The following is a 72,089-nucleotide window of genomic DNA, read 5'->3' as shown; positions in this document are numbered from 1 at the left end:
CTAAAACGAAGGCTTAGCTCCTTTAGGGTTTCACTCACTGGAAATGGTGGCTGGGATGAAGGCCAGACCATTCTTTTTATAGTGCTCAAGTCTCATTTAGGGTTTCATGTCTGAGCCCAGTATGCCCAGCATACATTATGGTACGCCCAGCGTACTGGGTAGCATTCGTGTCAAGAGCATGCTCATGAGTACGTGCAACGTACTCTTCAGTACGCCCAACGTACTCATTTGCTACAATATTCTTCCATGGACTAGTTTTGACAATTTGGAAAAGAAGAGGGATTAAATAGATATACCTGATTCCTGGATGTTACAAAATGAAGTGATTTGCGCCTTTATTTATAGGGTGAGGAATGGTCGTACGCTGGGCGTACTAGATGGGTACGTTGGGCGTAATCATGCCATGTGTCATCATCTGGTGGCAAGGTGTGGGGAGGAAGCAGTGGCTCAGATCTCGCCACGTGTCAGTCGTTGGTTACTCCAAAAACTAATGATCTTCTAAAATCCATAACTTTCCGATACAAGCTCCATTTTTTGTTGGATTTTCTACTCATCAAATACACTCTAAACTAGGAAGCGAAAGAATCGAAACTACGATATACCTAAGTGTACATGCATCCTATGGATCAATGGCTTCATGCTAATTACATCAACCCTAGAAAACATTAAAGCAAAGAATAAAACATACCTCTTATGTAGCCCTTGATCTCCATGCTTAAGATCTTGATCCTCCATAAAGTTGCTTGGATGAGAGGACCCAAACCAAAATCCCTCTAATGGTATCACACCCAATGACACCAAAGAGTGGAATGAAAATAACTAGGAGAAGGGTCTTCCCAAAACCAAAGGGGTTAGAAATCGTCCCTAAGAAGGGGAGGAAGAAGGGTTGGCAAAACTTCAAGCCAATGTGCAAGGAGGAATGAAATCCCTAAGGCCTTATTTATAGCCTTGGATGCCTTCCAGGGTTTATTATTCCTTCCCATGTGGGATGGAGGCATAACCACGAAATTTCACTCCTTTCCCATGTGGGATGGAGTGATTATCATCCAACCCTAATCACATAAGGGTTCTGGAACATTCCTGATTAACCAACTATCGATTAATGAACATTCAACCCTTTAATTAATTAAACTGTTAATTAATTCCCAAAATATATTCTTGATTAGTTTCTAATTAATTATTAACCATAATAATTAATAAACCAATTTCTCCTTTATTTATTCTACTCAATTTGGGTCTTGAGGGCAACCGAAAAGGACCATGTTATTATTAGAAATATTACCAATAGTTAATGACCTTGGACACTATTCCAACAGTCTCCCACTTGGACAAGTCATCAAATTTACATGGACCAATATTTCTCCAATAATCAACAGAGAGTTAGCCATCCAATGGAACTACCAAACTCTTGATCTAATCAAGATTCATCCTTTAGATAAGTGATCAATTATCCCTTTGTTCTATGATATATGTATGAATTTGAGACATGGATTCTGGTCAATCTCAAGAATTCAAGATTATGTTTCTCGATATAGATTTGTGATGAATGCATTTGACTACTAAATTGAACACATCAATTCCAGTCAGGGATCAGCCAAGCATTTTAGATGTCAACACCTAATCATCGAGGGGACCATAGATATTGCTTCTCCTTTTAAGGCAGAAGGAACGAATAAACTTCGACTACATAGTTTTTGTCTATTTCATCATGTCATACATGGGCATACCCTTTATAACTACCAATTACGGATAGTGTTGGAGTAGACCAATGCATAACAGAATCATAGAGAAAACCCCCACATGTATCTAGGTTTGAAGAATAAACGATATTATCATCTTAGAATTACTCGTGACTGGATCCATGAAGTAATCTCTAAGCGCGAGTTGGTGCAATACTTAAATCTCTATTAAGCACACATAAGTGTTAGCACAATCTCTATGCTATGTCCAATCATTATAAACAATCCACCAATACTCATGACAGTCTTGAATCACTACTTACTTCCAAGATTGTGACCGACTATGGATGTTTGAGTAAATTAATATTCGGGAAGTGGGTTCCAAACATGCAAAAGGAGAACACAGTAATAAGCTAATTGAAATGACTGATTTCCATCATATATTAAGATCTACACTTGATAATCGCCAAATCGAATTAACACTTATACTGCTTTAAGTTCTCTTGTTTAAAACAAACCAAACTAAATGTGTTCAAGTCAATTCATTTGCAAATCTAATGCCTCTTGACTTTGTCTGACTGTCAGACTTGGTCAATGACATTGGCTTATGGAATGGATCGACAAGATTTTCTTTCGATATGACATTGACTATGATGTCTTTTCATTTGAGCCACTATCAAATGTGTTAGTACTTACTGAGTATGTGTCTTGTGAGCTTGTGTGATTTAGGATCCATACTCGAGGTAAGTTCACCCAGAAAGTCATAAGAACCTTCATAAGGACCGTCAATGATTGAATTTCAGCAAAGATGTCACTAATGAATCTCTTTCAGTCATATTGTCCACTTTGCAATTTAACCAACTGCAATATAGTCTAAGTATGTTAAATCCACTATGGTGTATTATCTGGTACTGTTCCAAGCTAATATATCACCATTCAGTAAAAGCATGAATTATGACTGCGAATAGAATTGCCTTTATAAATATGGAGCTTAACATCAATGTAACTCTTACAATGATCTCTTCTATGCTATCAAGATCATATCTTCTATCCTCCAAGGACACTTAAGAATGTTCTTGATCTTGATTCGTTGATTCTCACCAAATTGATCTAATCCAACTTGTCATGCACAAGGCATATGAGTCATCAGATCTGGTACATGTCATGACATATATGATTGATCCCATATCAGAAGCATGTGGGAAACGACTCATAACCTCTAGTAGAACTAGGACATTAGCATCGCTCAATGTCATGCCATATTAAGCACGAACCTTTCCAAGTTTTTCATGTCAACTTTCGTCAACATATCATATACTTTGGCTCAATCCAATGAATCACTTAGATCTATCTCCATAGATCCTTATTATGTACGTGTGTTGTATCTCCCATGTATATCATAGTAAAAAAAGTTCCCATACCAAGCCAAGCTTTTACAGTTGCTACGTTAGAATATATTTTCCTATGAATCGTACATTATCTATGTACAACAAGGGTGACTATAGTGCTCCCACTAGCACTGACATATATATATGGCTTATCTGTGTTTCTAGAAATTCAAACTCTTTGAACTTTCTCATTAAAACAAAGATTCCAATTACTCCAACTAGCTTTGACATATATATGGCTTATCTTTATTTCTCGAAATTTAAACTCTTTGAATTTTCTCATTAAAATAATGATCCATCTTGCGAGATGCTTATCTCAGTCCATAAATGAACTTGTTATGCTTATACATCCTTCAAAACCTATCTTGGTTTGATTATGTGTTTGTTCCTGTCCCTGATTGTCTCTACTTGAAGATCCACTTGTCCCTAAGGGTTAAGGCCAGGTGTTTGATCTACCAAGTTTTCACATACATAGACTGAATCTCACTCTCCATGTCCTCCTTCGACGTTGTAACCTTTAGGGCCTACCATAGCTTCCGATAGCTGGTACACTCTGATTTCTATCTACCAGTAACTTACATACACTAGTAATATAAACTATTATATAACTAGTATATGATGTCATCTATCAGATCTATAAGGAAAAAATGGAAATATGTCAGTTTCCTTAATAGCTCTTTCAATTCCAAATTGAATGTTATGTCCAACTTTAGGCCCTTCATTAGTTGACTCTCGAATCTTATCAAGAGTAATGTGGCTCCCACTAGCCCTTTTGGAAATCAGCTCCCTCTCTTGGAAGACTTACCTTCGAGAAACATACACTTTTTTTCCAGAAGGATTGTTAAACAATTATCCAAAACTCTTGATGGGTTCTCCAACGATATAACACATCTCTAATCCAAGTCCTAGATTGTCGAGCGCTTCATGATGAGCGTAAGCCTCATAATCATAGACTTACATATGTGGTAGTGAGGACTAAATCTCACTTCATATACCATAAAGTGTTTCATGAACCTACTTAGTTGGTACAAGACCAAAGGACTTCTCGTAACACTATTCATGGTACAATCCATGAATTGTTAGTATGCGTAATGCGACTCATCTAGTACAAAATCAATGAACGATTTGTTTCTCTATCCAACTAACACTTCCTAGTGGTAGTGTTCTGGGTGGAGATAGACCATGAAACACTTTCATAATTCCTCAGATGATCGATAATGTTCAGCCTGAGATTCTCAATATGAGTGTCTCATCTTATTGCCCAATTGATTCTTAACTTCGCTTTATGAGAGCTCTGAACACCTGAAAGGTTCCAGGCTCACATTCATACGAAGTTGGTCTCACTATGTATCGTGGTTAATCTGAATGGTCCATTAGTGTGAACTAATTCCAACAAATACTCACATCACCCAGTGACGAATTCATCATCTATCTTGTTAAACATGATTTGCATTTATCATAAGACTCGAGGTCAAATGATATCCAAAATCTGATCCAACTGGATACTTGGTAATGCATTTCTCATTTATGTATCCAAGACTATGATTCCACAAATTCATTTCACCCAAACCTTTGGATGCATTTGCTGGGTTTTAAGCATTATAACACTCCTATGGTGCACATGCAACCCTAGATGCTTTGGATCTATGTTTTCTAATTATACATGCATTTTGAATTTTCCAAAGCATACATCCTAACTAGCACACAATAGAGGATATACAATATAAAACTCATAGTTTGATGAATACCTCTTATGTAGTTTGAAGTTCTTGGCCTTTAAAAACTTTAGCACCTCATGTGTGATGCCTCTAACGTGTCACAAACACCAAATGCAAGAGGAGGCTTGAGAGAATAAGCTAGTTAGCTCAAAATCAATTATCACTCTCTTAGAATGATGGGCAACCGATTTTGGCTCTAGGGGTGTGATTTTATAGTGCTACAAATGCTAGAGTTACATCCATGCAAACCCTAATGAACCACGACCCTTCATATTACTTAGGCTCCATGGGTTAAACCTCCATGGACTATCCATATTGGTTTAGCCCATCCTAATTAACCATGGATCTTTGGCCTAAACTATAAGAATCATTGATTTACTTAATCAGTCCCCGTATATTTAATTAGTCTGTTTTGATCACTAAATTAATATCAAATTAATTCTTGATCAATACTAATTGAATAATATGATTTCTCAATTAATATATTATACTTATAATATATTAATAAATCACAAATAGCCTTATTCTCAAAAGTCCATCCTATCAAATTGCACTGATGAAGGCAACCCAAAAGGACCATGCTACTATTAGGTCAAGTACATATAAATTATAGTTATGATCTTAGACACCTAATCCAATAGTCTCCCACTTGGATAAGTCTCATAACTATAGCTGCCAATGCAACTTCAAGATCCGATTAGCAATCGTAGTTTTCAAAAAGCCGTTGTTGACTCTGACCCCGTCAGTGACGCGTCCTTTAGATAAGGGATTATATATTCCTTTGTTCTTTAAGATATCATGCAGACAAATACATGGAACATAGTCACACTTATTGTCCTACAGTTTGTTTCCCGATTTTCGAATTTTTGGACATAGAACATAACTGAACACATCAATTTAAGGGGTGTTTGTTTTATCTTTTAAAACATCTTTTAGCTTTTAGGAAAAGATAAAAAGCTAAAATATGTTTGGTAAAAGCAACATATCATGTAAATGCTACTTTTGGATATAAGGAAAATGAACTTTTTGGAAAAGTCAGGTAAGCCTGACTTTTTGCAACTTTTCCTAAAAGGACTTTTGCCCTCTCAAAAGCTAAGCAAAACACCCCCTTAGTTCTGACCGGGCCTGGCACATAAGTCAAACAAAATCATCAAGGGGCCCAAGATATCACTTTTATTCCTCTTAAGATAAAAGGAACAAATGAACCTCGATATTATATGCTTGTACTAACTAGTCGTTAAATCATACACAACGATATGTTTTATAACATCAAGTTACTGATGCATTTTCGTATCATCAATGCACAACCAACTCGTAGTCAACAACTCATATATCTTGGTTTGAAGACTATATGATATTATCGTCTCACAATCACTCGTGATAAATTCCATGAAGTGATTCAAGTGAGCGTGGGTTTAATCCAATACTCAAATCTTATTTCAGGAGCACTCATGAATGGTGTAGCAAACTTTTGCTATGTCTAACACCTTAGACAATCTACAAGCCAACTCATGACAGTCTAGCCTCATAACCTACTTCCAAAGAATGATCGACTATGATAGTTTAAATAATCTTATTATTCTGGAAGTCAAAACATGCAAAACTAAAACAATAGTAAATAATTGATACAAGACAGTAACTTTACTTATAAATAAAAATCCTTTTATTTAATCATCAAATGTCAATTACAATTTAGCTACTACAAGTTTCAAATATTTATCTAATCACTAAAACTAATATCGTCTGTTAGCCCAATGCCCCTTGCGTGCTGCAAGTGCCTAACCCTACTCAGTCCCTTCGTGGCGGGATCTGTTGGGTTGTCCTCTGACGATATCCTCTTCACAATGAGGTGTCCTTCTAATTGATGTCTTATAAAGTGGTACTTTCTGTCGATATTCATGGATCTACCATGATCTCTCGGTTCCTTAGTTAAGGCAACCGCCCCTTCATTATCGCAGAAAATCTCCACAGGCTCCTTTATGGATGTCACAACTCCAAAGTCTCCGATGAAGTTCTTCAACCATATCGCCTCTTTCGATGCTTCGCTCGCTGCAATGTACTCTGATTCACACATTAAATCAGTTACAGTTTCTTGCTTGGAACTTTTCCATGTTACTGCTCCTCCATTTAGGGTAAACACCCATCCCGACTGATAGTGCGAATTATCTCTGTCGGTTTGAAAACCGGCGTCACAATACCTTGTCACTCTTAAGCCATCACTCCCACCGAGGGTAAGAACCCAGTCCTTAGTCCTCCGCAGGTACTTATGAATGTTCTTAACTACAGTTCAGTGAGCTCTACCAGGATTCCCTTGATATCTGTTGACCATGCTCAAAGCAAATGCCACATCAGGGTGAGTACAAGTCATAAGATACATGATCGAGCCAACTGCGAAAGTATATGGTACTCGACTCATCTCCGTTATCTCAGCCTCTGTACTCAGACTCTGAGTCTTACTTAGTTTGGTATTGCTTTGGATAGGTAAGTCACCTTTCTTGGAGTTATACATGCTGAAACGTTTCAACACATTGTTCAAGTAGGTACTTTGACTAAGTCCTATTAGTCGTTTACTACTGTTTGTCAATATCCTTATCCCTAGAATATAGGCAGCTTCCCCAAGGTCCTTCATAGCGAAACACTTCCCAATCCAAGACTTATTTTCCTGCAAGGTTGGGATGTCGTTTCGTATGAGTAGTATGTCATCCACATACAACACCAGAAAGCTAACTATACTCCCACTGGCTTTGACATATACGCAAAACTCATCCTCGCTTCTCGAAAATCCAAAACTCTTTGACTTTCTCATCGAAACAAATATTCCATCTGCGAGATGCTTGTTTCAATCCATAAATGGATTTCTCAAGCTTACACACTCTATTAGGGTACTTTGCATTGACAAAACCCTCTAGCTGACTCATGTAAACATCTTCAGCCAACTTTCCATTAAGGAATGCGGTTTTAGCATATATTTACCATATTTCATAGTCATGAAATGCAGCTATGGCAAGCATAACCCTTATAGATTTAATCTTCGCTACTGGTGAGAAGGTCTCATCATAGTCAATTCCCTGAGGTTGAGTAAATCCCTGCGCAACCAGTCACGCCTTATATGTGTGTACTTTCCCATCCATGTCGGTTTTCTTCTTGAATATCCATTGGCACCCGACTGTCTTTCGACCCGGTACATTGTCAACCAAGTTCCAAACTTGATTGTCATACATGAACTGAATCTCACTGTCCATAGCCTCTTTCCATTTTGCAGACTCGAGGCCTGCCATGGCTTCCTTGTAGTTGTTAGGTTCATCTAAATTTATCAATGTACTATCAATGATAAATGTATCACCTTCAGCTGTTATATGAAAACCATATAACACGGGTGGAACACTAACTCTACTGGAATGTCTGAGAGGTACGGACTGGTCAATCAGTTCAACAGGAGTTTCCTCCTCGGGTTGAACGCCGGTGTTTGAGGTTCCTTCATCACTTAACTCTTAAAGCTCTTCAATGTCAATTTGCCTCCCACTGTCCTCTTGGCATATGAGTTCTCTCTCTCGAAAGACTCATCTCCTCGCAACAAAGACAATATTGCCACTCGGTCTATAGAAGAGATATCCAAAGGATTTTTGTGTGTAGCTGATGAAAATACATCGCTCATTAAGAGGTTCGAGCTTGTTGTGAGTTTCCTTTCTCACAAAAGCCTCGCAACCCCAAACTTTGATGTGACCCAATGAGGGAACCTTCCCTGTCCATATCTCATGAGGTGTTTAGGCAACCTTCTTTTTAGGGACTAGATTAAGGATATGGGCGGCAGTTTCTAAGGCATACCCCCAGAATGAGATAGGTAACGAAGCTCGACTCATCATGGAACGAACCATGTCCAACAAGGTTCGATTGCGCTTCTTAGCTACACCATTCAACTGCAGTGTCCTAGGTGACGTCAACTGTGAAACAATTCCACATTGCTTAAGATAGTCTAGGAACTCGATACTTAGATACTCTCCTCCTCGATCGGATTGAAGCATCTTTATCTTCCCGCCCAATTGAGTCTCATATTCTTGCTTAAACTCTTTGAACTTTTCAAAGGTTTCTAACTTATACTTGATTAAGTAGATATAGCCATATCTATTGTAATCATCAGTAAAAGTCACATAGAAGCAGTTAGCATCCCTTGTGGTGGTTCTGAAGGGTCCACACACATCAGTGTGCATGAGATCCAACAGACCTTCACCCCTTTCACAAGTACCAGTGAAGGGTGACGTGGTCATCTTTCCAAGCAAACAAGATTCGCAAGTATCATCCGACTTCAAGTTGAATGACTCCAAGAGTCCAGCCTTTTGGAGTTGGCCTATGCACTTCTTGTTGACATGTCCAAGACAACAATGCCACAAGCATGCCTTGTCCAAAACATTGGACAAATCAATATTCAACACATTATTTCCTAGGTTATCTATAACCATCATAGTTTCATATATACCATTACAAGGTAATGCTTCAAAATAAAATGTACCATTATAATAAGCATTAATACTACCAATTTCATTATTATAACCTTGTTTATACAAACTGTGAAAGGAAATAATATTTCTCGCCATTTCCAACGAGTAACAACAATTATTCAATTCTAATCCTAACCCACTACTAAGAAATAAATAATAAACTCCAATCTTGGTGACAAGTGGCATTTTCCTATTTCCCATTATTAAGTTTATCTTCCCGTGCTCCACATCCCTACTTCTTTTTAGTCCCTGCAAATCAGAGCAAATGTGAAATCCATAACCTGTATCAAGAACCTAAGAATTAGCATGTGATGATTTATTAGAAAGAGTTGTGTAAATACCTGTGAAGGTGGGCTTTATCTTCCCATCCTTAATGTCCGTCCAAATTCTTTTTATCACTACTAGAAAAAAGACCTTTAATGACGCGCTTTTTACGACACACAATAATTAACGATACGCAAAAGGACGTGCCCTTAAAATAGTGTCATCTCTCCAAAAAATTTAAGGATTTACGTCACGCTTTATTGTGTGCCCTTAATTTAGTGTCTCAAGAAAAAAAAATTAAAAACACGGAGGGCGCTTTATCTTAAACGCGCGTCGTCTGTACCTGTCGCTTTATAATTTTAATGAAACGCGCCTTTAGTAGACAAGGGGGGAAATGAAATCCCCAAAATTTTGAAAACCCGCCTTTTTTTTTCTATCTTCTATCTATCTTTCATCTTCAACCTAACAAGGACGAGCATTGCACTCTTGATTTCCCTAACTCTTTCTCATTTTCTGATTCAAACTTGAAAGAATCGAAAAAAAAATCTATCAATTTTGAAGCCTAAAAAAAATCTAACAAGGACGAGTATCCATCGATCCGACTTCCAAAAATAGAGGGCATCGATTCCACGTCTTCCGGGGTTGGGAGGCAAATGAGAATTTGAAGAAAAGGAATAAGATCTCTTGGGTGTTCAATCGAACAAAAGGAAATCAGAATCGACGATTGCTGCTTTCGCTAATATCCACTCCGACCTCTTATGAACGCAAATGGTAAAGATCTGCTTCAATTTCCCGATTGGTCTTCCTTTTTTTTCTTCTTTCCCTCTTGCCCTAATTATCGACTCCTCATTTTTCTCTCAGATTTGAGTCTCCTCTTTCATCAAAAATAAGAGGTATCAAACTCGAATTAGAGGTTGAAGATCATAAATCGATGGTTTATTTTGTCTTGGAACACATGGCTCTACGAACCCTCGCGTTTGCTAAAACCCTAGTTGCGATATCCAGGTTTTAGCAACATGTGCGTGGATTGCAGACATTCACGCTTCCCGATCTTTCCTACGATTATGACGCACTGGAGTCGGCGATTAGCGGAGAGATCAAATACTACCTGTACATTCTCTCTCTCTCTCTCTCTCTCTCTCTCTCTCTCTCTCTTTCTCTCTCTCTCTCTCTCTCTCTCTCTGTCTCTCTCTCTCCGGTGCAGTCACTCTTCTAGCACTCGGAAACGGCGCTCCTGATGTGTTCCCATCTGTCGCATCCGTTGGTGGTGGAAACCCCCGAACAGGATTCGACGCGATTTTATCTGTAGAGAATTTCGTTTCAGCTCTCGTCGTTGGTTTCGTCGCGATCTATGCAGCTCCCTTTGCCGTCTCCCCTGCGCCTTGTGGTTCTGGTAATTATTGTATCTTCAGAATTTTCTGATTCAAAATTTTGAATATAAAATTTGATTAATTAACATCTATTTTGTAGGAATTGTCACTCGTCCTCTTGTTCTACTTCTTTATAAGATTAAAGAAGGAAAAGAATATGCAGAGTTTGCTCACATTCTATGAAAGTGGTTCACTGATTTTGGTATTATGACTAAAAAGCTTATGATCCTTTTGTAATTCTCAATCTCTCTGCATAATCTTCTTATATATTATATACTTTTGTAGTTGCTTTGAGGAAGGAGTTTGCTGATGAAACTGACAGAGTGACAAGTCATACCAAACATATTTCATCTGTTCCTACGTATCTCAGTATCTATTCTCCAAATGGTAATATGTAATTATAAACAAAAGATGTTTCATGCATATCAAATGTTAGAAAACATAATAAGTTATTAATAAATCTATTATGTCTAAATTTTTGATCTTTTATAATAAGTTACCAAACAGATTTCATCCGGATGAAGATAACAGGCCTGCTGATTTATTTGATATAACATCGGATTTATCATTGGTGTGAATTTACAATTTTAAACCTGTAACTGTTAAAAATCAAAACCACTCTAAACTAACAATCATTGTATTTAACTTATTAACAGTTAGGGCCTTTCACTGATTTGGAGCACCCCAAGATCAAGAAAGGAGCTTTAAACAGGACTTATGATGATTTATTCTGTCTTGAAATCCTTAGGAGGGTATAATCGTCTAAACTGCTCCTTTATTTTTACCTGTAACACTTTTATTTCCACTTTTTCCCTTGATTTTTTATATATTAATTGTTCCTCAGCTTCAAGATTATGTGGAATATATGGCTCTGTTGCAACTTGTGATTCTTGTGCCATCTATATGCGATGCACATCATGAATATGTATTTCCTCAAGTAAATTTATCATTTTATGGTTAATGAAAGAAATATTCAGATATATTACAGTAAGTTACCAAGATGTAATAGACTGCTCATATGCCCTTTCCAATGTATCTAAAGTGTAAACCTCATTATGTTCATTTATTTCTATTTACACAATGAAAATAATACTGATAATTCACAATTCTACAGTTACTTCAAGTAAGCCCAGATGAAATCTTGATAGAATCAACTGAGGTAATTGGTCAACGAATAAAGAAGGTAAATAACACAGCAAATTTATTTATAGTCGATTTCTTTACCACTTGTTTGACTTATCATATTATGTGTAGGAGCCTCTTCTTAATTCATTTACTAAGTTAATTGCTTATTAAATGTTGCAGGTAGATAGGGATACTAGCACCAATGCTACCATTATTGCTTTGGCTAGTGGTTTATCTGAATCAAATGTGCCTTGATGCGGTATGTTTAAATTACCAATTTACCCTTTTGTTGTTACATGCATTTTACAAGTGTTTATTTTTTGTTTTTGTTAAGGTAATGCAAGGGCTTGCCAAATCAATAGCATGGGATGGAGAAGGAGCAACAAGTCTGATAGAGGTCTGTTTATTTATTTATTTTCAGGCAGAAGGGTATTTATGGAATATGTCTTGTCTATGTAGGATTATTGGGTTCCAAGTACCATGGTTCAGGCATCTTGATGGCTGTTTTGCTGGTTAATCTTGTTGTCTTATTATAATCTTTCTTTTTTTATATGTTGGTCTTCTATAGTTCCATCATGATGTCAATATTTTGTCTTCTTCTCTTGCTGATAGGTCCAAGAAATCTTGTACGTAGAATGGACCTTTGTCTCTCTTTCGTGGCTTTTCTGTGATCTTCTTTTATGGTAAAAGTCCGCATGATAATGTCTGATAAGAAGAAGTTTTATTACATCTATAAGACTTTTAGTTGCATAATTGTTTTTTTTTCTTGTCTATATCTTGACATCCTGGATCAGTTTGCGTCATGATGAAAACTTTTTTGTCTTGTTTTCTTGCTGTTAGGTCTGGATTGGACCTTTTTTCTATTGTGACTTCTTTTGCAAATCCTTAATTCGGTGATCTTTTCATGGTAAAAGGTAAAAGCCTCATGCCATTTTCACATAAAACTTTCTGAAAAGATGAGGTTTATTTAACTTGTTGGTTTCTTATTTGTGCATATGGAATAAAAAAAATACAACCATATCAGATTCACATAATAGTTTGTGATAAAGATAAAAAGGTGTAAATTTTGCATTTTTTGTAGCATAGTTAGTGACCTTACTGTCTTATTTAATTCGGAAATATGTGGTATAATTTGCAGAAAGAATAGCACATGGATGACCCTTCAGCTCGGTAAGTCCATATGATTTCCTAAAAACTTTTCATCTTTTTCTTGTTATTTTGTAGTTATTTAATCCATCTTCACACTTATTTTGTACTTATGTTTTTTGTGCAGGCAATATAGATACTGTGAGCAAGTTCATAGATTTAGAGTCCTTAAGTGGTGTTATTAAGGAAGAGTGGAGACAAGTGAGGCACACATTTAAAAAAATCAACACAAATCTTGTTTACAATGAGCCACACATTAGGTTATTAGAGCTATTAGTTTGTAGATTTCCGTTACAACTTTTATTGATTTGTTTTATTTTTCTATGGAACAATTATTTGTATGACATTAAATTTTATGTAATGGATTATATTTTTTGTATATGATATATTATTTTCTATTATTGGACATTAAATGCAAATTTAATTTGAAAATTAGTAAATCCATAAATAATTTTTTTTAACATTTAAAATTATGATACACAAAAATGTGTGTCATCTTTATTTATGACATGGCCTTTCTTGACATGGGCTTTCTTGATACGCATTGCGTGTCATTAACACGCGTGTCGTAAGGTTACGACACGCGAATGCGTGTCGTCTTCTTTTATGACAGGGCCTTCCTTGATACGCATTGCGCGTCGTAAACGCGCGTCGTAAATGCGCGTCGTCTATAGACGACGCACAAAAGCGCGTCGTCTCTCTTTATGACAGGGCCTTCCTTGACGCGCATTTGCGCGTCGTCTGAGCCTTTTACGACGCGCAATGAGCGTCGTAAAAGGCTGTTTTTCTAGTAGTGTATAAAATGATTTTCTTTTGACAAATTTCATACCAAGCCCTCAGTTTGAGTCCAGACACACCCGAGAGTGTGTCTGAATCCCTCAAACCAAGGCTCTGATACCAACTTGTAACATCCCAAAATTCAAGGCCAAAAATTTCATTTTTAAATAAGTTATTACATAAATCCATCAGTATAAAAACATTCATAATAATGTCTCGTGTCAAACCAAAGTGTCAGTAATCAACATATTATCATAAAACCATATCAGAGTGTAATCCCAAAGATCTCATGTGCGGAAAACATAGTGTGATGCGCTGCGATCGAGCCGGCTCCTTTCCTTTGAAAACAAAGCACCTGAAACCAAAACTGTAAACCGTAAGCACGAAGCTTAGTGAGTTCCCCCATTATACCACATACCACATAATACCATCGGTATCTTTCAACCGGTATCTGTCATCGGTATCTTTCAACCGGTAACCGAGGACTATTTTACCCCTACCACCATCACATAATAATATATCATAAACTGATCACATACTAACATTATAACATATCGATCACATACTAACATCATAACATAATGATCACCTACCAACATATCATAAACAAACAGATAAGCATTGCCTGGGTTCTGTATACCCCTTCGGTATCTTTTAACCGGTAACTGCCATCGGTATCTTTCAACCGGTAACTGCCATCGGTATCTTTCAACCGGTAATCAGTGACTATTTCACCCCCTATCAACAAGACATACACATATTGGTTCTATGATAACATAACATAAACATACTGAATCACATAATGCCATATCATAACCATACTGGTCACTTAATAACATTTCATACATGGGTTCTGTCTACCTCTTCGGTATCTTTCAACTGGTAACTGCCTTCGGTATCTTTCAACTGGTAACCGGGGACTATTTCACCCCTACCACTATCACATAATAACATATCATGATCATACTGCTAGGCATGCATGAGTACTATCTACCCCTTCGATATCTTTCAACCGGTAACTATGGGCTATATCACCCCTACCACTACTAACACATATGTCATAGCATCCTAGCACATAAAACATATCAGATAACAATACACCAGATAATTATCACAAAGACAATCATCTAACAAATAACTCCTACTAGTGGGTCGGCATTGTGGCCGTAGACCCACTCCTACTGGAAGGTAACTCACCTCACACTGCTGACGTCCCGCAGACTCAATCCCACACTGCTGAAGTCCCGTAGACCCAGCCCCAGCTGCTGGATGATAGATTCCCGAACTGTCGACACCAAAATAACACCCATATATTAATTGGGTCCCAACGCATAACCATAAATACATACTTGGATAATTACTACATTACCCCAAGGTTGGCTTTATTCAAGCCCAAGGCCTAATCCAAAGGCCCAAAAGTCAACTATGAGTCAAAGTCCCAACATATGGCCCAATTTTCCAAATTGGGCCCAAACCTTTATAAGATCTTACCATAAGGCCCAACCAAAAGTCCAGTCCAACATTTGACCTTCTAATGGCCCAATATCACATAATCATAAAGGCCCAAACTATGGCCCATCTATGGCCTAATTTTCCAAATTGGGCCCAAACCCCTTACATGGGCCTTACCCTAGGCCCATTAAATATTCTAGTCCATTTGCTTGACTTTGGATGGCCCATTAATAACGCAATCATCAAGGCCCAGTAGAAGGCCCAACAATACACCCATTCGAAATTAGGGTTTCACATAAAATGATGATTAGGGTTATGTGTTTTTCACTTAACCCATTAAGGACTTAATCCATTAAGTCCATCATTCTTCTAAATAAATCATATGGTATGATTGGGCTTAATCACACAATTCAATTATTCCAATGGCCCACAAGTGGGTCTCAATAAGTCCAAGCCCATAAATCCAATATTAGGGTTTTCTAAACCCTAATTAGGGTTTCCAACCCCATCTTAGCCCAATAGGCCCAAAACCAAGTCCTTAAACCCATAATGGTTTTCCTTGGGTCAATTTGGCTTATTACACCCATTAGTCACATGTTTGGTCTTTTGGGTCCATTAGGGCTTTATTAGGCCTATTAGGCCCATTAGAATATCATTGAGTCCATTAGGATTTGCATTGGGTCAATTTGAGTCCATTAGACCCATTAGGGTTTTCACTAAGCCCATTAAGGCTTCTTTGGGCCCATATGAGCTTACAAGGCCCATTAGGGTTTCAAGCACCCTTCCCAAACGAATCAACTCACAAGGAAAACACACCGCCACCCGACATGGCGGTCGGTGGCGGCAGCCACCACCCTACAGTGGTGGTTAGGGTTTCTTTCTTATCATTCCATTTCCAGTTACATTTTACAAGGCTAAATCTCAAGATGACACACACACTAAACAAAATAAGCACACACATGGTGGCAGCCACCACCTCACGGTGGTGGTGGTGGCTGTTCTTGGTATTCCAACTAGACAAAACACACACACACATAAACTTCAGATTGCATCCAACACTCCAGCCACCCACTTGACGGCTCAAGGTGGCGGCAGCAACACAAAAACGGTAGCAGCAGCAGTGGTTGCGACGATAGCCACCACCTCACGGTGGTGGCAGTGGTTTTTCTTTGTCCCCAGCCGAGCAAATGAACAGCAACCACAGCCCACCCCCCAAGATTGCAACCCACGAGCTGAAGCACACCAAAACTGCCTCTTCGGATTAGCAAATGACGACGGGCATGGGCGGAGAAAAAGAACTAAGCGACGGCGGCGCTTTGATGGTCATGAAAATGGACGCAGCAGCGGCGCTTTCGGTGACGAAGAAGTGAAGGCAGCAAGGTTGTGCATGTCGGCGCTCAACAACGTGAAAGGTGGGACGGCGGCGGTCGAATCGGACTCGTCAGATCGGAAACGCACGAAGAAAGGGAGTGGTGGCAATGTAACATTGGGACGATGGTGCTCTGATCCCAACTTCTTTTCTCGTCGGAATGATAGTAGTGACCACAGCAAGGCGGCACGGCTGTGGTGGCGGAGGAACTGAGCCATCGGACTCGGTTTAGCAACCGGCGGCTGATGAGGAAGGTATAAGGGTGGGTGACGGCTGCCTCTCATCTTAGGGTTAGGGTTTGATGACTAAAGGATTTATATACCCGATCCATACACATCTTTCCCATACTTACAATTCTGGTCCCTCCCCTTGGGATCTTTTAAAATCAAATCCAATAATTACCCTTTAGACCCCGACTTCTAAAATTCTTTTCATAATAAACCCCCAAAATTTCTAAACAACCCCTAATATCGTAATTATGCCATATTTAGTCCCTCCACCTCTTTTCCTTTTTAATTTAAATCCAATTAATTACCATGGGGTCCCTATCTTCATATATATTTATAAAATGAGTCCCAAACCCACGCTTTTAACCTCCGACTTCTAAAAATGTGGCAATTAACTCCTCGAACCCAACACCCTGAATATATAATTATTTATTTTAGGCTACCATTCGTTCATTAATTTATTTATTTAACTGATAAATAAACGGGTGTTACATGTGCCCTTCAAGTTTGTGAATGGGATGTCGAGGATCACAAAGAAGGTGTGAATAAACCATGCAAATGTACTTTGTACTCTTAAGGTTACAGATCACCTAATCAATGTGCCGATTAACCGCACACGCTCCATTGATCTATGATTAACATCAAACTACCCTTTGCCACCCTTGTTAGTCCCAGATTAGTGTGTCGGTTAACCACACACGCTCCATTAATGACTTAGCAATGTGCAAAATGCAATTTCATGGAATAACACCATTTTCACATTATTCCTAAGGTAACTAAGATTGAGAATTTAATAAAAGTTTAGTTACTTTATAATTATCATTATACTTATAACGAGAATTAATGTCTTATCCTACCCGTTCGGCTAATGACCCTCCACCAGTCAAGGAAGCGGTGGGTGAGAGTGGGCACCCATTATACTGCCATTTTATCGGCAGTAACCTTATACCCTCCTTATAGACCGGCTTCGTGAATGAGTCCTACTAGCGATAAGACTGACTTGTCTTATATATATATATATATATATATATATATATATATATATATATATATATATATATATATAAACTTTTAATATTATAATAGTATATGGGATTGAATTTTAAACTTTTAAAATTCTAAGGTTTGGAATTAAATGTTTCATTAGTGTGACTTTACAAATTCCAAAACTTGAGGGCAAGTTTTGTAACTCTTCAAAACTTTTGGTCTCCATAACTTATGAAAACTTATGAGTTTTAATGTTCATGAATGAGACTCTTCACATAACTTGAGGACAAGTTACAAAACTCATTTCAAGAACAACTTAGATTAATTTTAACCAACATTATCATATAATTTTACTATTTATCTAATCTAACTCATAGCAAGGCAATTCATATAAAATAATACAAGTAATATGTTATTATCTTAAAATTTTACAATTGTCCTTTAACTGGATGAGGATCATCATTAGCAAATCAGAAAATACATTTTTTATGATACAAAACATTTTGTGGTAATGATCATAAACCAATTCTGGCCAAAAACTCGAAATTCTGCAACCAGATGCCTCAACTCGACGAGTGAACGAATTGAACTCATCGAGTTGCCCTTTTACCGACTGGACTTGTCGAGTCAGCCAGTGGACTCAGCGAGTTCATCAGTCAAAGGCTAGAAAATCAATTTTTTCAACTTTGAAAAATAGCAAGCATCAAATATAATAGAAAACAATCATACGCTCTGATACCACTGTTGGGTTTTAAGCATTATAACACTCCTATGGTGCACATGCAACCCTAGATGCTTTAGATCTATGTTTTCTCTAATAATACATGCATTTTCAATTTTCCAAAGCATACATCCTAACTAACATACAATAGAGGATATACAATATAAAACTAATAGTTTGATGAATACCTCTTATGTAGTTTAAAGTTCTTGGCCTTTGAAAACTTTATCACCTCAAGTGTGATGCCTCTAATGTGTCACAAACACCAAATTCAAGGGGAGGCTTGAGAGAATAAACTAGTTAGCTCAAAGTCAATTATCACTCTCTTATAATGATGGGGCAACCGATTTTGGCTCTAGGGGTGTGCTTTTATAGTGTTACAAATGCTAGGGTTACATCCATGCAAAACCTAATGCACCATGACCCTTCATATTACTTAGGCTCCATGGGTTAAACTTCATGGACTATCCATATTGGTTTAGCCCATCCTAATTAACCATGGATCTTTGGCCCACACTATAAGAATCATTGGTTTACATAATAAGTCCCGTATATTTAATTAGTCTCTTTTGATCACTAAATTAATTCTTAACCAAGACTAATTCAATAATATGATTTCTCAATTAATATATTATACTTATAATATATTAATAAATCACAAATAGCCTTATTCTCAAAAGTCCATCCAATCAAATTGCATTGGTGAAGGCAACCCAAAAGGACCATGTCACTATCGGGTCAAGTACATCCTAATTATAGTTATGGGCTTAAACATCTAATCCAACAGTATTTGAACAAGTACTAATTATGGTCAATCTGAAAGATCCATTAGTTGATTTAACATCAATAGATATTCATAATAATACACCTTATTCAAATATTCGAATCTATTTTGAACTATTGTTGCTATACTAGCTTCATTGATTTCATGACTTTCTTTTAACATGTTAGAATGCTCCACATTTAAATAAGTCAGAACTATCTCATGAATCATAGTATAAACAATTTCAATTATAATACCATAGACTAAATTTTTTAAAGAGAATTGTCCTTTGATCCTATGAATGTGGCAAGGGCTTGGCATTCATGATCAAATTATCTTCTCCATGTTTCAGTCTTCTTACTTCATTTTCGCAACTGCACATTCTTTCAAATGTCAGTTCTTAATCCTCAGTAAAATACTCTAGGTTTAGAAGTAATGTTTTGATGGCATTATAAACCCATATATTTGGTTGAATACCAAACATGGAAGAACTAGTTATCTTTTGATCCAACGGAAAATAGCACGGGCTCGTGATCCATGATCAAATTTAACTTCTTCATGTTCCAATCCTTTCACCTCAAATATACATTTGGGCAAGTTTGATTTCTTAGTCCTTTTCTTGTTATGGAAACAAGCAACTATCAGAACATGTCTTAGAATAAGCCTTTCCTTTGTCCTAGGTATTTGGGCCTAGATTAGGTATACCAACACTAATCGCCTTTTAAACTATGGGCAATTGGCTTTCTTCTTCTTGACACTTCTATTCATGATAGTAAAATATGAGAGTGTTTTATAGTAAGAGTTTCTATGATTGGCCATATTAGTTCCAAAAGGAAACCTTAACATGCTACACAACTCCTTCATGGTCATTCCAAGTTGTTCATATCAAAATCTAAATGAATTAATTATATGTACATGCCAGCTTTTTGACTAACCCTAGTCAACTTCTAACTCAAGGAAATTCCATTTTACTTCACTATGTCAATTTACAATGTACATTTGATAATTGCTCTTTCTAACAATTTAGAATGCAATGTTTAAAGTAACCTAGGAAGAGCTTCAATAAAGGCATGATCTTTCCTTTCGTTTATGAGAACTACTCCCAAACTATGAAATTGACAAGATTGATCATCCTTATAGCTAATCCTTTCAAAGGTTTTATAACAGTAGATTTTAATGGATAAGGTTATAGACATCATTCAATAACAAATTCCATTATAGTTTGTTTTACTTATCCTTAGAAAATAATCACCTTAAGTAAAATTATTTTAGAAGGCTAGGATCCATATTTGGCTCCATGATGTGTAAAGGGATGCTGTAAACACCCCATAAAGTTGTTTAGGTAGGCAAAACCCTTTTGCCAATTTCGATCACTACGAAATTTCTAGATCTTTGAGATTCATTTACTATCAATGGCATGTTAATCTTGGATTATGCTCATCTCAAATTCAATGACGGGGTCGCCGCAGATCACCGAACATATGGTGAATCGACCATACAAAATCGTGTGGTCCACGGCTCAAGTTACGCTTCAGATTCGCAAGTCCCACATCATTCTCTACCTATACTCTCAAATTGACGTTCCGGTTAACCACACGAGCTCCATCAACAAGTTATAAAGAGAATTTGCAAATTTTATGGATAACATAAGATTCACATTAAATAGGTTGAGAATTAACCTTGCAAAATCGCATGGTCCTTGGCTCAAGTTATGCTTGAGATTCGCGAGTTCCATATCATTCTCAACTATAACTTAGATTGATGTGTCTGTTAACCACGCGAGCTCCACCAACAGAATATAAAGATAACGTGCAATTTTCATGGATAATATAAACTCACATTCTATTAATAAAATGGGATTTTGTTTTTATAATTCTATTTAGAGTACTTTTAGATTGACCATTATCACTATCAAACCCTTTTGGTAACTCCATTCTCAAAATGCAATAGGGCGGTGAGGGTGGTAAGCACGAAGCATATTAAAAACGACCTCATTATGAATCATAGAGACCTCCTTAAACCCCTACATTAGAATGGGCGAGCCTAGTCATGGTAAGACTGACAATGTTAATATTTAAAACATACGAGAGCGCATGTTATAACTTTCTTATAGATATAATAGATACAATTCTAATATATATAAATACAAGGGGTAAATTTAAAACTCTTTAAATTTAGTTGTCTATTATTAATTCTAATTAATTTCGAGGACGTAATGTAACAATTAATAAATCATGCAGGGGGAGGGTGATATTTAAATTTATAAATCTCTATTATAAATAATATTAAATATTTAAATTCCTTATTTAAATATTAGATAAATATCCAAATTTAAATAATCATATTTAAATAATATTTATCAAATTTCTAGATTTAAAACATTTTAAATTTGGTAATTATCCATATTTGATAAAGCTTCATATTTGAAAAATAGAGGAAATCCGAATAACTGATCCTGCCGAGTTCACATCATGAACTCCTAGTTCACGTCCTGAGCTGCGACTAGGGTTTTATCAATTACGAAAATTTCATTTGATCTTCTTCCATTCAGTTTCAAACAAGTTTTTACAGAAAATATGGACCTAGGGTGACTATAACCATGAACCATTGGCTCTGATACCACTGTTGGGTTTTCTATGCATCAAATACACTCTAAACTAGGTAGCGGAAGAATCGAAACTACACTATACCTAAGTGTACATGCATCCTATGGATATATGGCTTCATGCTAATTACATCAACCCTAGAAAACATAAAAGCAAAGAACAAAACATACCTCTTATGTAGCCCTTGATCTCCATGCTTAAGATCTTGATCCTCCATGACGTTGCTTGGATCAGAGGACCCAAACCAGAATCCCTCTAATGGTATTGCACCCAATGACACCAAAGTGTGGAATAAAAATAAGTAGGATAAGGGTCAATTTCCCAAACCCAAAGGGGTTAGAAATCGTCCCTAAGAGGGGGAGGAAGAAGGGTTGGCGAAACTTCAAGCTAAGGTGCAAGGAGGAATGAAATCCCTAAGGCCCTATTTGTTAGATATTTTGGGACCACTAATAAATGTATATAAATAATATTATCATTAATTTTATATTATTATGGAAATTATATAAAATTGTTGATGGACCGATTTTATTAATAAATAAAGATATACACTTACCATGTTTATCTTGTGGGTTGAGTTCCCGGTTTGACTCAAGATCTCCTAAATCCCTAATATTTCTCACAATCGGTTATATCTCCATCTATATAAATACGTGATGAGAAGCAGATTTACAATATACGAAAATACATACAAGAAAATTGGTTTAGTGTTTGCTGTGGAATTTAGAGAGGGTTCATGAGATCAACTAGAAAACCCAACCCTAGTTCTTCATATCCGAAGATTATAAAGAAATCAGGTATGTAATCGTTCTTTAATGTTCAGGTTTTCTTTTAATAAGATTCGAGATTAAAGATCCAAGATTATGCTTTCGCGTTTATGTTTTCGGTTATCAAAAACCCAACAATTGGTATCAGAGCCTACTCGAATTTGTTAAAAGAATTTTTATGATTGGTTTAAAATATCATAATGAAAATACCTATTTCTTGAGCTTCTGCCGTCGTCGGAATTATATACATGAACATTTGACAGCAAAAATCAATTTGTATTATCATTGGGTTTTGTGATAAAACCAACGTCGGTCATGAATTTATCCAATTTAATTTGGTGGTATTTAATAAGCATTATTTGTTTTAACAATAATAATTAATCTTCGTACGAATAGTGTGCTAGTTTCTTACTTTTAACGAAATGCCCTTAAACAATAATGTTTAAATACCACCACTACATTAAGATTTATTTCTTAAACCATAATGAAACCAGATTTTGTTTATGTACAACTATAATTATTTTATATTGTTGTGAAATTATAATAAGGCATGGAATTCGTTTTTATTTTACCATTGCATATCATGGGGATTTCAAAAGGATTAATTTTTAGCAAATACGATTATATGGGGATATTATTATGATAGATTTTGATTAACTGACATAAAGTATTATTTCATGTATGTTTCTCTTTTATTTGTGGTTATAAATAAATTCGGTTATGATATTATTTATTTTAATCTAAATTTTGTGGTTTGTATTTATTAATGCGGATATTAATCGACCCAAATGTAGGTTAATATTTTGCCGGATAAATACATGTTTGATGATAAATATGCGACAATTTATAGGTTACATGTTATTAATAAATCAATCCAAAGAGGGACTTATTATTTGACATGATATATTATCAATTCTTATTATCAAAATTTATAGTTTATTTGTTTATATATGCAGATATTAGCCGACCCAAAGGTAGACTGATATTTGGATGAATAAACATATATGTGGTGATAAACATGTGGCGACTCTTTGGTTCCATGTGATTAATAAGCCAATCCAAAGAGAGGCTTGTTAATTGACATGATTTATTGTCAATGTTTATCTATAAAACAAGGATATCTCTTGCAAATTAGTATTACTGTCCAAAGACTTGATATTAATGTTGTGTTGATACCTTCTAAAATGTCATAACTTGAATTTATTGATTACGGTTTATGGATTAATGAGCATAAAAAAATAGATTTGCTTTTGTTCTCAAAACAACAAATTTGAATTATGGTATTATATCTGCTAACATTGATCATATTTATGATTCATGTACTCAATGAGATTAACTTTAAGGAATGGAATGAGGAAATTATGTTAGTTCTCAATTGCATGGATATTGACCTTGCATTTTGGATAGAGCAACATTCTTTGAGGATGTTGAGTTTGGGGGAGAAACAAGGCTAAAACATTATCCTTAAGGATGAATCAATCTTGATTCCTATTATTGTTTTCGATAGTATGCAAACTATGGATCAGTGATCGAAAATGTTATTCAATCTCCTATTCTGAATACACAAACTCAACAACCTCAACTTTGGATATCCTATGCGTGGTACCACATTTTCATCAATTTTTTTTATCTCTTTTTGTTTTGAGGTAAATACAGTAGATGATTTTGTGTATCACAGATTAAGTGGGAGTAAATTTATCATTATGGTTTTAGGCAGATATCTACACAACCCAAGTTTGGATCATAAGAAACAACCAAATGAATTTTGAGAAATCTATATATAACAAAAGGACTATATGCTCAACTATAGGAAATCAGATGTTTTGGAGATCATTTTTATTAAGAATCTGATTTATTAGATGCCAAAATGGTTACCGATCCATATCGGGATACTTTTACATTTTAGCATGATGAGCCATTTCATGGAATAGACTTCGGTATCTTCTTCCATAATGGCAACATAATTTGTAGCATGGAATATGGTTGCAGAAATTTATCACGAGGCTACACATTATTGGTATTGAATGACCACTAAAGTTGTGATAATTAGTCAGCAATGTCATATTCCAACAACAGAAGTTTGATTAAGTCAAGTCATATTGACATCAAGTTTTCTTCTGTTAACACAATAGTGCAAAATGGAAATATATATAGCACATATGAACAAAATCCATGAAAGCGGATCCGCTCATAAAGGGATTACCTCCCAAGGTCTTTCATGAGCATACTACACACATTGGTGTGATATTTAGTTTTAGTGGGAGTTTTATGGTGCTATATGTTTTGTTTAAGAACAATTATATTTTCTGTATAGAATTAAGAATTTTGTTAACTCCATTATTACTAGCACTTATTTGAAGTTTGATCTCACTTCAATCTAAAGAGGAACTCGTTGGATATCTATTTATATTTTAAAACCACACATCATGTTTAATCTATGTTGTTAGTTATATATGTATATGTGACCATTGATAGGTTAGTTACATAAATTGTAACGAATGCCGCTTTGATCCTATACTTGTATGATTAATGGACGAGATTGTTTAAGGGTACCAATACTATGATAACATTCATTAAAGCGCTTATACAGTTATATATACATTTATGCATTCATGGTCCAGTGGGAGATTGTTGGATATTTTGGGACCACTAATAAATGTATATAAATAATGTTATCATTAATTTTATATTATTATGGAAATTATATAAAATTGTTGATGGATCGATTTTATTCATAAATAAAGATATACACTTACCATGTTTATCTTGTGGGTTGAGTTCCCAGTTTGACTCAAGATCTCATAAATCCCTAATATCTCTCACATTTGGTTATATATCCATCTATATAAATACGTGATGAGAAGCATATTTACAATATACGAAAATACATACAAGAAAATTGGTTTAGGGTTTGCTGTGGGATTTAGAGAGGGTTCTTGAGATCATCTGGAAAACTCTTCCTAGTCTCTAGATCAGAAAATCTCAATGGAACAAGGTATGCAATCATTCTTTCATGTTTAAGTTTTCTTTTAATTAGATTCGAGATTAAAGATCCAAAGTTTATGCTTCCGCATTTATGTTTTTGGTTATCCAATAACCAACACTATTTATAGCCTTGGACCCCTTCCAGGGTTTAGTACTCCTTTCCATGTGGGATTGAGGCATAACCACAAAATTTCACTCCTTTCCCATGTGGGATGGAGTGATTTTCATCCAACCCTAATCCTATAAGGGTTCTAGAAGATTCCTGATTAACCAAATATCGATTAATGAACATTCAACCCTTTAATTAATTAAACTGTTAATTAATTCCCAAAATATATGTCCAATTAGTTTTTAATAAATTATTAACCATAATAATTAATAAACCAATTTTTCCTTTATTTATGCTACTCAATTGGGTCTTGAGCGCAACCCAAAAGGACCTTGTTATTATTAGAAATATTACCAATAGTTAATGACCTTGGACACTATTACAAATTTTTTGACATTCTTTATATCCACACTTAGGTATCGACGGGATCTACAACTTTCGTTTTTACTCCATCGACTAATTTTGAGTGTATTTCTAAAGTTATATTTTAACAAGCTTAGGGGCTGTTTGGTAGCTTCTTATTTGAAAAATTAAGAGGCGACCTCTTAAAAGTTCAGATTTAGAGTGTTCGGTTGGATCTTATTTTTTTTTGCCTCTTAATCTTAAAATGCCTCTTAATTTTTCAGATATAAGATTGTATCTTAAAAGAAAAATGAAAGGTGCGTTCCTATTTTACCCCATACATGTTCCTCCTCTTTTCTATTTCACGATACAGCTTCCCCCAAGCCATCTCCGACGACCTGCAACCCACCGGTCACCGCCTCCACCGCCTGCCCTCCGGTCCGGTCACCGTCGCCATCCCCTTTGCATCCAGCTCCGTCAAAACTCAAAGACAACATCATCAGGTAAGGTTTATCCTAAAATCGATTTTATGTAATCGATTTAAGAACTCTGTTTCTTCCTTCCTTCGTCGACGAAGCTTGACCCATAACCTCCTCCCATAGTCGATGCCTCTTCCACCATAGTTTTCTTCGCTTCCGTCTTCCCCACAACCACCGCCTTGGAGAAATAAATTTCTAGGTTTGACATCCGCAATCGATTTCCGGGTTTGACGTTTGATTCTCTATAAATCAGATGTTTTGAATCAAATTATGATATCTTGCGTTATTGATTATGTGAATAACATGATGATTTTGATTTTGGATTCAAAGTTTCTGATTTTTTTGGTGCTCTCTTTGATTGAATTGATTATGTAAATAACATTAATAACATAATGTTGTTAATTTCATCATAAATTCCATCAGATGCTTTGCGCTCAAAGCTGTCGACAGAATTGATGAACATCTGCTCTGAATATGAAGCAATTAGGAGCTTGGGTTTGGCCATTTTAATAGGTGTGAGAAATGTTCTTTTTTCTATTATTTTATGAACATCTGTCTGGGAATTTTTTTTCTTTTTCGTGCTATTTTATGCAAGATTGGTTGCAAATAATGAGTTTGCTTCTTTTTCCTCTTTTGTTTGTTGTAAATTTATAAATTTAAACTTATGATTGATTCTATTGTGGCTTGGGAATCTGAGATTGAGCAGCTGAATATGGAACACTTGCAAGTACAAATATGCTAAAAGATCATTATGGATTTCAAGGGTTTGATGTTCATTTCTAGCATCCTACTTTCAAGGAAAGATCATTTATTATGTTTTGATGGTAAATGGCAGGTTTTGAGTGTTTTCAAAAAGTTGAAGGATAGTTGATGATTGTTTAGATTTGTATAGATTGTTTATATTATTATTTTTAAAAATTATTTTAGAAGTTTTTTACTCAATTATTTTGATAATTTTGTAACAAAAGTATTTAGTTTAAAAAATTAATAATAAAAAAGAAGGGTAAAATGGTCATTTTATAATTCAGGACAACAATTCAGAGGTTCAAACCAAACAGTATGTAAAAATTCAGATCTTAAAACAGACCCTCTTAGAAATTCAGACATCTTAAAAATTCAGATCCTACCAGTTCCCTTAGACAGTTAAAGTCCGTTAAAAATTCATAACTTTGTTATCCGACGTCCGTTTTCGTTTGTCTTTATACCGTTGAGCTCCTAGTAATGAGATCTTTGATTCTCGTTCACTCTGTGTCGGCTAACAAACGATTGATCTAAAATTTGATTTCCAGACTGCATACTGCTATGCCAAATTCTAGAACAATCATAACTTCCTCATACGAAGTCAGGTTTGGACGTTCTCTATATGCACGATTTTGGTTTAACGTCTACTACGAGTTTAGTTTGGATTTCTATGTCTAAAAAGTAGTTTATCAAATATTCATTTTTTACGATACGCAGTGTTGTGTCAGTTTTGTCGCAAAACTTCGACGGGTTATAACTTCTTCGGTATAAGTCAGATTTCAGTGTTCTTTATATGTACGAAATTTGTGACATATACTATACTTTGGTTAAGATTATTTATTATAAATAATCTTCTATCAAAAATTCATTTTTTAACTTATATTATCTCTAAATTAACTAGCCCAAATCTACAGGCGTTACATATACTGACTGAGATTCACTACAAATTAATGATGTATGAGTTTAATTGTAACGATCCAATTTTCAAGACCAAAAATTTCTTTTTAATTAACTGACTCATAAAACATTCATAAGAAATTACTGTGAAATCACATCATCTCATAAAACAATGTATCATGTCTGAAAACCCAAGTCATAAAATAAGAACATGTCAGTGTACAATCCCAGAATATCCATAGTGCGGAAAACAATGAGTGTGCGTATGATGTGCCGCTACCATGCCAGCTCCTTCCCCTTCGCTGAAGAGGTACCTGAAGCAAAAACTGTAAACTGTAAGCACGAAGCTTAGTGAGTTCCCCCATCGTACCACATACCATACAATCACATAGCATACATACTGTCGGGCAATTATGGGGGGCCCGACCTACCCGGTACGACCATTCTGGGGTGCCGACCTACCCTTGTCAAGCCATTCTAGGGTGCTGACCTACCTGTCGGTCCTAACAACCAACCCTCGGGGACTATTCCACCCCCTACTGCTACTATCACATATATCATAGCATAAACATACTATCAGACATATCTGGGGTGTCCGAACTACCCTTCGGTCCTAACAACCAAACTTGGGGACTATTCCCCTCCTACTACGACTATCACATATAACATATCATGCCAGCATATAAACATATCATCACATACTGTCAGACATATTTGGGGTGTCTGACCTACCCTTCGGTCCTAACAACCGAACTCTACTACTATCACATATAATATATCATGCCATCAAATAACATATCAGGTAGTAGCAAACCTAGATGATATCACAAAGACAATCATCTAATCATACAACTCCTACTGGTGGGCCGACATTGTGGCCGTAGACCCACCGCTACTGGAAGGTAACTCACCTCAAACGAGTAGTTGTTGATAATCTGTGTGGGAAACCTCTGTCTGCTACTGCTTCGAAAGTCTTTCGGCTATAATCCCCACAAAACACTTAGTCAGAAACTGATATCTACTCTTGGGGTAAAATGACTATCTTACCCCCAACCATGACCAAGTCAAAGTCAACTTCCAGTTGACCCGACTCGCCGAGTTGGGCCGTCAACTCGTCGAGTCCCTAACCCTTTACCCGTCCTTATCCATGACTTGACTCGTCGAGTTTGGCAACGACCCGACGAGTTCCTCCTTTATATGAACATCGAATGAACCTTCATCCGACTTGCCGAGTTGTATGAACAACTCGTCGAGTCCACCTTCATCTGATGAACAAATTCTGACCTTGACTCGCCGAGTTGTATGAACAACTCATCGAGTTCATCTTCAACCATAAGGAGATTGCCTTGGACTCGTCGAGTCTGTTCTAGCACTCGTCGAGTCCCATGAACTCCAGGTCTAAGGCTAAGTCCAATACATTGGTTCACTCCTTCGAACCTTCTACAACCCTTCTAACACCCAACTGAGTTCTTTTGACCCTCAACAGACATGGGACTTTATGCCTTGGACTCGTCGAGTCCCAAGAACGGACTCGCCGAGTCGATAACGTCCACACCCTAAATCCTCGATTTCTGATGTACAACCTTTGACCAAAAGGTAGATCCAATCCCCTAAGCTCAATCTAGCACGTAAAGTTTCGAACTTTACGTGCATGCATGGGACTTTTGAGCCTAAAAGGCTCTAAAATGGCTCTTATGTTGTGTGGGACCTTCCTTGGGTGCAAAAGCAACCCAAATCTGCCTTGTGACTCCTGCCAAGACTTAGATCCGAAGTCTTGACCCCAACCATGTTTGCAATCATGGATGGCTACCTCATATGGCTTAAAAAGCCCTAAATCTTCCCCAAAAAGGGATCTAACAAACAAGCAAACAAGGTATAGACTTTATACCTTTCAAAGACTGTAAATGATGAACCAAAATCGAATCCTTCAGTCTCCTCTTGATCATTCTATGCTCTTCCTTCTTCCTTGAGGTCAAAACCCACAAAAATCACTCAAAAGCCTTAGATCTTGCACCAAAACACTTACGGTTTGCTATGGAGGGTTTCTGGGAGCAATAGGGACGAGTGGTGGCTGAAAGAGATGATTAAATAGGGTGAAAACTCTCAGATTAGGGTTTTTGTCCAGTCAATGCCTACTCGCCGAGTCCGAGACCCGACTCGACGAGTCCATCACTTAAATCCCGCGTCCCGTCTCGCTTCTACTCGGCGAGTTGGTCCTTCAACTCGCCGAGTCCTAGGCCAAAATTGCAAAACTCTAAAATGAAAATACATAGCAAGAACCAGGTGCTATATTAATAAGTTGTTATATGTGAGATTTACAGCAGATTAAGTTTGTATGGGTTAATAAATTGGTATCCTGAGATTTACAAAAGATTAATGTTGTATGAGTTAATAGGTAGGTATAGTTTAGATTTATAGAAGTTTAATGTTGTATGAGTTAATAAGTTAGTATAGCTGGTGGGTGTTGAGACCACCAAATAAAAAAAACCTATATACAACGACATACAAAAATGAATTGTAGTAACGGTAATAGGGATCGAATCCACAGGGATTGGTTCGAATCAAATCTATGCATTCAGTTCTACGAAATAAAAATATACAATGACATTGGGGGTTTTCAAAATGTTAAATGCGATAAAAACTAATTTACAAAAATAAAAAAAAATGGAAAAATACAAAATCTATAAAATAAAACATTCCAATATCGGGATAAATCGCAAGTTCAACTATTTAACTAATCATCATAATTTTGTGGTGCAATGGGTTTAATGGATACTAATTTAGTTATAGCAATCTAAGAAGCTTGAGATCACCTAGACTTTTCTTAATTAATACAATGGTTAGACAAAGCTCATAACACATTTTCTTAGTTAAAGTCATAATTTCCATAAACCAAGAAGTTAGCAAATCCAAGAGGAGTCAAAATGCTTTCACTACCATGTTGGAGAAAATATTTTCATGATTATGTGAAAGAAAAACAATCACAAGAACCATTTGTTGCTTGTTAATTTGAAGATCTATTACGTAATCAAGAAATTAACCAACTAATTAAATATTCACATATCTAAACTCATGATTAAAGACATATGAACATAAATAGATGTTTTACTAGAAAATATTTTCATAGCATACCATCAAAACCATACAAAACTATTCCTAATCAATTAATTGCTCCATAGATTCACCCAATATTGAAAATAAAAACAAACTAGACAAAATAATGAAATAAAAAGGATAGAAATTATACCAATACCGATTACAAAATGAAGATGATAAAGCTCCTTGAAATCGTCACTTCTTGTTGCTCCAAAAAAACTTCATTCATAATCCAAATATTAATACAAAAATTAACCTAACGTAATCTAATGTAAATAACTAATTACAAGATAATAAAATAAATGATAAATATATCAATGATAATATCATTTTGTAATTCCAAAAATAAGAAAGGAAAAGAAAGAAGGAGACACCAAATGCATCGTCACTCCCTCTAGTCCTACTGTCGGCGGATTGAATGAGATCCCCTACTGCATCTTTTGATTGTTGCGCGTTCAATTCCCACCACAAGTTCAAAGTTGACTTCATACTTAACTTATAAATTGGGCTGCTGAATTATTAAGTAATGGGCTGTACAATTGCTCTATTGGGTTGCCATAAAATACTAATGTGAGCTGCATATTGGACTTCATGTATTGGGCTGCCAAAACTAAATATGGCAGCAATCTGCATTGTTGCTCATCAGACCAAAAACCAGACCAAAACATGTCCGAATCAGCTCATTTTTTGTGATATTCAAGATCAAAGACTTGGGAAGATGCTCGTAAAATTTCAGCTAAATCGGACAACGTTTGCCCCTTCGTCTGATCACTTGAAGAAAGTCGCGCAAAGCTGTCAAAATCCGAAAAATTAATTTATATCGCTTTGTTTTTCTTTTCGCTCCAGGATTTTTGCTACGAGATTTCAATATTGGTTGCAAGGCATTCAATGTGGCTTTAACAATTCTCCAAAATACCATCTTGCTCGTACAAATCTGCACAAAAATAGCTTAAACGAGTAAAAATATTCAAACCAATAAATCTAACGATTTAATGCAAAAAGACTATTAAAAAAGCAAAAAGTAAAAGAAAACGATTGCTAAAATATATATGCAAAATCATGCTATCAGTGGCTAAGAATTGTAGTCAATTAATCTTATATGAGTTAATAAGTTGGTAGAGTTGAGATTTACAGTGGATTGTTGTTATAGGATGTAGTAACCTACTATAACTAAGGTTTATAGTTGATTATTGGTATATGGAGTAATAAGACTGTATAGATGAGAATCATTACAACTTATTGTTGTATGATGTAGTTAGCTTATATAGTTGTAATTATTAATGGTCATTGATGAAAGATAGATAAAGCTTGTATATTTGAAATCATAGATGGTTATTGATGAACATATTGTAGGTTTATGTTTAGTTCAAACAATAACTGACTGTTATTGAAAAATAGGGGAAACATTTATATCAAGAACCATTAAGTATGGTGAACCTTTGTGGCAATATCTATTGAGTATGGTGAGCCCTTGAAACGAGAACCATTGAGTATGGTGACCTTTATGGCAACATCCATTGAGTATGGTGAGCCCTTGAGACGAGATCTATTAAGCATGGTGAAGATTTGCATGTAACACCCGATTTCCAGGTATTTTACATTTTGACCCCTGGTATGAGTATTGTTTTCAAAATTGGTCATAATTGGCATTTAAATGAAAAATGGGGGTTGTGTAAGTAAATTAGGCGTACGTGTAGTACGTTGGGCATACATGGTCAGGGGTAAAACCCTAATTTTTAGGGTTTGGACCTTATTTAAGCAACCTTATGCCCAAAGGTTCTCTCATTACCAGTCTCCATTGCCCCTTTAAGCTCTATCTCGAAACCCTAACCCATTTTTAGAGAGAATTGATCCTTGTGTGTGTTTTGGTGTGTTTGGTGTATCTTGAAGAAGAAGAAGCTCAGTGGAGGAGCATTGATCAAGTTGGAGCTTGTAGATCCAGGCTCCATCCATCCAGCTTCGTAGAGGTATAAAGTCTTGACCTTGGCTAATCTATGCTTACATTTTAGGCCTTGTTAAGCCTTAGGTCTTATGGGTTTAGGCCATGGGTTGAGGGGCCCATTAAGGTAAGGGTAAAATGGGTTTTCCCCTAGGAGTCAGGATTAAGGATTTGGACTCTCGGTTATGATTTATGGTCTAACTTTTAATTAGGGTTTTGCTATTTGTGATTTAGTACGGGGATTTTTCGGTTCAGCAGCTCGAGTGTTATTTGTTTATCAACGGATTGAGGCGAGTCTTCTTACAGTGTTTTAGCGGGTCAAAGGTGTTGGATTAAGGATTTAAGCCAATAACTAAATTTGTATATTTTTGAATTAGAAGCAAAGTCCTTTTTGGGTTGATCTCAAAATTTGTAACTAATTAGAATGATAGTTGGAGATAGAGGATAATTTGTTAGTTTATTATATGAATATTAAACTAATTGGAAATTGAAATATATTATTTATTAATATATTATATGATTAATATATTAATTGGAAATAGTAATGATTAATTGATTAATTAGAATTTAATTGGATTTAATTCTAAGATTAATTAGAATTAATCATTCAAAAGACTCTTTGGTGTCCATGGGAGTTTCCTTGAGCAAGTATAAATAGGAAACCATGGGTTCCTATTTTCCACACACCTTTACTTGATTTCATAGAGCCGAATTTATGCTCTAGTCTCCTCTCTCCTCAAGTCTTCTTGCTACTAGAGTTTTGGGTACAACCATTAGAGGTATCCATTCCGTTGGTGCTAGCTTTCCAAGATCTAGAAGAAGGATTCTATTTTGATTATTTACAATAATAATCAAAAGGTATGTAACCCTAATTTTATGTATGAATTTAGATTTCATAGACTCTCTCTGAGGGGTTTCTTGATATTTATAGTTAGATGCTATCAGTAGAGAAAACATAGATCCATTCTAGGTTGCATGTGAACTTAAGGGTTTAAGTGTTTTTTCCGTCACATGTAATTTTTTTTATAACCTAGAAATCCCATCAGAAGGCACCAATGTCGGACCATAGATTATTGTTACTAAAATGCTAGATGTTTGTGTAAATCTTGCATGTATTGTATGTATTAGTATGTATGCCAGACGGGGCTAGATGCAAGGTGGGGCCTAATGAGTGTGTTAGGAGGGGTCCATTGCATGTTACTGACAAATCGGTACTGGGATGGGCCTGATGGAGATTAGGCGGGGCCCATTGTATGTATGGTATGTGGTAATTTGGGGGAAACTCACTAAGCTTAGTGCTTAAAGTTTTTTGTTTATGTTTCAGGTACTTCCGATTCGAAGGGGAGGAGCTTGGGATAATTGCATCGCACACACCATGATTTTCCGCCTTATTTGACTCTGATGTATTTTTGGGTGATTGTTGACATACTTTGATTTCCTTTATGGTTTTTATAAACATGTTGGTTTACATATTTAAGTTATAATCATTTATCTAGTTATTCGTTTGATATTTACGGTACTATAATCATAGAACGAGGGCCATGACCCGAGTTAGATTGTCGGGTTATAGTATAGCGCAATTATCGACCCAATGATATAATAAGGTTATTAATCAGGCCAGCGAGAATTGTAAACCCTAAATTTCGGGTTGACCCGATGTAGGTTATCGACCTAACGAGTTGTGGGGTTAAGTCGTTTGATAGTTGTGCGACGAGACTTGATGAGCGGGTAACAAATGATTATCTTATTCGGTTAGTAGTCAAAAAAATGAATACTATACCAAATTCATAAAAGTTCTAAGGAAGTTGTTATATTACCTGAATAGGTTCGTACAGAAGGTAGACTGTAAAGTAGTACAAGACGTGAGGTCAGGCTAGCAGTCAGTTTTCAAAGACTAGACAAGTAAGTACATGCGGATTTTTCTAGGTACATAGGAAAGTAAATAATTTTATGTTATAATATGTACGAATGGTCAGTAGGAGTAATTACAACTATTTATTTGAAATGATTGTTAAATCGTGTGTTATATAGTTGGACAATGAGAGCTCTGGATAGGTCGATAGCCAGTATGACTAATTATTGATGGGCTTGGTAAAGCCTATATTAATGGGTTTTATAGATTATAAATCCATGCATGAGGTGAAAAAATATTTAATTCTTAAGTTCACATGCAACCTATTTGAATCTATGTTTTCTCTATTGATAGAAATAAACTATGAACATCAAGAACCCTAGCAAACCCTAGGTATTTTTGAAATACAAGAGAGTTAGGGTTTGCATACCTTTTTATGATTACAGAAAATAACCAATCCAAATCTTTCTTCAAAAGCCTTGGAAAGCAAGCACCAGAAATCTAATGCTTCTAATGGTTTGTACCCAAACCCTAGTAACAAGAAGACTCAAGGAAAGAGGAGAGGATAAGGAAATTTCGTTCTTCAACCTTCTAGGTAGTGAGGACGACAAAAATAATGAGCCAAGGGGTTATATTTATATCTAGGGGATCACAAGGATACACCCTGATTTGAATTTTAAAATAATAATATTTCAATCTATTCAAATCATTATCCCTATCAACAATCAAGAATATTCCAGAAACCCTAAAAAGGCTCGAAATCGTCTAATCCTAGAAACAATCTAGAATTCCCTTTATTGTTCAACTATTGATTAATTACAATCCAGCCTTTGCACTTTTAATTAATTTTGATTAATCCCCAAATCAATTCCAATTAATTTCTTATTAATTATTAATTAAACAATGTTATTTCTAATGAATATATTAATAACATAATGTATTAACAAATCATTTATTACTATTTATTAATCATATAATAAATCAATAAATCAACCTATCTCTCTATAAGTCATTCTATACAATTACTAGTTCTGAGGGCAACCGAAAAAGGACTTTGCTTCCATTTGCAACTTTCTACCAATTTAGTTATAATCTTAGACATCTTAATCCAAACAGTCTCCCACTTGGATAATTCTATAACTACAATTGCAAGTATAACCAAACAGCAAAAAGTGCTTTATAAAGCTACTGCCGAACTATGATCTAATCAGACATTGGACCTAAGATAAATGCTCAAATATTCATTCGTTCTACAAGATATCGTATAGACATGAGACATTAACCAAAATCAATCTCATAGTCCAAGATTCTATTTCCTGATTTCATGATTTCCCGATTTATGATGTCTGGATTCAGATTACTAATTGAACACATTAAGTTCGTCCGGGCTTGGCCAAACAATTTAAATGTCGACAACAAATCATCGAGGGGCTCAAATATATCACTTTTTCCTGTTAAGGAAAATGGAACGAATAAACTTCGACTTATATACATGTATATTTTACTCACCAAATCATGCATGAAACTACATTTTATAACATCATGTGACTGATGCATAACTGACTTGTAAATTACAACTTATATATCTCCGTTTGAAGAAAAAAAGATATTATCGTCTCAAAATTACCCATGATAGAATCCATGAAGTAATTTTCTGAACATGGGTTTATCTAATACTCAAAACCTCCATTTTCTAAGTACTCATGAATATCATAGCAATCCTATTGCAATGTCCAATCCTTATGGACAATCAACAATCTATTTATAACAGCCTTAGTTCACTACTTCCAAAAGTACGAGTAACTATGGAATTTTGAATAATCAAATCATTCAGGAAGTAAGACATGCAAAGTGAAACACAATAATAAACCAATTAACTATGGTATCATACTTATTGAATATAAATAAATCCTTATTATTTAATCACCATAACAATTACAGATTTATTCATTGTATAATGTTTCGAGTAATCAACTAACCATTTGAATTAAAAAACATCAGTCATGCCATGTTATGAACATGCATACTATGCCTCTATATGGTCCTTCCTTTGTGAACAGAGCAATTGGACATTACTCCAATGATGCTCATTTCACAGTTCCAAATTCTTATAACTATCCAAGATGTGGTGCAATTCCAACTTTACATGGATTGATCTTATGTGCTATCGAGATTCCAAAGTCTTAGAAACTGAGTCTTCGATATTAAAGAACATTTCACTAGAACTTTGTTACTAGAAACAATTTCCATGGTAATGAAGTTTCAAATCCAAGGTATACTCCATGAACACCTTTCTTGCATTAAATGTAACACTGTAAAAATTTGAACAATTTTTCACTTTTGAAAACCATAAAATATCATTCACATTCAGTTTAAAAACATTGTTTCAACATTGTATTAGTACAAAAACCCCAAGATCAGAATATATATATATATGTATATATATATATATATATATATATATATATATATATATATATATATATATATATATAGCTCCAATGTGTGTGTGTACGAATCATGTCGGCGCCTTCCTTCGCTCATCACTGGTACCTGAAAGACATAACACAACAACTGTAAGCATAAATTCTTAGTGAGTTCCCCAAAATACCGCATACAACACATACGCCACTCGAGGCTATAATACGACCCTCTGGTCAATGTGTCTCAGCGGGACCCTCCAGTCCCGTAGCTCGTTGGACCCTTTGGTCCGGTCATAGCTCGTTGGACCCTCCGGTCCGGTCTATATCATCATACAACATACATATATCACATAGCACATAATCTCATACATAACACATAAGACCCTCTGGTCATCACATAATACCACTCTAGGTAACGTATAGTGAGAAGACTCACCTTGGTGTCTCGGTAAATATCTGACTCGGAAGAAATGTGATCTAGCCTCCGCCTAATCACATAAAGTAATACTCTCGTAAATACAACTGTACTCAACCCTAAAAGTCAACAAGGTCAACGGTCAAACTTTGACCCTACTCGTCGAGTGCACTAGGGCGACTCAACGAGTCTACACGTGTCCACTGACTCTCTTAGTCCCTTTCTTGGCACGTCGAGTACTTCCCCTGACTCGACGAGTTCCACCTGGCATGAATCGCGGGGCCACCCTGACTCAACTCGCCGAGTCTCAAGAACAACTCGGCGAGTTCCGCCTTGAACTCCAGTCCCCCAGACTCTTCCTGACTCACCGAGTTATTCCCCAACTCGGCAAGTCCACTCACTGAGTGATTTACGGGAAACCCTCATCCTACTCGCCGAGTCTGTTATTCGGACTCGGCAAGTTCATGTCATGCACAAACTCCACAGGCCTCCTGAGGTCAGATCTGTCCCATACATTCATAGATCTGGCCTTCCCAAGCATGATAATTACGTAAACTTCAGACCTTGACACTCATACAACATTAAAATGGTCTAACTTGGTGATTTAGCCCCAAAAATGACATCCCAAGCTCATAGCTCCCAAAATGACTCATAAAGCTCCAAGGGTTAAGGTCTCTGGACCTCTTTGGGTCCAGATCCAGAACATAGACTCAAGAAGGGACCAAATGCTCCACTTATTCTTCCTTTAAAAGGGTTAGAAAACCCTAACACTAAGAATCAACATCAAAACTGAAGAAGGTCCGAGCAAAATACCTCAATATGATCTCTAAGAACTCAAAAATCACCACAATCGCTCCTCCTTCAGCCTCCTCTTGCCTTGGTCACCTCCTTCTTGCAAAAACACCCACAAAAGGATCAAGAATGGCCTCTCCTTCCTCACAAACGCTCTAGATCTCTTAGGGTTTCTCTCTGGGGGTTGGTGGCCGCAAATGACGGCACTAAAGGTCTTTAAATAGGTCTCAAACCCTAGAAATTAGGGTTTCATTAAACAACGTGGACTCGCCGAGTCCACTCATGAACTCGCCGAGTCCAGCTGTGAACTCGCATACGAATCCGCGACCATACTCGGCGAGTTTAGACGCCAACTCGCCGAGTCTCCTCACAATTCCCAAAAATAAAAGAACAAAAAAATAGGATACCTAGGAATCCGGATGTTACAATTCTCCCCCACTAGAATCAGACTTCACCCTCGAAGTCTCACTCTGCAAACAACTCTGGATGTTGCTCCCGCATCTCACGCTCCGGTTCCCAAGTCAACTATGACCCTTTCCGATGCTGCCACTGGACCTGAACTAGAGGCACCTCCTTGTTCCTCAAAACCTTGACCTTCCGATCCCTAATCACTACCGGTCTCTCAACATAATTCAGGCTCGCATCCACCTGAATATCTTCTAATGGCACCACTACCGACTCGTCGGCTATACACTTTCGCAGCTGCGACACGTGGAAAGTGTCATGAATCTGACCTAACTCTGCCGGTAACTCCAAACGGTAGGCTACCCTGCCTACCCTCGCGATAACCCTGAAAGGACCAATATATCGTGGCCCCAACTTGCCCCTCTTCCTGAATCGAATCACTCCTTTCCAAGGAGAGACCTTTAGGAGCACGAAGTCGCTGACCTGAAACTCGAGCTCGGACCGGCGTCTGTCCGCATAACACTTCTGACGACTCTGAGCGGTCAACAACCTCTGTCTGACCTGCTGAATCTATTCTGTCGTCTGAAGCACGATCTCGGTACTACCCATCACACGCTGCCCTACTTCTCCCCAGCAAATGGGGGTCCGACACCTCCTCCCATACAACAGCTTAAAGGGCGGCATACCAATGCTCGAATGATGGCTGTTGTTATAAGAAAACTCTGCCAAGGGCAAATACGTGTCCCAACTCCCGCCGAAATCCAACACACATGCTCGGAGCATGTCCTCGAGCGTCTGAATCGTCCGCTCACTCTGCCCGTCAGTCTGTGGGTGCTATATGGTACTAAAATGCAGTTTCATACCCAATTCCTCATGAAACTTCTTCCAGAACCTGGAAGTGAAATGTACATCTCGATCTGAGACAATCGAGATCGGCACTCCATGCCGCGATACCACATCTCTCACATACAATTCTGCCAACCTCTCTGCGGAAGAGCTCTCACTAATGGCCAGGAAGTGATCACTCTTCGTCAACCTGTCCACAATCACCCAAATTGCATCGACACACCTCGTGGTCCTTGGCAATTTGGTGATGAAATCCATGGTAATCTGTTCCCATTTCCACTCGGGAATCTCTAATGGCTGCAGCTTACCATGTGGACGCTGGTGCTCGGCCTTAACCCTGCGACAGGTCAACCATCTCTCTACAAACCAGGTGACATCTCTCTTTATACAGGGCCACCAATATTCCCTTTTCAGGTCCAAATACATCTTAGTGGCCCCGGGATGGATCGAGAATTTCAATCGATGGGCCTCTTCCATCAAAATGGTACGCGTTCCGCCCACGGACGGTACCCAAATTCGACCCTGAAAAGTCATAAGCCCCCGGCTATCGGTAACGAATTTCGATACCAGCCTGATAACTCGCTCTCTCTTCTAGCTTTCTGGCCTCACAGCCTCAGCCTGGGCCCCACGAATAGCATCCAACACCGGGGTCATCACTGTCAATCTCAAACAAACATCCCGCAATGGGGCGCCCTCCGCCCTTCGGCTCAGTGCATTGGCTTCAACATTAGCCTTGCCCGGGTGGTACAGGATCTCACAATCATAATCCTTGACCACGTCCAACCACCTCCTTTGGCGCATATTCAGGTTGGGCTGATCCATCAAATACTTCAAACTCTTGTGGTCCGTGTATATCGTACACCGCACCCTATACAGATAATGTCGCCAGATCTTGAGGGCAAACACTACCGCTCCCAATTCCAAATCATGAGTGGGATATCTCGACTCATGAGGCTTAAGCTGCCTCGATTCATATGCTATCACATGCCCCCTCTGCATAAGCACCGCTCCCAATCCGGATATCGATGCATCACAATATACCACAAAATCCTCCATCCCTTCCGGAAGGGCTAATACTGGGGCCTCGCATAATTTCTGGCGAAGTGTCTCGAACGAGGTCTGTTGCTCCGGACCCCAAGAAAACGCAACACCCTTCCGGGTCAACTTGGTGAGTGGCACGGCGATCTTGGAGAAATCCTTAATAAATCTCTGTGACATCCCCATATTTCTCGGCTAGAAAAGACCGATTTAATTTATGCTTTTTAAAATAAAATCAGAGAAATCTTTTTATAAGATGTTGCGGAATTGGTCCCCAAACAACATATGATAAAAGTTTATCAAAATCCTTCATTAAGAAGGTATATATTTTCCATATATATCAAAACCTCGGGATGTCATGTTCCGATACAGATCAAAAGCATAAACAAGACATTATAAGCCTTTCAACAGTTATTTACAACTACTGGCCTATAATCCAAAAATCTCTCGTCATCCTACGACTATGCTCGGGGTCCACTACCTGTAATCATAAAACTGAGTGGGTCAGGCTTGGGAGCCTGGTGAGCATATAGGGTTTTCAACCCACAATAATAATATACTTATTAAGTTCACCAATCAATAATAACCCTGATTACCCATTCCCATTGTCCTCACTTTACGTCCCTAAACACCTATCACAAGGGACCTAGCCTAAGGATTATCATCGGGATGGACACTACTGCTAAAGCGTTTCCTCAGCCATACATGTCCTTAAGGCAACCATGAGGGGGATGGAGTACGCCAATGAACATTTAATTCATCAACACCTACAAGTTGCGAACCTTCTAGTGTTCCACTGGACTATCTAGAAAGTCCGTGGTCGTCATCTATACTCCGTTAGATGACTACAACAACAACATCAACAACAATCACAACATCGAGGCCTCTCACCATTTTAACACACATCAACTATTTCATCTACCCATGTTCTACCCAACATATTTTGTAGATAAAAAGCATATACAGTTTAAAACTTGTATAAAACATCAATTCAACAGTCACCTCGAATAAACAATTAGCATATTTACACATAACACGTATTTCAAGGTAAATACTTCATATCTATGTGTAAATTGAAAGTAACTACACACTCACGTATTTGGGTGAAAATCGGGCAGCAATTCGTTTCCTAAAACGATCGTTTCTAATAAAACCGGGAGTTTTATTGAGAAACCGGGCTCAACAAAAGTCGGGCTTCGAAACTGAAAAGATAAATTTTCCAGGCTTCTCGGGCATTTCGTGGGGTATTCCGGGCTTTACAATCGATACCGGGGCTTTGCGGGATGTTAAGATGAAAGAAATATGGAGAAAGGGGCTAAAAATGACAATTTCTTAAAAATATCCGAGAAGGCTCGCAACCTTCTATCTATAGGGTGAAGCTTCTGATCGGACGGCTGAGAAGCTTCTGATCCAACGGCTGAGAGGGGTTCGCAGGCAAAGGCTCGCACGAGGCTGCGCATGGCTCGCACATGGCTCACACCTGCGAGGGCTCGGTGGCAGCTTCTAAGTGGACCGGATTCTACTGGTGCACCTGCGAGGTTCGGAGCTAGGCTAAGCGAGGCTCGGACGGAGAGCTGGTTGCTTCGGATTGGGCCTCCTCCTCGGTCGAATCAGAAGAGGACACGTGGCTTCGCATGACTCAGCAGCTTCGGTGAATCAGCAGCCTGGTGACTCAGCTGGACACGTGTCACATTCTAAGCGAGGGTGACGTGGCAAAGTGTGACTATGCGAAATTTCTCAATTTTCGCGCGAAAACTTCTAAAATCCATAACTTTCGCATACGAGCTCCGTTTTTGACGTTCTTTATAAGCACGCGTAGCTAAAATTACGATCTACACTTCCGTTTAGACTTCGTCGGCTAATTTTGAATTTAAAATTTATATTATTATTTTTAACAAACTGGGACAGGAAATCCGTTAAAAATTCATAACTTCTTCATCCGACGTCTGTTTTCATCAGACTTTTTACCGTTGTGCTCCTAATGACGAGACCTTTAATTCTCGTTTAGGTTGTGTCGGCTAAAAATCACTCGATCTAAAATTCGAGTTTTTAGCTGTCTATTGCTACGCTGAAACTTCGAAAAATCATAACTTCCTCATACGAAGTCAGATTTGGGCGTTCTTTTTATCGAACTTCTCGGTTTAACGAATACTACGACTTTCGTTTAGATTACTAAGGCTAAAAATTAGTTTATTGAAAACTCACTTTTTACGACATTCAGCACCGTGCCGGTTTTGTCGCGAAACTTCGACAGGTCATAACTTCTTCGTTATAACTCGGATTTTGGTATTCTTTATATCCCCGAAATCCTTGTTTCGACCACTACAACTTTATGTAAAGATATCGGGCTTATCTCACACTTTAATTTTGACGCTTATTTTTATTCTTAATTAATTAAGCCCTAATAATTAAGCATAAAACACATAATTCACATAATATTCACATAATTCCTTTTCATTTCTTCAAAATGAGTTACAAAGGTTAACCTAGACTATCAACTCAATATAAATGCCTAGGCTAGAAACACGAGTGTTACAATTCTCTCCCCCTTAGGATGATTCCGTCCCTGGAATCACATATCACCAAACAACTGCGGGTAGCAACTCATCATGTCACTCTCCGTTTCCCAAGTGAGATTTGGTCCATTCGTATGTTTCCAGCGCACAAGCACTAAATCGACCATCTTGCATCGTAATTTCATAGTCTTACGGTCAACGATTGCCTCAGGTTCCTCGATCAACCTCTTGTTTTCATCTAACCTTAACTTAGAAATCAGAATTATGTCGGGCATATCTCCTGTGAACTTTCTCAAATAACACACATGAAAGGTGTTATGAATACCCTCCAGTTCTTCTGGTAACTCTAGCTTGTAAGTTTGATTCCCGATCCTCTGAAGAACTTTAAATGGTCCAATAAACCTTGGACTCAACTTCCCTCTTTTACCAAATCTTATAAGTCCCTTCCACGGTGAGACTTTAAGTAAAACCGAATCTCCAACATCGAAGGATATCGGTTGTCTTTTCTTGTCAGCATAACTCTTTTGTCGATCTTGAGCAGCTAACATCCTTTCCCTTATCACTTTCAACTTTTCAGCAGTCTCATGGACTATTTCAGGTCCCATAAACTGCTTTTCCCCAGCTTCCAGCCAGCATGATGGCGTTCGACACTTTTCCCCATACAAAGCGTGATAAGGTGCCATCTTAATGCTTGAGTGGAAACTATTATTATAGGAGAATTCTACTAAAGGTAAGTGTTCATCCCAGTTACCTTGGAATTCTAGGGTACATGCTCTCAGCATATCCTCCAATGTTTGAATCGTTCGCTCGCTCTAACTATCGGTTTGCGGATGGTAAGTTGTACTAAAACACAACTTGGTACCCAATTCCTCTTGTAGACTCCTCCAAAACCTTGAGTTAAAACGGCTATCACGATCGGACACAATCGTTAAGAGAACACCGTGAAGCCTCACAATTTCCTTCACATAAGAATTCGCAAGTTTATCCATAGACCATTTCTATTTGGCTGCTATGAAATGCACACTCTTAGTGAAGCGATCAACGACCACCCAAATCATGTCGTGACCGTTCCTTGTTCTGGGTAGTTTAGTCACAAAATCCATGGTGACGTCTTCCCATTTACCCATGGGTACGGGTAAAGGTTCTAAACTCCCATATGGTTTCTGATGTTGTGCCTTAACCCTAGCACAAGTTACACACTCAGCCACATACTTAGCAACATCGAGCTTCATCGTCGGCCACCAATAATAGGGTTTTAGGTCCCTATACATTTTTGTACTGCCAGGATGAATTGAGTACATGGTCTTGTGAGCCTCTTCCATCAGAAGATCTCTTATTCCGCCCGTCTTAGGTACCCAAATCCTATCTTGGAATACCTTCAGCCCTTGGTTGTTTGTACCGAACACTAACGTTTTGCCCAAACGTTCTTCCTTTCGGTCATTTTTCTCTAAAGCTTCCTCTTGAGCTTTCTTTATACTTTCCAAAATTGTCGAGACAACTTCAATTCTCAACACTCTTGGCCTTTTCTTTTCAAGGTTTACCTTCCGACTGAGAGCATCAACAACAACATTTGCTTTAGCAGGGTGGTAAAGTATCTCACAGTCGTAGTCCTTGAGTAACTCTAACCAGCGTCGTTGCCTCATGTTCAATTCCTTCTGATTAAAGAGATATTGGAGACTCTTATGATCAGTGAAAAGTTTACACTGTGTGCCATAAAGATAATGCCTCCATATCTTCAAGGCAAATACTACCGCTGCCAACTCCAGATCATGAGTGGTGTAGTTCTTTTCATGTTCCTTCAATTGCCTCGATGCATACGCGATCACTTTATCCCTTTGGGTCAGAACACAACCTAACCCAACTCCAGATGCATCTCTATAAACTACGAAGTCATCAACTCCTTCAGGCAACGAAAGAATCGGTGGTCCACACAATCTCTTCTTCAACTTCTCAAAGGCTTCCTTATGCTTCTCATTCCAAGCATAAGTAGCTCCTTTGTGGGTCAAAGCTATTAATGGAGTAGCAATCGAAGAAAAGCCTTGGATAAACCTTCGGTAATATCCAGCTAATCCTAAAAAGCTTCGAATCTCCGTAGGACTTTTTGGTTGTTCCCACTTCATCACAGCTTCAATCTTTGCTGGGTAAACCATTATTCCTTCTTGGTTAACCACATGACCTAAAAATTGGACTTCTTGAATCCAAAATTCACATTTGGAGAACTTTTCATACAACTTCTCCTTTTTCAGGACTTCTAGCACTTCAAGTAGATGCTTTTCATGTTCCTTCTTGCTTTTCGAATAAATCAAGATATCGTCTATGAATACTATCACGGATTTATCTAAGAATGGTTTACAAACCCTATTCATCAAATCCATGAAAGCTGCTGGGGCATTGGTTTGTCCGAACGACATAACCAAAAATTCATAGTGTCCATATCTCGTTCTAAACGCAGTCTTTTCGATATCCTGCTCTCTCACCTTTAGTTGATGGTATCCTGACCTAAGATTGATCTTCGAGAATAGCTCGAACCCTGCAACTGGTCGAACAAGTCATCGATCCTTGGCAATGGGTACTTGTTCTTTATTGTCGCTTTGTTCAGCTCTCTGTAATCGATGCACATTCTCATGCTCCCGTCTTTCTTCTTTACAAATAACACAGGGGCTCCCCAGGGCGATGAACTAGGTCGAATGAAACCTTTGTCCAATAACTCCTAAAGTTGTGTCATAAGTTCTTTCATTTCGGTTAGCGCTAATCGATAAGGTGCTTTTGCTATCGGCGTCGTTCCTGGTAACAAGTCGATACGAAATTCGACTTCTCGATCAGGGGGCAATCCGGGAAGATCTTCGGGAAAGACTTCCGGATAATCACACACCACCGGAATATTCTGCACCTCCTTCTTTTCCATATTGGCATCGATCACGAATGCTAGATATGATGTACATCCCTTGGCTAAACACTTTCTGGCTTTCATTAGGGAAATGATTCCAGAATGTACTCTGCGTTTGTCTCCATACACCATAAACGACTCTTTCCCTGGCGGGTTTACTTTTACTATCTTCTTTCTACATAGTATTTTTGCATCGTTGGCGCTAAGCCAATCCATTCCTAAAACTATGTCGAATCCATTTAACTCGATAGGCAATAATTCCTCTTGGAACTTATTCCCATCCAAGTCAATGAGGATGTTTTTCATACGATGGCTAACAGGTACAAACTTGCCACTAGCAATCTCGACTATTATAGCATTAACTAGCATATCTACAGGCAAAGCTAGCTTTCTACCAAATTCATGCGATATAAAGGAGTAATTGGCTCCAGAATCAAACAAAATTTGGGCCGGCCATTAGTTTACGAGAAAGGTACCTGAAGCGACATCGGCTTCTTCTTTCACAGCTTCGAGTGTCATCTGAAAGGCACTCGCCTTCGGCTTTGGTGGTAGATTGGGTTTTGCTGCGTCCTTCTTCTTCGGGCAGTCCCTCAAAATATGCCCTTCTTCATTGCACCCAAAACATATGTTCTTATTGAATGTGCATTCATTGGCATAATGCCATGGCTTTCCACATTTGTAACAAGTGACTTCCACGCTGCACTTCCCAGCATGTTTCTTCTTACACTTGTCACACCACTTGGCTTCGGCTCCTCCTCCAAACTTTCTCGAACCAGTCTTCGAGAATTTGTGCTTTTTATTGGAACCTGAAGTTCCTTCAAACTTTCTCTTTTTGCCAACTTCAACCTTGCTGGCGGCTCTCCCTTTTATCATATCTTCAACAGACTTGGCAGCCCAAATAGCTGCCTCCAAAGTAAGTGCCTGACGTACTGGCACCGCATACTGCCATGGAAGTCCCTTTGCGTACCTGTATATTTTTTCCAACTCATCTGGGACAATACGCAAAGCAAACTCCATTTTGTCTGTGAAGTTATTCGTATATTCGTCAACGGTCATACTCCCCTTCTGCAACGTTAGAAATTGGTTTTCTAACTCAAGTACGTTTTGGGTTGAGCAGTACTTGCACTTGAAGTGCACTAAGAACTCTACCCAAGTTAATTGCAGTTGCTCATTAGGTCTTAGGGTTTTCCCTAAAGTGCTCCACCAACGAGAAGCACTACCCCTGAACTGACGTACTACAAATGTAGTTTGTAACTTTCCTTGGCAATCACAAGTCATGAAAGCCAACTCCATTTCCGAGATCCAGTCCATTAATCCGACAGGATCTTCTTTTCCATTGAAGGTTGATGGCTTGCAAGTCATAAAGTCCTTATACTTGCACCCATTTCTATCCATTCTACCCTCGTGGTTATTCCTCCCAACCACAAGCGGTTCACTATGACCAACCGATCTACTGTTGTTCCCTTCTTCAGATCGATTGTCATTTAGTTCACGTTGTTCAACAGGAACTGAAGGTTCATCCCTGTCGTTCAGCAACATTTGCCTCAATTCCTCCATCTGTTCAGCCAACATGGTTTGAATCATGGTTCGTACTCCAGCCATGGTGATGGGTTCGGGTGCAGCTCCTACTATAGGCACCTGTTCCACCACTTGAGGTTGAGGTTGTTGGTTTCTGTTTGCATTTCCAGCTCCACTCCGAGTTATTGCTATTACAATCTATATACCGAATAAGGCGAATTTAGGTCTTTATTCTTGTTAGACATTTCCATTCCCTTATCACTCCGAAACGTTTACATGTTAGTTCTAATCTCGTAATCATACGCTTAGAATCCTACACACATAAAGTTTCCAGATCCGGTCGGCAACAAACCATAGATCCGAACAAATAATGGCACACATGGCAAACACATAACATTTAGCACATAAGGGCATTTTAGGCATCTTCCCTAAAATAAACTAGTGCTCGTGTCTAAAATATGGTAGACACTCATCTCACAATCATCACTTAGCATTCTAAGTTCAAGTCTAGAAATTCTACAATTTCTTAGTTCGCTTAAACTAATGCTCTGATACCAACTGTGACATCCCCATATTTCTCGGCCAGAAAAGGCCGATTTAATTTATGCTTTTTAAAATAAAATCAGAGAAATCTTTTTATAAGATGTTGCGGAATTGGTCCCCAAACAACATATGATAAAAGTTTATCAAAATCCTTCATTAAGAAGGTATATATTTTCCATCTATATCAAAACCTCGGGATGTCATGTTCCGATACAGATCAAAAGCATAAACAAGACATTATAAGCCTTTCAATAGTTATTTACAACTACTGGCCTATAATCCAAAAATCTCTCGTCATCCTCCGACTATGCTCGGGGTCCACTACCTGTAATCATAAAACTGAGTGGGTCAGGCTTGGGAGCCTGGTGAGCATATATGGTTTTCAACCCACAATAATAATATACTTATTAAGTTCACCAATCAACAATAACCCTGATTACCCATTCCCGTTGTCCTCACTTTACGTCCCTAAACACCTATCACAAGGGACCTAGCCTAAGGATTATCATAGGGATGGACACTATTGCTAAGGGGTTTCCTCAGCCATACATGCCCTTAAGGCAACCATGAGTGGGATGGAGTACGCCAATGAACATTTAATTCATCAACACCTACAAGTTGCGAGCCTACTAGTGTTCCACTGGACTATCTAGAAAGTCTGTGGTCGTCATCTATACTCCGCTAGATGACTACAACAACAACATCAACAACAACAACAACATCGAGGCCTCTCACCATTTTAACACACATCAACTATTTCATCTACCCATGTTCTACCCAACATATTTTGTAGATAAAAAGCATATACAGTTTAAAACTTGTATAAAACATCAATTCAACAGTCACCTCAAATAAACAATTAGCATATTTACACATAACACGTATTTCAAGGTAAATACTTCATATCTATGTGTAAATTGAAAGTAACTACACACTCACGTATTTTGGTGAAAATCGGGCAGCAATTCGTTTCCTAAAACGATCGTTTCTAATAAAACCGGAAGTTTTATTGAGAAACCGGGCTCTGCAAAAGTCGGGCTTCGAAACCGAAAAGATAAATTTTCCGGGCTTCTCGGGCGCTTCGTGGGGTATTCCGGGCTTTACAATTGATACCGGGGCTTTGCGGGATGTTAAGATGAAAGAAATATGGAGAAAGGGGCTAAAAATGACAAATTCTTAAAAATATCCGAGAAGGCTCGCAGCCTTCTATTTATAAGGTGAAGCTTCTGATCGGACGGCTGAGAAGCTTCTGATCCAATGGCTGAGAGGGTTCACAGGCGAAGGCTCGCACGAGGCTGCGCATGGCTCGCACCTGTGAGGGCTTGGTGGCAGCTTCTAAGTGGACCGGAGTCTACTGGTGCACCTGCGAGGTTCGGAGCTAGGCTAAGCGAGGCTCGGACGGAGAGCTGGCTGCTTCGGATTGGGTCTCCTCCTCGGTCGAATCAGAAGAGGACACGTGGCTTCGCATGACTCAGCAGCTTCGGTGACTCAGCAGGACACGTGTCACATTCTAAGCGAGGGTGACGTGGCAAAGTGTGACTATGCGAAATTTCTCGATTTTCGCGCGAAAACTTCTAAAATCCATAACTTCCGCATACGAGCTCTGTTTTTGATGTTCTTTATAAGCACGCGTAGCTAAAATTACGATCTACACTTCCGTTTAGACGTCGTCGGCTAATTTTGAATTTAAAATTTATATTATTATTTTTAACAAACTGGGACAGGAAATCCGTTAAAAATTCATAGCTTCTTCATCCGACTTCCGTTTTCATCAGACTTTTTACCGTTGTGCTCCTAATGACGAGACCTTTAATTCTCGTTTAGGTTGTGTCGGCTAAAAATCGCTCGATCTAAAATTCGAGTTTTTAGCTGTTCTATTGCTACGCTGAAACTTCGAAAAATCATAACTTCCTCATACGAAGTCAAATTTGGGCGTTCTTTTTATCGAACTTCTCGGTTTAACGAATACTACGACTTTCGTTTAGATTACTAAGGCTAAAAATTAGTTTATTGAAAACTCACTTTTTACGACATTCAGCACCGTGCCGGTTTTGTCGCGAAACTTCGACAGGTCATAACTTCTTCGTTATAACTCGGATTTTGGTATTCTTTATATCTCCGAAATCCTTGTTTCGACCACTACAACTTTATGTAAAGATATCGGGCTTATCTCACACTTTAATTTTGATGCTTATTTTTATTCTTAATTAATTAAGCCCTAATAATTAAGCATAAAACACATAATTCACATAATATTCACATAATTCCTTTTCATTTCTTCAAAATGAGTTACAAAGGTTAACCTAGACTATCAACTCAATATAAATGCCTAGGCTAGAAACACGAGTGTTACAATCTCTGATAATAGTCGGCCAAACCCAGAAAGCTCCTGATCTCGGTGTAACACCCCAAAGTTTGGAAAGCCAAGAAAAGAAAGAAAACCTCAAGTTTAGGGGAGACTCGGCGAGTCCATGGAGGGACTCGACGAGTCCGAGCGGGATCCGGGTTGTGGTGAAAGTGACCGACTCGGCGAGTCGGCCAAGGAGACTCGACGAGTTGGGTCTGATCGAGGAAAACCCTAAATCCGGGACTTGGAGCCTATTTAAGCGTCTCATTCTCTTTCCTAGGGTTCCTTTACTGCCTCTCTACCCCAGAACACCAAACCCTAGCCGCCATATCCGTTTTTGAGCTAGATCTTGCCTTGAAGAATGCACTAAAGCTTGGAGGAGGAAGAAAGACCTTGGAGGTGCAAGAAGGGACTGTGGATCTGGGATTGTGGAGTCATTTCATACCAATTGGAGGTAATAAGCTGTTGCTTGGACTCCCTTTGCATCTAGATCTATTCTTATGTGTGAGTTTTGGTCATTGTTGGTATGATATGTAAACAATTCGAGTTGGAGGTTCAGATCTGAGGTTGCTACCTCAGATCCATGTTGGTTTTGGTCTTGAATCCCCTAAAGTATTAGCCCTTGGTATGTTGAAGAAGCATGTTTGCCATAAACCCTAGTTTAGTGTGTTTTGAGCATAGATCTCTCAATCTACACGTAAAGTTTGCCACTTTACGTGGGGAATAGGCCCTAGAAGTATGGATCTATGAGTTGGAAGTTCTGTTTGGCTCGAAAAGCCACTGCATGGATTGAGGACTGGATAGACTCGGCAAGTCCTTCGAGTGGACTCGGCGAGTAGCTTGAAGATGAGGAGGAACTCGACGAGTAGGATGAACAGCTCGTCGAGTCGGTTGAAGTTAGGCATGGACTCGGCGAGTTGGACGAGCAACTCGACGAGTTGGTTGAAGATTGTCTTGGACTCGGCGAGTCTGTTCTTGGACTCGGCGAGTCAGATCGCGAAACCCTAAACCCTTTGAGTTTAGACTCGAATCAGTGAGTCGGGTGGTGACTCAGCGAGTTGGACAGGACAGGACTTGGAACTAGGTGGACTCGGCGAGTCATGGACTGACTCGGCGAGTCGGGTCGCGAATAAGAAAGACCCTGAGCTTATGAACTCGGCGAGTCTTTAGGAAGACTCGGCGAGTAGGGTTGACCTGGAAGGTTGACTTTGACCAGAGCTGACTTAGTTGACTGTCAGACTAAGTGTTATATGTATATTGATAGCTCAGAGAGCTAGAGAACAGCGGTTCAGGGGATTGTCGAGTAGCAGCCAGAGGTTTATCAGCAGGGCTCATCAGTTCAGGTGAGTTTCCTTCCAGTAGGAACGGGTCTAAGGCCACAATGCTGACCCGTTTAGCTAGCAGTAGTTTTCGGATGTTGATCTGATTCAGTAGTTAGTATGTTTGATGCCTTTGTGGCTCAAACATGATTTATGTGTTATGTGTTCCGGGCTACGGCCCGATGTAGTATGCAGTATATGTGAGTTTATGCCAGTTGATATGTTATGATATGATGTGTTTAGTTAGCTTCGGACTTCGGTCCGATGGAGGGGACAAGGTCCCAGACAGTTAGCTTCGGACTTCGGTCCGATGGAGGGGACAAGGTCCCAGACAGTCAGCTTCGGACTTCGGTCCGATGGAGGGGACAAGGTCCCAGACAGTCAGCTTCGGACTTCGGTCCGATGGAGGGGGCAAGGCCCCATTCAGTTAGCTTCGGACTTCGGTCCGATGTCAGCTTCGGACTTCGGTTCGATGTAGGGGGCAAGGCCCCATTAGTCCGGACTTCGGTCCGATGCAGTGGGCAAGGCCCAATATGTGCTTTATATGTTTTTGTGTGATATGTGGTAGATTGGGGGAGCTCACTAAGCTTCGTGCTTACGGTTTTTAGTTTTGGTTTCAGGTACTCGGTTTTCAAAAGAGGAGCTCGGGAAGATTGCAGAGCACACACCATAGTCAGTTAGCCTGGGAATGTTTGACTCTGATAATGATATTATGTTTTGAATTTAATACTCAAAAGTTATGTTTGACTTATGATACGTTGTTATAAATCTATTTTAGTAATGTTTTAAAAGAAATTTTTAGTCATGATTTTTGGGTCGTTACAAGTTGGTATCAGAGCCAGGGCACGGGTCGGTGTGTTCGACGGGGACGTCGAACCCTATAATGGGGGGTGAAAGTGGGTTAGATCTGATCCCACATCGGCTGGGAAGGAGAACTAAGCATTCCTTATAAGGGGTGTGGATACCTTCCCTATCACAACGCGTTTTAAAGCCGTGAGGGCAGCAGATCCCATAAGAACTCTACAGTTAAGCGTGCTCGGGCGAGAGTAGTACTAGGATGGGTGACCCCCTGGGAAGTCCTCGTGCCGAGTGGCCCAAAGCGGACAATATTGTGATACGTGCCAGAGGGGGATGTTACAAATGGTATCAGAGCCTTGGTTTGAGGGATTCGGACGCACTTCCGAGTGTGCTTGAACTCAAACTAAGGAAATGGTATAGAGTTTTCAAAAGAAAAATCGTAGTCACAAAAGAATTTTGAGAAAAGAAAACGATTTTAGAAAAGGTGTAAAGAAAAGAGTTTTAGAAAAAGGTAAAAAGAGTTTTGAAAAGAGAAAAGGGTGTGGTGCATGCAATCAGCCGAGCTCAAGTAAGTACTCCCAATTTACCCATACAAGTTATGTTATTATTTTCAGTATCAGTTTCAGTATCAGTTTCAGTTTCAGTTTCAGTTCCAGCTTCAGTAGAACAGCATGCTAGAATAGGACTAAGGATCTAGGATGATGCCTTATGTGCCTGCTTTATGTGTTCCAGCTTGATGAGAATTGCATGCTAGTAATGAGTAGACAGTAGTAGGATAGCCTGTGTAGGTTATGCCTGATAGTATGAGCTTAGCATTATATGCTAGTGCAGTTTCTTGTTATGAGAATTGTTTTGCCTGAGTATGTTTCCCTTATCCGAATGCTGCTTGCTTTGTGCTTTGTGGGACTCTGAGTGATGAGAGTTAGCCATTAGGTGAATACGTCTCATCACATGTGATCAGGGTTGAATAATCTCAGAGTGCTAGATTTGGCCCTACTGCGCAGCTTTCGTTTGAGTCCAACCGTTGTAGGGACGAGTCTTTTACTTGAAGGATTATCTGAGCCTCGTCACATGTGATGGTATTCAGGTGGTGACTAATTGGCATTACTAGGAGGCCTTCAGCAGCTGAGGACTGTGAGGGTAGACTCAGAGGTTCCCTAGGGCAAGCCTAGGATGAGAGTAGCAGAGATCAGTAGAAGAGTAAAGGGGACTGGGTGGAGTTGAGGTAACTCTTGAGGAAAGTACGGATAGATGTGGAAGGTAGTAGGGGCCCATACTACTGAAAGCAGAGGATCCGTACTCGATTCAAGAGGGGCCAAGACGAAACCAGGAAATGGTGTAGTGAGTGAGAAATCCCTCAGCAATAGTGTGTTAATTGATCAAGATTTTGTTATATTTTCAGCATGGTGACATTGCGCGAGCTACCAGTTAGCAGTTCAGGCGTCGAGGAGGGATCTGGCTTGGGTTTTGGAGCCGGGCAGCTTGATGATCAGATGAGGGATTTCATTTCCGCAGAGATCATGCGTAACATCATCGATCAGACTCCAGTGATTTTCGGTTCGGTTAGAGAGGCCATCATGGAGCTTATGGACAGCCGACTTAAGGCCTTAGGGGCCGGGGCAGTTTCAGGACAGTTTGGGGCTCATCTAGAGCCCGATTCTCATGGATCCCAGGGATCCATCAGGGAGGGGAGTCCCATTTTTAGCACTTGTCATCCGGGGTCGGGAGTGAGTGGTCCACCTTACCCCCAAGAGGGTTCCCTGTAGGATTGGATTGCTGCAGAGGTTTCGCGGGCTCTCCTGGAAGAGTTACCAAACACCATTGGGCGTATCACCGATAGTGTGGTCGACGGGATTGAAAGGCGGACCTCAGCTGTCCAGGTAATGGGTGAAATGGTCACTATGACCCATGAGCGGGAGATTGGCTCGGATAGTCAGCTTAGGAAGAGGAAGAGGTCTTCCGGTCTAGTTCGGCAAGATGGGCAGTCGGACACTGTCGTAGTGGGTGTCAGGGGCCCGCAAGGTCGAGATAGTTGCACGAGGGAGAAGGGAGCACAGGCTGGCGTGCGCAGCAAGTCTAAGTGCGGCAGATGCGGATGGAAGGGTCACAAACGTCACGAATGCACAGTAGAAGTAGAGTTATGCCATCGTTGTCATCAGCCTGGCCATGTTAGGGTGAACTGCCCCGTTCAGCGGTTGGGACAGCCTCATTGTTATAGTAGAGTTCGAAACTCAGAGGGATTTGAGGATCCTTCAGAGCAGGTTGCAGGTATGATTCTTTTCCTTCTATTTTATTATTCACAACATTATTGCTATGTTGCTGCATTGATGTCAATAAGCTTATGTGTTGTGTTATAGTGTGGCTTGTTTGTGATTATGTTATATGCCATTTGCATACCTCGGAAAATTGGTTGGTAGTTAGGGGATGTGCTCTTATGAAGAAGGTTTCGGAGGATGCAGTAACTGTAGCATGGTTGGGAGAGATTTGGTTCGTTTCGCTAGTTCGGAGTGGTTAGTGTTTGGGTTGGATTGGTTAGATCCCTAGCTATGGCAGGCTTGGGTTCCTTAGCAGAATGATTATGGAATGGCAGCAAAGATCGGGATCTCTTTTGAGTATCAAGCGACAAGGGGTAAGCAGGATCGAAGTGGGGGAGAATCCTCCGAGTGTGCCCAGTTAAGAGCACGCATACCCAGAGCGAGTATGTGGCCTCCGAGAAGGAAAAGAAGTAGTTCATCGTTTGATGGACTAAGGATTAAGGGTTGGGAGTTTGGGAAACTCCCCACTAGTTAGCGCGTGCGAACGAGATGGTCGGAAGCTGGTTGAGAATCCAGGATTGGAGGACCACCTGTAGGGGCTCAAGTGAGTCGGAATGAGGATCCTGAGAACGGGTAGCAAGAGATGTTTTCGTATTAGTAGCCAGTGTCTGAGGCAGCATGCAAGTTGCGTAGATTCAGGAGTTGGGAGGTTGGAAACTTCCCAGCAATAGCTTCTTGTATCCGGATTAGTAGACGGTTGGTTTGGGAACCAAGCCGAAGAATTCCTCGACGAAGCGCTAAGAATATCAAGGATATAAGATGTTGAGGTTGATGCAGTATTCGAAGACTAAGGGCTGTTTTTTTTAGAAATCGGGATGAGGAATCACTAGCAGAACTAGGGATAGTCAGGATGTTCTCGAGATAGCAGTAGTAGTGTTGTAAGTCTGCGGGGGTAGCCGTAGCATTCACTAGCAGTCAGATAGCAGTAGTAGTGTTGTAAGTCTGCGGGGGTAGCCGTAGCATTCACTAGCAGTCAGATGGCAGTAGTAGTGTTGTAAGTCTGCGGGGGTAGCCGTAGCATTCACTAGCAGTCAGATAGTAGTAGTGGTGTTGTAAGTCTGCGGGGGTAGCCGTAGCATCCACTAGCAGCCAGATAGTATTAGAGAGTTGTAAGTCCGCGAGCATAGTCGCAGCCTTTTATCAGATTGGTAGGTAGCATGAGTGCGTGTTAGATGCGGGAAAGCAGTAGTACCCACCAGTTCGGGTGCAGTAGTGAGGATATGGGAATCCACGGGTTAGATTTCGGATTTCCCCAAATGGATCAGTTATGGCTAAGTCAGCAATTTGGGCTATAGATCGTCACATCAGTTATGAGATCAGAGTAGCAGTGGACCGTTGGCGTTCGGGTATGTTGCGGGCTACCGTCAGTCTGGGAGCCATCATGTTGTTAGTCGTGGAATTGATGATGTCAGGATGTGACGTATGGACTCGATTGATTGGATCGGAAGGTTGCTAGAGCCACAGTGACAGGATAACTAGTGGAAACTAGTCCTAGAGGAAGATTTCGTTCAGAAGTCGTGGAAGCGACTAAGTGAGGAGTCCCTTGACTCCACAGTTGGGTTGGAGTTCAGTGTTTTAGCCAGTTCAGTGTTTCAGGCAGCTCAGTGTTTCAGTCAGTTTAGTGTTTCAGGCCGTTCAACGTTTCAGTCGGTTCAGCGTTTCAGGAAGTTTAGTGTTTCAGGCATGTTCAGTATTGCAGGCAGTTCAGTGTTTGGAAGGTTTCAGGGTTTTGGGTCAGTATTGTATTTGCGTTGGAATGCAAGTGCTGACGATATAGTTGGTTGATTTGGAAATGGCAAGTCCCTCTCAGCAGGATCAGTTGAGCCTTTTGCCGAGTATAAGTGATCTGTAAGGATAGCTAGGCAGGTAGCTTTTCATTCAGGAGGGAAGGCTCGACTTAGTAGGAGATGAGTAATCAGGTGGGATAAAAGCAAGCTGGTTCCAGCAGCATCGTTTCAGTATGAGCGGCAGAATGGATATAACAGTTATAGATAGCCGAAGTATCTTCAGGAGTCGCTGGAAGAGGCTAGGAGTTTGCGATGGAGTGTAGTGACCGGTGGGAGTTCGGTAACTCAGATATCGGGAGATTGGTTAGACCAGAGTAGTCTCAGTGCATCCGGTAGGCGGATGGGAGGCAGCAGGATTTTCAGTCGGAGGAAGTAACGTTGAGGAAATTATGGAAAAGAGAAGGATTTAGTATGTTCCATCGGTAATGATCGGCATGGTGAGTGGCTGGAGTGTCGGACAAAAGGGTGTTAGATTTTACAGACAGAGAATTGGAGGCAGTTCGCAGGCAGTTGATCATAGCAAACTTCGAGGACGAAGTTTAGTTTAAGTGGGGGAGAGTTGTAACACCCCAAAGTTTGGAAATCCAAGAAAAGAAAGAAAACCTCAAGTTTAGGGGAGACTCGGCGAGTCCATGGAGGGACTCGGCGAGTCCGAGCGGGATCCGGGTTGTGGTGAAAGTGACCGACTCGGCGAGTCGGCCAAGGAGACTCGACGAGTTGGGTCTGATCGAGGAAAACCCTAAATCCGGGACTTGGAGCCTATTTAAGCGTCTCATTCTCTTTCCTAGGGTTCCTTTACTGCCTCTCTACCCCAGAACACCAAACCCTAGCCGCCATATCCGTTTTTGAGCTAGATCTTGCCTTGAAGAATGCACTAAAGCTTGGAGGAGGAAGAAAGACCTTGGAGGTGCAAGAAGGGACTGTGGATCTGGGATTGTGGAGTCATTTCAGACCAATTGGAGGTAATAATCTGTTGCTTGGACTCCCTTTACATCTAGATCTATTCTTATGTGTGAGTTTTGGTCATTGTTGGTATGATATGTAACCAATTCGAGTTGGAGGTTCAGATCTGAGGTTGCTACCTCAGATCCATGTTGGTTTTGGTCTTGAATCCCCTAAAGTATCAGCCCTTGGTATGTTGAAGAAGAATGTTTGCCATAAACCCTAGTTTAGTGTGTTTTGAGCATAGATCTCTCAATCTACACGTAAAGTTTGCCACTTTATGTGGGGAATAGGCCCTAGAAGTATGGATCTATGAGTTGGAAGTTCTGTTTGGCTCGAAAAGCCACTGCATGGATTGAGGACTGGATAGACTCGGCGAGTCCGTCGACTGGACTCAGCGAGTAGCTTGAAGATGAGGAGGAACTCGACGAGTAGGATGAACAGCTCGTCGAGTCGGTTGAAGTTAGGCATGGACTCGGCGAGTTGGACGAGCAACTCGACGAGTTAGTTGAAGATTGTCTTGGACTCGGCGAGTCTGTTCTTGGACTCGGCGAGTCAGATCGCGAAACCCTAAACCCTTTGAGTTGAGACTCGAATCAGTGAGTCGGGTGGTGACTCAGCGAGTTGGACAGGACAGGACTTGGAACTAGGTGGACTCGGCGAGTCATGGACTGACTCGGCGAGTCGGGTCGCGAATAAGAAAGACCCTGAGCTTATGAACTCGGCGAGTCTTTAGGAAGACTCGGCGAGTAGGGTTGACCTGGAAGGTTGACTTTGACCAGAGCTGACTTAGTTGACTGTCAGACTAAGTGTTATATGTATATTGATAGCTCAGAGAGCTAGAGAACAGCGGTTCAGGGGATTGTCGAGTAGCAGCCAGAGGTTTATCAGCAGGGCTCATCAGTTCAGGTGAGTTTCCTTCCAGTAGGAACGGGTCTAAGGCCACAATGCTGACCCGTTTAGCTAGCAGTAGTTTTCGGATGTTGATCTGATTCAGTAGTTAGTATGTTTGATGCCTTTGTGGCTCAAACAGGATTTATGTGTTATGTGTTCCGGGCTATGGCCCGATGTAGTATGCAGTATATGTGAGTTTATGCCAGTTGATATGTTATGATATGCTGTGTTCAGTTAGCTTCGGACTTCGGTCCGATGGAGGGGACAAGGTCCCAGACAGTCAGCTTCGGACTTCGGTCCGATGGAGGGGACAAGGTCCCAGACAGTCAGCTTCGGACTTCGGTCCGATGGAGGGGGCAAGGCCCCAGTCAGTTAGCTTCGGACTTCGGTCCGATGTCAGCTTCGGACTTCGGTTCGATGTAGGGGGCAAGGCCCCGTTAGACCGGACTTCGGTCCGATGCAGTGGGCAAGGCCCAATATGTGCTTTATATGTTTTTGTGTGATATGTGGTAGATTGGGGGAGCTCACTAAGCTTCATGCTTACGTTTTTTAGTTTTGGTTTCAGGTACTCGGTTTTCAAAGGAGGAGCTCGGGAAGATTGCAGAGCACACACCATAGTCAGTTAGCCTGGGAATGTTTGACTCTGATAATGATATTATGTTTTGAATTTAATACTCAAAAGTTATGTTTGACTTATGATACGTTGTTATAAATCTATTTTAGTAATGTTTTAAAAGAAATTTTTAGTCATGATTTTTGGGTCGTTACACTCGGCACCTCCCACCTCATAATCGCCTCAATCTTGGCCGGATCAACCAATATCCCATCCTGGTTAACGAGATACCCCAAAAATTGAACCTCTCATAGCCAGAACTCACATTTGGAGAACTTGGCATAAAGCCTCGTCGCTCTCAGAACTCCGAGGATCTCCCTCAAATGCTCCTCATGTTGCTGTCTGGATCTTGAATACACCAATATGTCGTCAATGAACACGATCACTGAGCGATCCAACATCGGTCTGCACACCCTGTTCATGAGATCCATGAACACCGCCGGTGCGTTGGTGAGTCTGAAAGGCATCACCACGAACTCGTAATGCCCATAACGAGTCTGGAATGCTGTCTTCTGGACGTCCTCCTCCCGCACCCTCACCTAATGATACCCAGACCTCAAATCGATCTTGGAGAACCAAGATGCTCCCTACAACTGATCGAACAATTCATCGATCCTCGGCAACGGGTAACGGTTCTTGACCGTTAACTTGTTCAATTCCCGATAATCAATGCACATCCGGTGCGAACCGTCCTTCTTTTTGACAAAAAGAATAGGCGCACCCCATGGCGAACTGCTCGGACTGATAAACTCCTTCCCCAACAGCTCCTGGAGCTGCGAGGATAACTCCTGCATCTTCGGAGGCGCAAGGAGATAAGGCGCCTTGGCGATAGGCGCAGCACCCGGAACCAATTCAATACCGAACTCTACCTGCCTCTCCGGAGGCACACCCGACAATTCCTCTGGAAACACATCTGGAAACTCACGCACTATCGGGACCTCATCAACTGACTTCGGTCTCTCTGAAACAACCCTCGCATCCATCACAAATGCCACAAATTCCTTACAGCACTGTTGTAGACTCTGTCTCGCTCTGGCGGCCGAGCAAAATGCTGAACCCGCAGGTGTACCCTCGCCGTACACCGTAAGAACTCCCCCACTAGGGTCTCGAATCGTCACCAACTGACGCTCACAGTCTATCACAGCTCCATATCGGCTCAACCAATCCATACCCACTATAACACACACGTCCCCCATCGTTATCGGAACCAGATCTATCGGAAACTCCACACCGAAGATCTCAAGGAAACATCCTCGACTCACATCTGAAGCATACACTGCTCGCTCATCAGCTATAGAAACTCGCAGAGGTTGATCCAACGCCTCTCGATGGATAGTAATGTGCTGACTAAAAGCTACTGAAACGAACGACCGACTCGCACCCGAGTCAAATAATACCAAAGCAGGCACATAACTCACAAGAAAAGTACCTACGCACATCATCATATAAGCATAAAAACTCAACTCAAATAAAAGATGAAAAGAGAATACATACCAGCCACAACATCGGGTGCCACGCGGACCTCCTCCACAGTCAACTGAAATGCTCTCCCACCAGCCTTCGGGGCCTCGGCCTTCACCGGCCGAACCTAGGTAGCCCTAGCAGCAAGTGCAGATCCCTGCACTGACCCCTGAAGAAGCTGAGGGCACTCGGCCTTCCGATGGCCGGTCTGGTTGCAACGAAAGCAAACTGAAAATCCCTTGGGGAAATCCCTCGCGATATACCCCTCCGACCCACACTTGAAGCATACTCCAGCCCTGCACGACCCCTCATGACTCTTACCGCACTTCCCACAATTGCGGCCCTTCGCGCCCCCAAATCTCAAATCAGCGGGTCTAGCCCGCTTGGCTGCCGGCTAAAACTGAGTCGGTCGCCGATCCGCCCTCTGTGACTCGGCCTCCTCCCTGGCCTGAGTCTCCAACTCAATCTCCCTCTTTCGAGCATTTTCCTGGAGCTCAGCAAATGTCCGGTAAGTTGAGTTCGCCACAAACTCTCGAATGTCTCTCCTCAGCACACTCAGATAGCGGCTCATACGAGCCTGCTCAGATGACACCTGCTCAGGTCAAAACATCGCCCTTTCATGAAACTTCTTGGCGATCACTGCCATAGAATCAGTACCCTGCTTGAGGGTCAAGAACTCCTGAATCAACCGTTCCCTCTCCACCGGGGGAACATACTCCTCTCTGAACAAAGCGGTGAACCTCTCCCAAGTCACCTCGGAAATCTCAGCCAAAGTGAAGTTCGCCGTCACGAACTTCCACCAATCCTTCACTCCCAAGCGGAGCTGGTTCAGGGCGAACCGAACCCTCAAGTGCTCTGGAAAAGAACACGTATAGAAACATCCCTCGATGTCAGAGATCCATCTCATAGCGGCAATTGGGTCCTGTGTCTCGTCGAATTCTGGTGGCTTCGTGTTGCTGAACTCCCGAAACAACAACGAGTCACCTCCCTGAGGTCTCGCAGCAGCAACAGCAGCAGTAGCTGCAGCTACAGCAGCCTCAGTTAGCGTGGCATACCGCTCATCAAAAGTCTCAATCAATGTGGTCTTGATGTCCCCAAACATCTCAGGAATCTCAGCCCGGATGGCAGCAGCCACCTCCTCGTGAATCAATCGACGGATCTCCTCGTCGCTGACACCACTGCTCTCAGGTGTGTGTCGAGTCCCAACCATGATGCCTCTGAAATACAACAATAATTATCAGAGACTCGATCGAGCATACTCATACTCGATGATCCAACCCTACTCGTCCTCTGTTGTCCAAAAGATTCTTACTTGGAATGCCCACTGATCCGGTGTCTTCAGTAGTACGGTCCCAATACTATTGACCACCCCGCATCAGCATTCACTCCAAGTCCTCCTCCTTGGATCCTGGATTACGAGTACTCTACTCTCATGAGCTCCTAACTGCTATCTACTCGCTCTCAAAGCATCTCAGCAGCAGAAATCACCTAGGCTAAGGCATCACAAATCAGGTCACTCTAGTCCTAATATGTATACCTAGCCTACTCTACCATGCATAATGTAACATAACATATCTCATAACACATAATGTAAGGGTACTTTTGTGGATTCACCGTTCGGGCGCTGGCTGATTGTACACACAGCTCTGCTCTGTTTGTCTCAAAACTCTTTTTACTCTTTTCAAAAATTTTACTTCATTATCAAAATTTTTCCTTAAATCCTCAGTTTGAGTTCATATACACCTGAAGATGCATCCGAATCCCTCAAACCAAGGCTCTGATACCAACTTGTAACACCGTAAAAATTTGAACAATTTTTCACCTTTGAAAACCATAAAATATCATTCACATTCATTTTAAAAACATTGTTTCAACATTGTATCAGTACAAAAACCCCAAGACCAGAATATATATATAACTCCAATGTGTGTGTGTACGAATCATGCCGGCGCCTTCCCGCGCTCATCACTGGTACCATAAACACATAACACAACAACTGTAAGCATAAATGCTTAGTGAGTTCCCCAAAATACAGCATACAACACATATGCCACTCGAGGCTATAATACAACCCTATGGTCGATGTGTCTCAGCGGGACCCTCCAGTCCCGTAGCTCGTTGGACCCTCTGGTCCGGTCATAGCTCGTTGGACCCTCCGGTCCAGTCTATATCATCATACAACATACATATATCACATAGCACATAATCTCATACATAACACATAAGACCCTCTGGTCATCGTATAATACCACTCTAGGTAACGTATAGTGAGAAGACTCATCTCGGTGTCTCGGTAAATATCTGACTCGGAAGAAATGTGATCTAGCCTCCGCCTAATCACATAAAGTAATACTCTCGTAAATACAACTGTACTCAACCCTAAAATTCAACAAGGTCAATGCTCAAACTTTGACCCGACTCGTCGAGTGCACTAGGGCGACTTGGCGAGTCTACACGTGTCCACTGACTCTCTTAGTCCCTCTCTTGGCATGTCGAGTACTTCCCCTGACTCGACGAGTTCCACCTGGCATGAATCGCGGGGCCACCCCGACTCAACTCGCTGAGTCTCAAGAACAACTCGGCGAGTTTCGCCTTGAACTCCAGTCCCCTAGACTCTTCCTGACTCACCGAGTTATTCCCCAACTCGGCAAGTCCACTCACTGAGTGATTTACGGGAAACCCTCATCCTACTCGCCGAGTCTGTTCTTCGGACTCGGCGAGTTCATGCCATGCACAAACTCCACAGGCCTCCTGAGGTCAGATCTGTCCCATACATTCATAGATCTGGCCTTCCCAAGCATGATAATTACATAAAGTTCAGACCTTGACACTCATACAACATTAAAATGGTCTAACTTGGTGATTTAGCCCCAAAAATGACATCCCAAGCTCATAGTTCCCAAAATGACTCATAAAGCTCCAAGGGTTAAGGTCTCTGGACCTCTTTGGGTTCAGATCCATAACATAGACTCAAGAAGGGACCAAATGCTCCACTTATTCTTCCTCTAAAAGGGTTAGAAAACCCTAACACTAAGAATCAACATCAAAACTGAAGAAGGTCCGAGCAAAATACCTCAATATGATCTCTAAGAACTCAGAAATCACCACAATCGCTCCTCCTTCAGCCTCCTCTTGCCTTGGTCACCTCCTTCTTGCAAAAACACCCACAAAAGGATCAAGAATGGCCTCTCCTTCCTCACAAACGCTCTAGATCTCTTAGGGTTTCTCTCTGGGGGTTGGTGGCCGCAACTGATGGCCCTAAAGGTCTTTAAATAGGTCTCAAACCCTGGAAATTATGGTTTCATTAAACAGCGTGGACTCGCCGAGTCCAGTTGTGAACTCGCATACGAATCCGCGACCATACTCGGTGAGTTTAGACGCCAACTCGCCGAGTCTCCTCACAATTCCCAAAAATAAAAGAACAAAAAAATAGGATACCTGGGAATCCGGATGTTACATTAAAGTTTCCAACTCACATATAGATTTTACAAGCATCTCCCATTATGGAAACATTTCTATATTTCCATATGACCATCAATTCTGACCAAGGATAGTCTCATTCCAGAATCATGTCATTATAGACTGTCCTAAATAGTATCATACTTCTAACTGTCTATAAGCAACCAGTCTTTGCTAAAACCTCAGAATGTTCTTGACAATTGTTTAACAACTTTAGTCACACTGAATATTAATCCTTTTCTCACAATGCATAGGGCATTTAAAAAATTAGAATAAGTGCATATTAAAGCATATATGATCAATCCTATATACGAAGCATATATGAATCGATTCATTATGTCTCTCATAAGGATTTGATATATGTTCAGTCTCTTGCTATGATATTTCCATATATCGAATTTCCTATGTTCAAACATTTCAACATGATATTCATATATGTATTTGACTAAGTCCTATTAAACTATACGAGCTAAACCGTTAGATTTCAGACAAAGTATGAGTGCCCTCTCCCTTAAGTCTACTATAGTGAAACAATTCCCAAACTTTACAATTTGCAAATCGGAGACGTTGTTCCCTACGAATAGTATATTTAATATACAATACTGACATAAAAATTATGCTCCCACTAAGTTTGACATGTACCTAACAATCAAATGGACTTCTAGAAATCAATACTCTTTGACTTTCTTACAGAAGTGTAGATTTCTGTTACATGATGCTTCGATAAGTCTCAAACTAGACTTATTAAACATATACACGTTAATTGGATAGCATATGAATGTGTTTGAATCCTTCAAGACTGATAGATATATCTCTCACAAGTTCAAACAATTCTATGCCATTCCTCACATCTTGAAATATGAAGAGGGATGTTGTAACCATATTGTGAATTTGAGAATACAATTAACACAACCAATATCCATATTGATCTTTATCACATCTTTAAAATCTATCATCGAAAATATTTCCTCATAATCATTCTCATGAATTAGAGCAAAACCTTTTCCACCTATATTTTATAGTGCATACATTCCCATCCATGTAAATCTATCATTTCCAATCTACAATCATAAGACAAGGTTTAGGACAAACCAAATTCAAATTTAGCTTTCCTTCAAGGACTGAACTTTGCTATTCGAAATTTGTTGCCCTCTGGCAGCACAAGGGCCTACCAGTGCCTCCATGTTGTTAGGAATTCACCCATAAATGATCAGTGTACATTCACTGACCAGCGCTCTTTTCTTTTGTAGTTAAATGAAAAGCATAGAACTCATAAGCATTGCCAACTCAAGTTGAAGTGCACATAAATGAGAATGTGTCAATAAAAAACGACAGGTTGTCAACCTCATGTCGTGTGCTAGTGATAACTAAAAGGTTTATTGTCAGCTGACTCTTGAAACTCTCAAGATCAATAAGTTTTCTCTCGAGGAACATTCCTTGAGGAGCTAAAATAAATATTCAAAAGTTCGTGTGGATTCTCGACAAGAAAACATTTCATAGAATAGGTCTCACTTTATCTTTTGTTTCTCGATTAACAAAAACATTAAAACTCCAATTTTATATGTGCTAGAGTAAGAAAACATTTTTACTCCACATATATTTTGAGTTGATTTCAACCTTCTTAGTTTGAAATGAGTTTCAAGATATGATTCATAGTTACTAGAGCATGACTCTAAAACTTGATTTGGTACGAAGTATGACTCATCTCTTGATCAAACTATTTCCAACAATATCTTATTTCTCTTCTTAGTTATACAATTGCACTAAGATGTTCTTCGAGGATCAATTGTGATATAATTCAATAATCACTAAGATGATCATAAAACATGATACTAAAGTACTTCTCCTTTTCTTTCAGACTAGAGAAAGTTTTTATCTTTTTGCCTTATAGATTCTTCTATTCGTTCTACTACTCTTTGGATATTTTCAAAGTATTATAATTTTGTTTAATCTTATAAACAAAAACATATTTACTGATCAGTAAATCATGATGAATATAGTTATTGTCCTTTGTTGTGGATTTGAGTAGCCTATATCAATATGTACCAGATCCATTAGTCTTTCACTTGTTTTACATAAACATGTGAACAATGAACATAGTCAAAATTTTCCAATGAACCAAATTCTCATTTATCACACAATTCGAATTGTATGACTCCAAGTCTCTGTTCGATTGAAACTTGGTGATGAGATTTCTTTTCACTTGGTTTATTATGATAGTACCACAAGCGATATCATAAGAACCACATCCACAATTAACATTTCCATTATTAGAAACATGATCAACATATTCATTTACGCCATTGCAAGGAAATATAAACCAGATGAACCAAAACTTCATTTTATTGAAAAAGAAAATTGGAACTTGTCCTTACAATGCATAAAGAGAAAACTATGTTTCTAAACATGTTTGAAAAGTAATACCAATCTATTAAATTATCGTAACTCCTTAATAGTAGCTCCAAGTTCTGACCATCAAACCATGTGACAAAAGTCCATCTCTCACGATCAAATTTAGCTCACTTTCCTTAAGCTTTGTTCTTTCTCTTAGATCCTGTAATATCATAAAAGTTTGATCATCACATCATGTATAAGAGTCTATGAATTGGAACTTATGAAACAATGGAGTTAGATAATGGATGTACCTGAAGTCGATTCATAAAAATTGACTATACCATCTCTGAGATCCTTCAGGTACTTTGGGAAGCTTCGCAACCAATGTCTCTTCAATTGTCAGTAGAAACAAATGGACTCTTTTGGTTTAAAAGATGGAACAATCCCTAAACAAACCTTTATCTTTAACATATAATCAAACAATTTGATCTTGGATGACCACTTTCCATTGGGAAGAGAAAACTTTTCTCGACCACAATGTCACCATTGCAAATGTCCATGGAAACCTTCGAATCATACCCTATAAGCATCGCTGCTTTAGATGTGCTTTTTAGCTTTTCTACTTCAGTAACCATCAATATTTGGGTCAAATCAATTAGGGTTACGTAGAGGTTCCTCCTATAAAAGTTCTCAATGAACTAATCATGCGACTTTAGAAGCGAGAGAAGAACTAAATCAATTGATTGCTCCCTTGGGAAAATGACACCCATTCTATCCAACTTGTCAATGTACGACTTCATTTTCAGAAAATACACACATACAAAATTTCCACTTTGATGTCTACATGCCAATAAGGCTTGAGTAGTCTCATATCTTTCAACTTGGGGAAAAGGTGACTTTGGGAGAGTCACGGGAGGAGGAGGTGGAAGATTCGAAGAAGCATAATGTCCAGTTCCATCATTACTCAAAGAAGGGAAGACATTTTCACCTTGATCAGAATGTGGAAGTCCATCTTCAGAAGATTGAGGAAAACCATTTCCATAAGAATGAGGAAGACCATTTCTATCTTCATAAGACATCTAAAAATGGTAAAAGAGAGAATTCAAGTTAGTTGATTTTAATTCTTAATTATTAACCCAAAATTTAAATTAAGGCTAGGATCCATATTTTTCAATTATAGCTAGGGGATCACAAGGATAAACCCTAATTTGATTTTTAAAATAATAATATTTTAATCTATTCAAATCCTTATCCCTATCAATAATCAGGAATATTCCAAAAACCCTAAAAATCTTCCAAGAAATCATCCAACCCTAGAAACAAGCTAGAAGTCTCTCTATTGTTCACCCATTGAATAATTACAATTCAACCCTTGCACTTTTAATTAATTCCAATTAATCCCAAATTAATTCCAGTTAATTTCTGATCAATTATTAATTAAACAGTGTTATTTCTAATTAATATATTAATCACAAAATATTAACAAATCATTTATTACTATTTATTAATGATATAATAAAGCAATAAATCAACATCTATCTCCAAAAGTCATTCTATACAATTACTAGTTCTGAGGGTAACCTAAAAAGGACTTTGCTTCAATTTGCAACTTTATACCAATTTAGTTATAATCTTAGACACCTTAATCCAACAGTCTCCCACCTGGATAAGTCTATAACTACAATTACAAGTATAACCAAAAAACAAAGAGTGCTTTCCAAAGCCATTGTCAAACTCTAATATAATCAGACATTGACCCTAAGATAAGTGATCACATATTCCTTCGTGCTACAAGATATTGTATGGACATAAGACATAGATCAACATCAATCTCATAGTCCAAGATTATGTTTCCCGATTTCCCGATTTATGACGACTGAATGCAGATTACTAATTGAAAACATCAATTTAGTTCGGGCTTGGCCAAGAACTTAAGATGTCGAAATTGAAGCGATACCACGATGTGGTGGCTGGAAAGACACGATGTGATAGGTAAATAAAATAGAAATGAACTTTTCTAACTATAGTGCAGACAGGAAGTATCCACGACATGGTCAAAAGTAGGATGTTATAAATAAGATTTGAAAAACATAGTGTGGTCGGAGTAAGAACACGGTCTGGTAAAGTGACTATAAGACAAGTTAGACGTCAGAATAAGAGAAAGGAGTTTGAAAAGGCATGAGGAGTTTGTCATATTATAAGAGCAAGATTGAGTTGTAAGCATGGAAAGTATCAAGAAGACAAATACTCTATCATAAGTCTATTAAAATAATTTTTACGTTAGGAGTGATGGTGAGATGCATAATTAAACTATAATTTTCATGTATGTGTAATGTTATTATGTTTAATATTTAAATATCATGAGAATATGTGACATAAGGTAACTAATAATGAGAAGTTGAGCGTATGTCATGTGAAGAAGTGATTCAATAAGAAACGCGAGATGTTTTCTCAAGTAATTCATGAAGGCAGACAAGAAAACTGGAATAGCAATAAGATTTCCTAAGTTTAAGTAATATAGATGATGTTTATGTGATAATAAGTAGGGTGATGACCCATAAGTATGTAATAAAGAAGTACAAGGATGTAAGAGCTAACATATGAAGATAAATGTTTAATGCAATGCAAGGATAAATCCAAAATTTTATATAAAATTTTATTGAGATCATGAGTAGTTGAAGATTGATCAAGGAGAACATAGGCTTATAAAGTCTATGGAAATATACTGAGCTCTCAAAAGAAAGTTCAACGATGAATTTATATGAGGAAAGTGAGATGCAAAACAAAGGGATGTGCAATTCCTTGATATATATATATATATATATATATATATATATATATATATATATATATATATATATATATATATATATATATATATATATTGTAACATCCCAAAATTCAAGACCAAAAATTTCATTTTTAGTTTAATAATTCATAAAATCAACAGTATAAAAACATCCATAAAACATCCCATGTCAAAACCAAAGTGTCAATAATCAAAACATGTTATCACAAAACAATATCAGAGTGCAATCCCAAAGATCTCATGTGCGAAAACCATAGTGTGATGCGCTGTGATCGAGCCGACGCCTTTCCTTTGAAAATGAAGTACCTAAAACCAAAACTGAAAACCGTAAGCACGAAGCTTAGTAAGTTCCCCAAATACCACATACCATACATATCAACATACTGCCTAGCATATATAGGTGTTCGTCTACCATTTCGATCTCTTTCAACCGGATACTATCTAGCATATAAGCATATAATTCACATATTGTCATACATAACCATGAGCCATACATATATATCATAATCAATAAAGATGCTATGTGCCAAACATAGTCTTTCCATTATGTCATGGGCCGCCACGTGGTCTTTCTTGCCAAGTCGGGGGCCACCCCCTCGGTCTCAAAGACAAGTGCCAAGGGCCACCTCCTGGTCTTCCATGAAAGCATCACAAAGACAACTAGCATACATACTACGCTACTTAGCCAATTAGCATACAGTGTGCCAGGAGCCACCTCTTGGTTTGTCATACATAATGCCTAAGGCTAACCCCGGGTCTTCCTACCGTACATAATAACATAGAGTGTGCCAGGAGCCGCCTCCTAGTCTTTCATACATATTGCCTATGGCTAACCCTCGAGTCTTCCTACCATGCATCAAACAAATGGACCGGAATTGGTGCCTTCGACCCATACAAACAGTAAGAAGACTCACCTCATACTTCTAAACTCTCGCGGATAAAGTTGTGGCTGATGGTGACAGATTCCTGAATCTGTGAACATCAAAATAGCACCCAATCAGTAATTGGGTTCCAACATAAATCCATAAGTCCATGCTTGGGGTAAAAGACTGCTTTACCCCTATCTTAGCTTGATTCAACCCCAAGGCCCAATCCAAAGGCCCAAAAGTCAACTATGAGTCAAAGCCCAACATATGGCCCAATTTTCCAAATTGGGCCCAAACCTCTACATGGTCTTCCCCTAAGGCCCAACCATTTAGTCTAGTCTAAACATTTGGCATTTCTAATGGCCCAATATCTCATAATCATAAAGGCCTAATTATGGCCTATCTATGGCCCAATTTTCTAAATTGGGCCCAAACCCTCACATGAGCCTTACCCTAGAGCCCATCTATAAATTCTTAGTCCATTTGTATGCTCTTGGATGGCCCATCAATAGCCCAATCACCAAAGTCCAAGAGAAAGGCCCAACCCAAAGCCTAAGTGAAATTAGGGTTTTCACATAAAATGACGATTAGGGTTGAGTGTTTCTTACTTAACCCATTAAGACTTAATCCATTAAGTCCATCAATCTATTGGCTCAATCATGTAGTGTGGCCGGGCTTAATACATAGTCCCAATCTGGTCAACCAAAACGCGGGTCCCGACAACCCATAATCGACATATCCAAAATTAGGGTTTTCTAAACCCTAATTAGGGAGTTCGCTAAAGACTACTATGTGACAGATCATGACGTGACCCTAATTGATCTCACCTATTTGCTAATTGCTGCTAAATCAACAATGATTTGGCACAATGGTCAAGCAAATCTGACTGGAAGATCAACATCCCAAGCTGACATGGACATCCCAGAAAAGATTCATTCTCCTAGAGGAAAGGAATTAGCCATGGTCAAAAGTTTTGATCATAAGAGAAAGGCCAATTCCGAGACTGTTCCATGTGAGCCTATGTGTCTCTGCTACCAAGGAAAGGGACATTGGAAGCGAAGCTGCATTGACCACCTGAGAAGTTTATTCAGATTGTATGGTTTTGCTTCGGGTAAGTCTACTGTCTAACTCTATTAAGTTCCTAATTGTTGATTCTGAATAAATGATGTGACAGGGTTGCATTTTGATGTTTTGTAGGATCATGCAAAAGGGAAGGAAACTTAAAGGAAGAGTATACTGAATCTGATCGCGAAGACGGATTTCAATCACATGGTTCGAAGATTGGATTTTTGAGCTGCTTCTTAGGAGTTATGATAGATTGCTAGGAAATATGTAATAGCATAGTTTTCATTTGAAGTTGCATTGTAAGGAAAAGTTTTTTTTTTCCCGTATTTTATAAATAAATAAAATTTTGTTTTATTTTATTATATCTCGCAATGGCATTTGTGAAAATTGATGGTTGTATGTTTC

The sequence above is a fragment of the Lactuca serriola genome, chromosome 5 (assembly GCF_051521515.1).
Source record: "Lactuca serriola cultivar US96UC23 chromosome 5, Lser_US96UC23_V15, whole genome shotgun sequence".
In the NCBI taxonomy this organism is placed as follows: domain Eukaryota; kingdom Viridiplantae; phylum Streptophyta; class Magnoliopsida; order Asterales; family Asteraceae; genus Lactuca; species Lactuca serriola.
This window is presented reverse-complemented; position numbering follows the sequence as displayed.